Raw genomic sequence first — 68,601 nt, forward strand, 5'->3', positions numbered from 1 at the left:
AGCACATGCCACTCCTTGCCATTCCACATATCTAACTTCGGGCATGCTCCGTCCATCCTGGAAGCCCTCCCAGTTGCACTCTTCCTAGCACCTCTCCATGCAGTCCTCCCATCTTTGAGCCCAAACTATCTTTCCTTCATAATTCTCTCAGGACAGAAGTCGTGTCTCTTCCTCCCCCTCCCAGTCCTCCGAACCACTCTTTCTCACTATCCACCATCATATTTCTTCCCTTCTTCCCTTTTCTGGAAATGTCAGCAATTTTCTTCTGCAAATTTCCCTTTAAACTAACTTTCCTGCTCCAGTTGAACGGACTACATAGGGGTTAATCCAGGATGATGCCTCTTCCCTGGGCAGAGGGTAGTGAGGGAGTTGAGGGGATGTGAAAAGGGCCCCATGGGAATCACCTTGAGTCCATCCATGCTTTAGCAGCTGCTCCTCAGCAAACTTCATCCCACGACTCTTGACCTCTGGGGTGACACTCATGGTGAGAAAAGAGTCACTGTCCTCAGGCCCTCACCAGAGAAGAGAAGGGGTCACTATCTTCCCTTTAAGAGGAAAAAAAGAAAGTGCCCAAGTCATCCATCAAATCCATCCTGACTGCTCTTATAAGAACTCTTTCCTGAAGCTGGAGCAGAGACAGAGGAAATAGGCCTGGTCCTTGGGGAGCTCCCTGTCCGACCACTGAGAGGTCAATGTCAACATGTTGAAAGCCAAGGAGACCTGGTATTAATAACACCCAAATGTATGGAGAATTCACTACATGCCAGGCTGTGCTAAGATTTTACATGGATCATTTCGTGTACTCTTCCCAGCCCGGGAAGATTTCCTGAACTTTACATTCAGAAAAGTATTATATCCCTGTTTTACAAATGAGGAAACTAAAGCCTAAAGAGGTTAGGTGACTTGCTCAAGGTCACACAGCTGATACATGTAGAACTCAAACCCAGGAAGCTTGTCTGCAGAGTCCCCACTCTTTACCACTACCTGATAGCATCTCCCACGATTTATTACCACGTAAAAACAAAGCAAGGAGGTGCTTGTTAACCTGAGTTATAAGACAACAGTACTTAATAGAGCCCATATCCTATACCTGTGCCCCAGCATTTACACTGTCCTCTCAATGTGAAGGCTACGTGCCTCTTCCCCACTGTCTTTTTTTTTTTTTTTTTTTTTAAATAACTTTAATAGCTGCACAGTATTTTTTTTTAATAGTAATCTTTTATTTATTTATTATATTTATTTTTGGCTGTGTTGGGTCTTCGTTTCTGTGCGAGGGCTTCCTCTAGTTGCGGCAAGTGGGGGCCACTCTTCATCGCGGTGCGTGGGCCTCTTCACTATTGCGGCCTCTCTTGTTGCGGAGCACAGGCTCCAGACGCGCAGGCTCAGTAGTTGTGGCTCACGGGCCTAGTTGCTCCGTGGCATGTGGAATCTTCCCAGACCAGGGCTCGAACCCGTGTCCCCTGCATTAGCAGGCAGATTCTAAACCACTGCGCCATCAGGGAAGCCCCCCACTGTCTTTCAGTCTTGTTGGAGCACCCCTTTTGAAACTGTCCAGCTTAGGAAGGGCGCTCTTATTGAGCATTTAAAGCGTAACAGAGGGGTTACACATATTGCTATACTGTCTCATTTAATTCTGACAGTCCTGTGAGATACACCTTATCCTTATTTTACAAAGGGTTTTTTGCCTGGGGTTACACAGCTGGTAAGAGATGGAGCTGGAATATGAGCTCAGGTTGCCTGACTCCAGAGTGGCCCACTTTCTATCACATTCCCAACTACAGTCATCCCTCAGTATCAGCAGGGGATTTGTTCCAGGACCTGCTGTGGATAGCAAAACCCATGGATGCTCAAGTCCCATACTAGCCTTCCGCATCCCAGGATTCAACTAACCACTGATTATGTAGTACTGTAATATTTATTGAAAAAAATCCACATGTAAGTGGACCCATGCAGTTCAAATCTGTGTTGTTTGTCAACTGTAGTTGCATTTCTTTAGAGTCGTTCAGGTGTTCCTCATTTTGGACTCCACAATGGCACTGTCCGACTTATATACCAAATTTGTCTCTGAAACGGTTAAGATGGCTTATTACACAAGACATTCAAAACTAAGACTATCACTGCTGACTTGAGTCACTAAAGTTACCTTGTACTAAGATCATTTATTATAGGCATTGCAGACCATTTTAAAAGCTGATTAATGGCACTCCTGGAGTAACCCTCTGGCCTCCCCAAGTGACAACTCCAAAGGCTAAAACTTTCAGTTGTGTTTAAGAATGTCTAGTGAGTATGCTAATAAAAAAAAAAAAGTCAGACACATCAAGTCACCCCTCCTAAACATTACATATTAGGCTTAACAACGATGACCAGTCTGGTTAGGTATGAAGAGTAGCAAATTTAGGATGAATCACATTTCTGTTCACATTTCTACTGTGAAGGATGATTACTTGAAAACCTAATTGACACCTTGAGAGTCCCAACAGAAAAGCACTGAGTGAAGAAATGGCCCTATCTTGCTTCTTGATAATGCAAGAGAAGTAAAATTCAAACACTGAGGCCTTTGAGGCCACCTCAAACCTCTGCTTCTTCTCAGAAGTTATTTCTAATCTATTAGCCCCCAGATTTCAATAACAACAACCACCAACACGTGCATTTACTCAATGCCAGCCTGCTGCTAATTGCTGCACACACATTATTTCATTTAATCCTCCCAACAACCCTATTAGGAGGTTTTTTTTTTTTTTTTGGTAATTGACAAATGGCGCTGAGAAGTTTAGTTACTTGTCCAAATCAAACAGCTGGCAAGTAGCAGATCCAGGATCTCAGGCATTCCAGAACTGGTGTTCTTAATCACTACATTCCTCAGTCTCATAGACGTTTGTACTTTACGCTGTAAAACCTACCACTGCCTGTCCCTTGTCGCAGTAATTCGAAACTATACGCCCTGGTTTTATTACCCAACCCCGGTGTACTTAATGCAACTCCAAGAATCGAGAATGCGTTCAGTCATCATTCGTTGAACTGAGTGACATAGATGGTAATTGCTTTAACCGACCTAGAACGGATAACTGGACAGAAGCAACTAGATCCCAGGCTGTGCGCCACAGTCTTTGTGAAGGCTTCTAGCACACTTTCAGGAACTGTTTTCTTTCCAGTCAACCTGAGTTTTCTGGAGAAGGGGCCCAGGGCCACCTTCCTTACAGCGATTCCAAAGAACCGGCAACCCTTTCCCTAGGCCTCCTTCCTCTGAGGTCTAAACTCCAGCCCTCCTCCCGCAGTTTCACTTGGGTAAAACTACTCTCCTGCTCTCACATTTGCTCCTGAGCCCGGGCTCCGACAGCCACCGTTCGGGGGACTGTAAGCTCTTACCGTTAGTGCAAGGTCCTCTCCGCAGAAACATGTGCCAGACGTGATCTGTGCGCCGCCATCTACCCGGAAGTGCCGTTTCGGTCGTTCTAGGCTGTTGAAACCATAGAGACGCACGCCGGAACCGAACTCTCGGTCGTCCCCGGAGGAACTGTGTTGTGCCCATTTCGGGAGATCCGGAAAGTGTTCTGTTTACTTCCTCCCTGCAGGTCTAAATGGCCGCGGGACTTCAGTCCTATCCGGCTCTATTGGGATGCAGAGAACAGCTTTGGGTCCGACACTGACTAGTTACAGGCACAAATGTGAGGAAGGAAAACTTTAGGGGAAACCATTCAGAGTGGCCTGAGAGATTCGTGGAGGCAGAGAAGGAGGTAGTACCTCTGAGGTGATTTGCGGGGATGAATACTCAGCCTTCAGGGACAGTTATTTATAAAATCCTAGAGATGAGAGGTTTCAGTAGGTTCATCAAACACTTTTTGACTCACCACTCTGTGCCAGGACCTGCCCCTTTTGGTACTGGTGATACAAAGATGCATAAGAGAGAGCCCTGACTTCGGGGTGCACCTAGTCTAGCCCAGGGAAAATCGGGACCTCGAGTGGGACTGGAGAGAGAGGGAGGATCGCGGAATCCATGCCAGGTTGAGGAGTTTGGACTTGCCTTTTAAGTATTAGGGTCCATTGAGCAGGGGAGGGAAAGAACATATTGCAAACAAATCAACAAGAGAGGCTGCGCGTGCTCTCATCCCCACAAACTGTTCCTAGGCTTCACTGAGCCACCCAAGAACTAAAACCTGAAAAAAAAAATCCCTTGTTTGCGTCCCTGTATCAGTATTTACGGTAGCTTAGAGCCCGACCCACCCCACCCCCTCCCCCACTCCCAAGGAACTTCAAAAAGAAAAACTGCCGTGTCACAGTAAAATTTTGTCATAATTGCTCAGTATGTCATACTCCCTAATCCCCATAAGATTTTTTTTTTACATAAAATTAATTTTACTTTAAAAATATGCTACCTGGGAAGGAAAAATAAAGGGGGAATCCCCTGGCGGTCCAGCGGTTAGGACTCCGCGCTTTCACTGCCAGGGGTCGGGTTCGATCCGTGGTCGGGGAAATAAGATGCAGCAAGCCAGAGCAGCGCGGCAAAAAAAAAAAAAGAGAGAGAGAGAGAGAGAGAGAAAATTCCACAGATAGGTCTTCAGTTTCCACCATTTTCCCACTCCATCTCCCCTATCTATCAATCTACCTATCTATCTAATATATTATACTGTGGGCATAAAAGAGGTTTGAAAACTCCTGAATAGGGCAACCTCAAGGGCCCTTTCTAGCCCACAATTTCTGTGTGGCATACTTTGCCAGCCACTCCAAAAACCTAATGGCCATAATTCCTTGACTCAAGATTCTTCCTCTGGCCTAGGACCTTGAACTCCTGTTCTGCCTGACTCACTCATTTGATAAACATTTATTAAGGGTCTTCTGTAGGCCAAGGGCTAGGGGTCCAGCCCTTGTCCTGTTGGGCCTCACCGTCTTGTGGGAGTGTAACAAGTTACCAGGCATTTATATGAGTGAGTGATGAGAGCTGTGGCAAGGTCAGGACACAGTGCTACGGGGGTAAGAGGAGAAGCCAGGGCCCCTGAAGGCTTCCTGAAGGAGCCTCTCCCAGGCTGTAAGCCTGTCCCTGGGGGCTATGTGGGACTGCAAAAGAAGAAATGGGCCTCCAGGAGTTCCAAGTTTCATGGGGTCTCACACTCCTCACAAGAGTTGTGAGAAATAAAAGCCATTGTAAGAGAACAAGAATACATGGCTACTTATAAAGTGAGCTTAGGGTCTTTCTAATCTGCCATCTTGGCTGCTCTCAGTTCTGCATGCTGGGAAGTCCAAGATCAAGGGACTGGGACGATCACCTTCTGGTGAGGGCCGTCTTCCTGACTCATATCTGGCACTTTCTTGCTGTGTTCTCTCGTGGTGGAAGGGGCCGTGACTACTTATATGGAAATAATCTAAAATGCAGACATAGCAAGATCGATAGAAATATTTATTACAGGAATATTTATAAAATGGAAAAATTGTAAAGAACCTAAATATCACACAACAGGAGAATGGCTAAATAAATTATAGTGTAACCGTACAATGCACTAATATGTAGCTTTTAAAGGAGTCTTGTTAACTTGGGGGAAATGTCTACGATATGATTGAAATGAAAAAAGCAGGTACAAACTGGTTCCTGCATAGTAAGAACCCATCTATGTTAAAAATTCATAGGCAATGGCATCAAAAGGAATAAAGCACTTAGGAATTTAACACAATATAACAGAAGAAGAGCAAGAGTTGTACACTGAAAATTACAAAATGTCATCAAAAGAAACTAAAGAAGAGCTACGTGAATGGAAAGATACATGTGTTCATGGGTTGGAAGACTTAATAATATCACAATACTCTCCAAATTGGTCTACAGATTCAACACAATCTCTATCAAAATCCTAGCTGGCTTTTTTTGCATAAGTTGACAAGCTGATTTGGAAGTTCAAATGGTAATGCAAGGAGTCCTTTTTCTCGAAAAAGAACAAAGTTGAACGACTAACACTTCTCAATTTCCAAACTTACCACAAAGCTATAGTAATCAAGACTGTGGTTCTGGCATAGGCTAGATATAAAGATCAATAGAATAGAAATGAGAGTCCAGAAATAAACCCATACATTTATGGGCAATTGATTTTCAACAAGAATGCCAAGACAATTCAATGAGGAGAGAATAGTCTTTTCAACAAATTATGCTAAGACAACTGAATAGCCACATGCAAAAAAAAATGAAGTTGGACCCCTACCTCGCATCATATGCAAAAATTAACTCAAGATGAATCAAAAACCTAAATGTAAGAGCAAAACCTCTAAAGCTCTTAAAAGAAAACATAGATGTAAACTTTCATAACCTTGGATTAAACAATAGTTTATTAGCTATGAGTCCAAATGTACAAGCAACCAAAGGAAAAAAACAGATAAATTGGGCTTCATCAAAATTAAAACGTTTGTGCTCCAAAGGACACCATCAAGAAGTAAAAAGACAATTACAGAATGGAAGAAAATATTTGCAAATCATATTTCTGATAAGGTTCTAATATCCAAAAAATACATAAAGAACTCTTACAAGGACTTCCCTGGTGGTGCAGTGGTTAAGAATCCGCCTGCCAATGCAGGGAACACGGGTTCAATCCCTGGTATGGGAAGATCCCACAGGCCGCGGAGCAACTAAGCCCGTGCGCCACAACTGCTGAGCCTGCACTCTAGAGCCCTCGAGCCACAACTACTGAACCCGCGTGCCACAGCTACTGAAGCCTGCGCACCTAGGGCCCGTGCTCCGCAGCAAAAGCCACCACAATGAGAAGCCCACGCACCGCAACGAAGAGTAGCCCCCGTTCACCGCAACTAGAGAAAGCCCTTGCGCAGCAACAAAGACCCAATGCAGCCAAAAATAAATAAATAAATAAATAAAATTTTAAAAAAGAACACTTACAACTCAATAATAAAAAGACGACACAATTTTAAAATGGGTAAAAGATTTGGATTGACATTTCTCCAAAGAAGATATACAAATGGTTAATAAGCACATGAAAAGATGCCCAACATCATTAGTCATCAGGGAAATGCAAGTGAAAACCACAATACAATATCATTTCACACCTTCTAGGATAACTATTATTTTAAAAATGAGCAATAACAAGTGTTGGTGAGGATGTGGAGAAATAAGAACGCTTATACATTGCTGGTGGGAAGGTAAAATAGTGTGGCTGCCTTGGAAAACAGTTTGAAAAATTCCTCAAAAAGTTAAGCATAGAATTACTGTATGACCCAACAATCCCACTCCTAGGTATATACCCAAGAGAATTGAAAATATATGTCTATACAAAAACTTGTACACAAAATTTCATAGAAGCACTATCTATAGTAATAGCTAAAAAGTGGAAACAATCCAAATGTCCATCAGCTAATAAATGGGTAAACAAAACATGATCCACAATGGAATATGATTAGGTCATCAGAGGAAATGTGGTATTGATACATTCTACAACATGGATAAACTTTGAAAATATGTTAAGTGAAAGAAACCAGGCACAAAAGGCCACATACTGTATGATTCCATTTACATGCAATGTCCAGAGTAGGCAAATCCATTGACATAGGTCAGCTGGGAAGAGGAAAATGGAGAGTGGCTACTAATGGGTGGGTGGAGGGTTTCTTTTTGGGCTGATGACATGTTCTGGAATCAGTGGTGTTGGTTAAACTTGTGAACATACTAATACCCACTGAATTGTACACTTTAAAAGGGTGAATTTTATGGTATGTGAATTATATCTCAAAAAACCCAAAAAACCACAGGCACAGTAAAAGAACAAGGGAACACTAACATGTTACAGGCAGTCATTCTGAGATGAAGGAATTATGAGTAAGTGCATACCCTTCTTTATATATTCTCTCTGAATTTTAGTTTTTTCTACAATTAACATATTTTATCAGGAAAAATAACTTTAAAACATCAAATGAATACAAATCAGAGTTCCTCAGTGCTGAGGAACTTCGTGCAGAAATGAGGAGAAAGGGGCTTCCCTGGTGGCGCAGTGGATGAGAATCTGCCTGCTAATGCAGGGGACGTGGGTTTGAGCCCTGGTCTGGGAAGATCCCACATGCCGCGGAGCAACTAGGCCCGTGAGCCACAACTACTAAGCCTGCGCGTCTGGAGCCTGTGCTCCACAACAAGAGAGGCCGCGATAGTGAGAGGTCCGCGCACCGCGATGAAGAGTGGCCCCCGCTCGCCGCAGCTAGAGAAAGCCCTCGCACAGAAATGAAGACCCAACACAGCCAAAAATAAATATAAAAAAATAAATTAATAAATTAATAAATAAATTAAAAAAAAAAAAAGAAATGAGGAGAAATATGATTGGCAACAGGGAGACCTTCAGGAGGAGGTGAATGTGGCCCTGAGATGACCAACTCTTTTTTTTTTTTAACTTTTTTTTTAATACATTTATTTATTTATTTTTGGCTGCGTTGGGTCTTTGTTGCTGTGCGCGGGCTTTCCCTAGTTGCAGCAAGTGGGGGCTACTCTTCATTGCAGTGCGCGGTCTTCTCATTGCGGTGGCTTCTCTTGTTGCGGAGCATAGTCTCTAGGCGCGCTGCCTTCAGTAGTTGTGGCATACGGGCTTGGTAGTTGTAGCTCGTGGGCTCTAGAGCTCAGGCTCCGTAGTTGTGGCGCACGGGCTTAGTTGCTCTGCGGCATGTGGAGTCCTCCCATACCAGGGATTGAACCCGTGTCGCCTGCGTTGGCAGGCGGATTCTTAACCACTGCACCACCAGGGAAGTCCGAGATGACTAACTCTTGAATTCCTTTCTAAATTTCTGGAGCAGAATGAAATCCTAAAAATTAGGTATTGGGTTATCTTTCTATACTCTGAGTCCACACACAGTGTCATAAAAATCATACTACGCTAACAAATCCCTCTGGTGCATAAACTTGTGTAACATTTTCTTCTACCTCTTCTCAGTTGTTTATTCATGTATTTATTCTATTACTGAAATCTGAGAATGAGGGAAGAGAAAAGAGCCTGTGGTTGCAACTACAATTGTGGGGATTTTTTTTTTTTTTTTTGCCACACCATGTGGCATGCGGGATCTTAGTTCCCTGACCAGGGATCCATCCCATGTCCCCTGCAGTGGAAGCGCAGAGTCTTAACCACTGGACCCCAGGGAAGTACCAAATGTTGGGATTTTTGAAAGCTTATATCACAAATATTGGCAATGTTTACCTAATATAATGTTATTTTTCTTTCTGTTGAGAAAAAAAAAAGGCGCGCCTATGTCTCTTAGGGTTTTTTCTTAGACTGATATTATTTCTTAATCCTCAGGCCTAGGCAGTTTGTAATTTTCCTACTTCATTAACCATTTAAGTCCATAACAACAAAAACATTACAATCCCTTGTGCAGAGTGCTTTGCTATTTAAAAATAGTGGGTTTTGGGGACTTCCCTGGTGGTCCAACGGCTAAGACTCCATGCTCCCAATGCAGGGGGCCCGAGTTTGACCCCTGGTCAGGAAACTAGATCCCACATGTACGCCGCAACTAAGAAGTCGGTATGCCGACAACAAAGATCCCGCGTGCCACAAATAAGACCCGGAGCAGCCTTAATAAATAAATAAATTTAAATGACTCAAAAAAATTAAAATAGTGGGTTTTATTTAAAACAGTGGTTCACAGTTTAAAATATCATTTTCACAAACATCATTTTATTTGATTCTCAGCCTAATCCCAAATTGTATATAATCTTCCCTATTTGTAGGTAAGTAACCTGAGGGCCAGTCACCACAGAAAACAGAAATGAAATGGTCTCAGCCACAGATGGCTGTCCTTTGATGCAATCTGGTGTGGGTTTCTGCTTAACAAACATTTATTTCTCTTTGAAGCATCATTGCCATCTGCCCCTTGGTACCACGCTTCTCTCCAATTTGGGTCAAGACCTGTCTCTGAGCTCTGCATCACTGTCCCTCTAGTTCCTGTCTCTGTCTTTCCCTGACCTCAGTGTCTCCTTCTGTGAAGGGGCTTGGAAACCCCAGTGTGTGTACATGCTGGTTGTGGTGGTGGGGTGGTGAGAATGGATGAGGGAGGGAACTGCAAAAGGGGCCCTCTTTCCTCTGTAGTGCTTGCTGCCACTTCTAGAGTCAGCCTAGAGAAGTGAAGTTTGCAAGGCAGCAGACACTTCCACTTGGCTTGTTTTTTATATTTTTAAAAATAAAATACTTCCAGGGACTTCCCTGGTGGTCCAGTGGTTAAGAATTGGTCTTGCAACGCAGGGGACGCCGGTTCCACCCCTGGTGGGGGAACTAAGATCCCACATGCCGCGGGGCAACTAAGCCGGGCGCCGCAACTAGAGAGCCCACATGCCCCAACTACAGAGCCCACGCGCTGTGGAGCCCTCGTGCCACAACTAGAGAAGCCCGCGCACTGCAATGAAGAGCCCGCGCGCCACAATGAAAGATCCCGCGTGCCACAACTAAGACCTCATGCAGCCAATCAATCAATCAGTATTTTTTTTTAAATGAAATATTTCCAGATACATCAGTAAAAATGCCATGGAAAAATTTCTGAACGGGGGCAGTATGAAAGACATCAATATGAGTGGCAGTAGAGATGGGAAAAAGGACCCTGCTGGAAAGAAAAGCAGCAGGGTGTCCCACCTCATTCTTTCTCTTGGCACTGCTGCCACAAATACGAAGGAAAACGCTTTGAGATATTGGGACTCTCTCCCTCTGAACTGAAGCTTAGCTCAGCTTTGTCAAAGCGAGTCTGAAGGGCGCTCTGAGTCTGGAGGACGCCCCCAGAACTTTCAGGTCTCTGCTATAGCATTCCCATCTCTGAACATCGCCCGCAGTAAACAAGCGGTGATCCTCCAACAGTGCATAGGACTCGAGCTGTATGCGGAGCCCAGCACTCTGCAGGGCCCGTCAGCGCCGGTAATGCTGCCTTCTCGCGCCACCTGCTGGCTGTCAGATGTATTGCATATTAAGTCATGAAAAAATTCATACACGTAATAAATAAATACATAAATGCCTTGAAAGTTTGGAAGGACAGACAACAAAATGTTAAAATTTATTTTCTCTGTGTGGTAGGATTAAGTTTCATTTTAAAAAATTACTTGCTTATTTATTTGGTTGCGCTGGGTCTTTAGTTGCGGCATGCATGTGGGATCTCGTTCCCTGACCAGGGATCAAACCCAGGTCCCCTTCATTGAGAGCGCGGAGTCTTAACCACTGAGCCACCAGAGAAATCCTGGGATTCTCATTTTTAAATGTTTTTATGTTTGTTAAACTGTCTACAATTAAATGTATCATTGTGGAATCAGTTTTTAAGAAAGCAATAAAAGTTGCCCTCCAATTTAAAAATTATTATTCTATGACTCATTCTGGCTTCATTTTTACATTTAAATATTTGAGCTTCCAAGAATTTATTTAGTTTAAGGAATGAATTATGGATCATATTTTTTTCCCAAGATGGCTAACTGGTTGTCCAACCTCTAGCAGTCTCCAACAATAGGCATCTCGTGAAATAAATTATGCTACAGCCACCCACTGGAATACTATGCAGACATGGGAAAGAATAAAGAAGCTTTATGTCATGTGCTGATAGGACTGATGTTCACAACATATTATTAGGTTAAAAAAAACAACAACAAAGTAGGGAGCAGTTTGTATATGATCCCAATTAGATTTAAAAAAAAGAGTATGTGCATGATATATGTTTCTATTTATTTGAATTCTTGTAGATTCTTAAAAACTTTATGGGCAGGTACAGAAGAAGCTTAACAATGGTTTAATTGTTCCAGGAGGAAGTAAGAAGAAGGAAGGAAGAAAGGAAGGATTTTACTTTCGTTTTATCCCTTTGTTACTGGTTTAATTCTTTTTCATTATGTTCATGTATTAATTTTGTTATGTTTCGTGATAAATAAAAATAAGTGGGACATTGATTTGTATGTGTTTATGGTTTTAAAAAATCACGTGATCCCTCAGGATCAATCAGTCAGTATCTGTGTTTTGATTGATTCTGTTCCCTGTGACACTTCTTCCCCTCACCAACAGTAAGGGCTAAAATACATTGAGTGCATTCTATGAGTCAGGCACATTTCTAATTATTGATGTCATTATCCTCTTTTTCAGAGGAAAACAATGAAGTAAAGAGAAGGTTGCCTAATGTTATCCAGTTAGTAGTTTGCCTGAGATTTATCTCCGGACACTCAAATTCCAGAGCCTGTGGAACTTAACCATTATGTCCTGCCCTTTGGTTAAGCTTGCAGAAATTAAAGAAAGAAAGAAAACGTCAATTTTATTTATTTATTCAGTAAACCTTTTCTGAATGCTAGTATATGCCAGGTGAGAAAACTGTTAAATTGTTTCTTGGGAGGCTTCCTGGAGGAAGAACAATGGATGCATTATAAGGTCTCTGATGTAGCTAATGAAATTGAGTTGCTGTAACAATGGTGGCCCATTGGAGCAGCAGCCTTCGTAGCCTTAACTACAAGAAGGCACTGTAGAGGACTCTTGCTGAGAATCGCCACTTCCTCCTAGTGCCACTGCTGGTCCTCTGCAGGCTGGAGATACAAAGTATCCTCCCCTCAAGGAGGTTCAGTCTCTCAGGGCACTCATGTGTTAGTTCTACAAGTGGATCTGCTATTCCAGGGAAGCAGAAAGCACTAGGATGTTGCTTTCAATATAGGGAAGTTGAGAAGTGGAAAAACAATTCTCAAAGTTATTTTTGAACTCACATCAAAGATTTATTTAACTCATTAATGGCAGAACTAGGAAGAAGACAAAAGAGCTGCTTTGAAGAGCATTTGAGAAACAGGGATTTATATGGTCAATAAAAAAAGGAATGCCGAAATAAGATTGCTAATTTAGATATGATTGGTCAAGTTTCCAGGACAATAAAACCAAAACACCTTTGTGGTTAACTTCTCTGTTGGGCAATAAAACCCTATCATTTTATCAACTTCTGCAAGTTAACCACTAACCATACAGACTGTAAATGTTTCATCTCTTTTTGGTTGTAGATTATTTATCAAATATACTATAACAACAAAGTTACATTCTCCAGGAGAGTCAGTTGAGTGTCAAGCAAGCTTTTAGACAATGCTCTAGAGCGACACCAAACCAAACCAAACCAAACAACTCCCCCTCAAAACAAAACCCCCAACAACCAACAAAAAAAGCAATTCTCATTTTACCTTTTCTAAGTTTGGAGGAATTATTCTTCCACAGAAGGGAAGAACTCATCTAGCTTTGGAGATGAGCTCCCTGGGTTACTCACTAACAATTAACTAACTTTCTCTAGACATCAGTTTCTTTGTCCATAAAATGGGAATGTTAATACTGTGAGAGTATTTATGTTTCTCATGTGAGAGAATGTAGAGCTATAAGTTGGGGCTCACTTTTTAAATTTATTCACATTCTGGCCTGAGAATGGTTGATTAATACTTGCAAATCTTCTTACTTCTAGGCTTAAGTTTGACTAACGTGAGACTGGGAGTGAGAGTCTGTACAAAGTAGGGTCAGATCCAACTTAGACTGCCTTGAACGAGAACAGAAGCAGGGATTTGAGACAGCAAGCCTTGAGGCCTGGGAGTGTGAGAAGGGCTGATAAAATGAGGACTCGGGAATCTCAAGGTATTTGCAGAGGTAGATGAACAAAAACACAATTTTATTTTTTAAAATTGATTTTATTGAAGTATAGCTGATTTGCAGTGCTGTGTTAGTTTCTGCTGTACAGCAAAGTGATTCAGTTATACATATATATGCATTCTTTTTCATATTTTTTATATGGTTTATCACAGGATATTGAATATAGTTCCCTGTGCTCTACAGTAGGACCTTGCTGTTTATCCATCCTATATATAACAGTTTGTGTATGCTAATCCCAAACTCCCAATCCTCTCCCCAACCATCCTCCACCTTGGCAATCACAAGTCTGTTCTCTATGTCTGTGAGTCTGTTTCTGTTTCATAGATAAGTTCATTTGTGTCATGTTTTAGATTCCACATATAAGTGATATCATATGGTATTTGTCTTTCTCTTTCTGACTTACTTCACTTAGTATGATAATCTCTAGTTGTATCCATGTTGCTGCAAATGGCATTATTTCATTCTTTTTTATGGCTGAGTAGTATTCCATTATATATATGTACCACATCTTCTTTATCCATTCATCTGTAAATGGACATTTAGGTTGCTTCCATGTCTTGGCTATTGTGAATGGTGCTGTTATGAACATAGGAGTGCAGGTATCTTTTCAAATTATAGTTTCCTCCAGATATTTGCCCAGGAGTGGGATTGCTGGATCATATGGCAACTCTATTTTTAGTTTTTGAGGAACGTCCATACTGTTTTCCATAGTAGCTGCACCCCAAAAGTACAATTTAAATGGCCCACTTGAATATAGCCATGAACTGACTGTGACAAACAGAGACATGATTAGTAATATGTAAAATATAATTGTTAAATCTTAGTAACCATGGAAACAACTTCTAGCCATTTGTCTTTTACTGTTCTCTGCACTTTCCAACATTTTATTTTACCCTCACCTACCTCTGCGATAGGACAGGTGTTATCCCACTAGCCTGAGAACTTCATAAGGTCAAGACTTTCCTAAGTTCATTTACTGCATTGCTCACACAGTTCTCTATACCCTGAGGCCCTTCAGAAAAGGGGGACTTCAGAAAAAGCACTACCCTGGCCACACCCCTCAGCCACCACGCCCTCAGGATAGAGATGGTTGAGGAACCTGAACATTTGCCAGGTTGAGATGAGGACAACCAGATATCCCCACTGTTGTCTTTCAAGACCTTTCAGAGCCAGGAAGAGGCTGCCCATAGAGCCAGCCAGCTCCTCCCTCTGGACATCTTTGCTTCTAGTTTCTAGGTTCTGATCAGTACTGAAGTGGGCACTGTGGGTCCACTTCTCAAGAGCCCCAAATCAAGGGGCTGGAGTGACAAACAGGGAACTGAGTTCTGTCAGGACTCCTGGGCTGGGCGGGGCAGCTTGAGATGGGGCACGGTCAGGGCTCCACGTGGCATCTTAGGCATGGTGGTGACATCCTCCTGTTCTCCACAGAGATGGAAATAGAGTAAGATGGAAATACAGAGAGGGACACCCTCACTGTTTAGAAAGAGACCCCAGCCCCATGAGGGGCTCCACCTGTTCTTGGAGGGTGTGGCTAGTTCAAGGATGTTCAAGGATGAGGGGGTCTAACGGATCTCAGCTCTTTCCCATCTCATTCTCCCCTTCTCTAACAGTGTTCCAATTTGAACTAACCATTATAACAATGAACCTCATTCACAGCGTGCTTTTCGCCGGGTAGAAGGCTGCTCCATCATCCTCACACCAGCCAGTCCCACTGGGCAGGTGTGGTGCCCATTCGATAATTAGAGAGACTGAAGCTCCAGGAGGTTGCTGTAGAGTCTCATAGGAAGTCGGCATCTGGCTGGAACAGGATTCCTGATTCATGGTCCAGTGTTCTTCCCATTAGCCCATGTGGCCTCATGCCCCCTCCAGACTGGCAGCCCACCCTACACCCAAGGGCCTGGGTCACATCTTCCCCTTCCTTCCCACCCTTGACTCTGTCTACAGGACAAAGGCTGTTCAGGGTACAGTGAGGCATCCTGAGCGGAAAACATGCCTTTCCACAAGGCTGACTCCCCCAGGCTCTCCCCCCACAGGGTCCTGCAGTGCAGCCAGGATGCAGCCCCACAAAAGGCCCGAGCCTGGGTTAGAAGAAAGAGGAGGCCTGGGGGCTCCCAGGGAGGAGGAGAAAGGTGAGACCCAGCAGAGAAGGAACGAGAGACGGCCCTGCAGCGTCTGCTGGAGACTCTGTGGTGGCCGAGGCAGCTGGGAGGGAATGCAAATTTCATTGGAAGGAGCGGGAAGCCCCCCACTACCCCCCCACCCCAGCACACCTGGCCCTTCCCTGCCATGCGCCCTAAAGTACCATTTTGCCGACTTTTCCAGTCCTTCATGCAACAATCCCGTAGTAAACTGAGCCCATGCTTGCCGTCACCAAAGATCCAGAAAATTAGTCTGCTGAACGTGCCTGGAGGGTGGAGGCTGAGTCTGGGGTGTCAGGGAAAGAGGTGTCAGGACTCCATGCTCCTTCTAGATGATTCCACCTCACCCTGGTTGGTAGGCAGCAGGAGTGGCAAAGGCCTCTCCTCAGAAGATGCCAGAAAAGATGCCAACTCAAGCTTGAGCAGTCTTACCTCATTCCTATCTCGTAGTGTCTTCGGGAAGAACTGAGAATGAACGTGACCTGAGCAGACTAAACAGTTTGGTTATTCACGCTGTATTTATTCTTGGTCTGTTCCTTTCTCATTCCATCCTCAAGGGGGTTCTCTTTGCATCTATCGCATAGTTCTAGGCCTTCCTCCCTGCCAAACTCAGCCTTTTACGGATTTATACACCAGAGACTTCCGACCCGCAACTCAGAAGTGGTCTGGGGAGAAAGGAGCAACGAGGGGTGAGCCTGGGAATCAGGGTGCGACCGGTCAGGCCATGGAGGCTTTATACGCTCCCTCTCCGCGTAAGGCTGTTTGTTTGCATTGGGCGGAAGCCAATCAGATGCGCGGGATCAGGGTGTCCTGGCAGAGGAGACAGGCGGCTATTTGTCTGTTCTCGTTTGTCCTTCTCTCTGGGAGGAAGAGGGAAGGGTTTAGGAAAGGATGGAGCGGACAGGAAAAGACAGTCAATCCAATCCACCGTCGGGGTGGGCTCCATGCTGTCAAATATGGCCCCAGTGAAGACCCTGCAGCTCCGGGGCTGACTCGGAGGGTCGAGGAGAGGAGTGGAAGAGGGATTAGCCGGAAAAGCAGAACGTCCTAGGCTCGACTCAACAACTGCGTTCTGTGTGGTCTTGGACAAGTCACTTTCCCTTCCCTCTGGTAAACGAGGAGGCTAAGGATCCTGAAAGTGTAGGATTTAGTAACGTGAAGCCACTGATGTTGGGTTGCAGAGAGAAAAGAAGGTCAAGAGGCCATTCGAAGCTCGAAACATTTCTAAATGGCTATTTACGGAGGGAGTGCTCCCTTTGCATTGACAGCAAACAAAAAAGAAATGCGCTTATTCTGGGTGTTGGAAACGTTCTATATCTTAATCTGGGGCTGGGTAGTTACAGGGTGTGTACACATGTCAAAATTTATTGAGCTGTACCCTTAGGATCTGCACCTTGTTGTATGTAAATTCTATCTCAATAGAAAGGTTTAAAAAATGAGCTTAAACTCCAGTAGGAGTTTAGACTTCCAAAAGAACTTCCTAATAAGAGGGATTTTAGAGAAGTGAATCTTCACTCGGGGAGGTTAAGGATCTCCCTTCTCTTGAGAACTTTAAGATTATCCATCTGCTGAAGGAGGCGATGGGGAACTAGGGAACAAATAAGATGCCCTCTCTTGGAGAGCTTTCCAAAATCCTTCCATCCTCAGAAATTCCCATGTCCTTCCCAGAGACAGCAAAGTCCTCTGTGCTATCTAATTTCCATCTCTCCTATTGCAATGCTGACCACTCTGCTCTCTGTGGAGTTCAGCCATTTCCCCAGCCTTACACAAAATCTCTTTAGAGCCTTGAAGCTTGAATATTGAGGGGGACCTCATTTCAACCTTCTCACCAACCTTCTCTCTCCCTCTCCCCATTTTCTCCTCCTTGGGGATGTCAGTTCCTGTTCTGAGCCCGCCTCCACCCAGGCCCTTTTTCCGGTGGTGTGTGCCAGCCGGTCCTGCATCCCACATCCCCAGCTGTTGACATTTCGTTGCCATTACCCACAGGATAAAGAAAGGGCCCCTGTTATTCAACAATAGGGGGAAAGAAGGAGACAATGGGAAATTGTGCTTCCGATGGGGTGGGGACAGAGAAGGAAAGGACAGACAGATGACAGACAGGGGAGCTGGACAGAAGGGGTCAGGTTTTTTGAAGCAACTGGAGGTCCTGGAAGTCTGATTCCCACCTTGAGAGCCTCTTCCCATAGGCAATGCGCACCCAGGCACTGGAGGGCAGAGGTGAGGGCTTTGCTGGGGGAGGTGGAGTGGTGCTGCGCAGAGTAGGCCCGTATGGAAAAGTGGAGGCAGCTGGAACTTGACACTTATGGATCTTTGAGCCTCATTTGTAGTTCAGTCCATGCCCATCAGTCCAACATCCTTACACCCACCCATTAATCCATCCCTTCTCTGGTCTAAGAGCATCTAGGAGAAACGAGGCACCCCATTCTCCACAATATTCCAGGTAATTATTCCTGGGTTGCCTCCTTTACTCCATCCCTCTTCATGGGTTCCCATGCCTCTTCCTAAGCCGTGTCTTCCCCTGGGCCCAGGACAGTGAATGCCACAGACACAGTGCCCGGTCACAGAGCTGGACCCTAGTCACTTAGCCTGGCTTAGTGGAGTGATGAGTGGGGGAGTTTTTGGTACCTTGACTTCTTTGAACTCAGGACAGAAGCCTTTCCTCAAAGGTGTGAAAGGAGAGACCACGATGATCAGGGGCCCAAGTCCTGGGGCTCTTAGATGCTTGGACCTCCCAGGGGCCCAGGCAACTCCTTCACCTGGAACCTCTTCCTCCAGCAGGACAAAAAGCTGCCAGTCACTGCTCCCTCCATCTCTGTGAAGAGGCCCACGTCTAACAGGTCAGTGTCAAAATATCTTACACAGTACTGTTGATCAGAATGTTCATAAAATAATTATCAGTGAAATAATTTTATTCTATACCTAAAAGTGTCCCATAAAAATTATGAATAATTCTCTTAAATAAAACTTTATAAGTGGAAAAAAAAAAGGTGGGGGGAGGCACTGGAGCTGTTGGCCGCTCTCTCATTCTCTGTAAGGGGTATGAAGAAGATATGTGTGCGCCTGCTCTGAGAAACAGAAAGACAGATCAGTGACTAAGAGCTTGAACCTCATGTCAAGTCTGGATTCAAGTCCCAGCAAACCCCTCCTCTTACTAACTGTGTGACCTCACTCAAGTATCCTGACATATGAGCACCTTTGAGCATATATAAATGGGATCCATAGTTGTTCCTACCTCATTGCTAAGGGGAGTAAATATAAAAGTGTACATGTAAAGTGCCTAGAGCAGTTTCAGGCACGTTAAACTTTGAACATGTGGGTGCTGGCTGTCATTACTATGGGTCCCTCAATCGGTCTCAGTTCCCACTATCACTGTGCTTACCAGGTTCTCCTGTACAGAAGATGTGTTCTCTCGCTCAGGTCCCTGTCCCAGATGCTTTCCTTTTTAACCATTGAGAAGTCCTTTCTGCACCTCAACCCTGTCTCTTCTGCTGCATGCTCGGCTCTGGCCTTCATCTGCAAGAAGATGGAGTCCAGCTCCTTAGCTTTCCGACTCCTCCAGTCTTTCCTTCCTCTTGTCATGTCCCTGCTCTTCTTCCCAGAAGTCCTTAATGGGAGCTCATTCATTAACACACATATTTATTTAGCACCTACTGTTTGCCAGAAACTATGCCGGGAGCTGCAGATAACAACTAACATATACATAGCCCTTACTAGATATCAGGACCTATTTAAGCATTTTACATATATTACTTCTTTTAATCCTCACAACTCCTCAGTGAGGTAGGTGTGCTACTATTCACCACATTTTACTGATGAGGACATTGAGGCAGAGAGAGGTTAAGCTACTTGTTCAAAGTCATGCGATTAGGAAGTGGAGGAATCAGATCTCAAAAAGGAATAAAACTAGGTTAAGGGGTCTTTAGTCCAATTTTTAAAAAAATGGCCAAGGTCAGATCATAAACATAAAAAATTTATTTTGCTTTATATTAAGCCTTATTGTTCTACTGTTTCAAAATTCAAATGTACTCACTAGAAAGAGTCAGTTTCATATTAGATTTGGTTTAACAAATGCTGCTCCTGCTATTCATTCTTATCACCAAAAAAAAAAAGACTATTTGTGACTTAACGATAATATGTTCCAGAAAATTAAAAGTTAATGTCTCTTAGAAACAATACAAACGTTATCAGTAGAAGTGAAGTATACCAAATTTATATATTCAGGAGAATATGAAACTTATACCATTGATTGTTAAAGGGTTTTAAAAGCTTTTTATTACATTTTGTAACAAAATTCTAGGCTTAGTTGTAAAATCCTGGGTTAACTATCATTTGGAAATTTAAATATACACTACAGTAAACATTTAGAAAATGTTTTTCTAAAATGTTCCATCTAGGTCAATAGACTTGTCTGTAGAAGTCTTTTATAAGGATAAAAAAAGAAAAAATGGCCAAGGTGATAAAGAATAAAGAATAGAATAAAGAAGGGGGGAAAATCAGCTACTGAAATAGACAATTGTGTTTGAAATCATTTTTAATAGTCTTATAATTTTATACTTTATAACTTTATAATTACTGGAAAGCTCACTGACATAGTCTACATATGCATATGTATTACTTTCAGATCCACACTGCTAATTTAGCTGCTAATAGAAATACTTCTAAGAAAAAAAGTCCCCAGTCCAAGGCAGTAGGGGAACCAGAGGAGTAGATCACAGTGCACTACAGCGTGATGAAGTGGAAGGGAGAGGAAAGGTTTCCCAGAGGAGGTGAGGCCCAAACTGATTGCCTGTAAGAGGAAGGTGAGGGTGAACTTGGACTGTGTTGGAACCAGAACATGTCTGGAGCACAGTGCAGAGGGCACAGGTGGTGAGGGGTAGGGTAGGGGGGCAATGTTGGAGGTGCTGGGAGAGGCTGGATCACAGAGAGCCTTGGAAGTTGGGTTCGGACACTAGATTTGATTCTCATGGCAATGGGGAGTCACCGTTTTAAGCAGGAGAGTGACAAGACCATATTTACTCTGACTTCAGATGAAGAATGGGTATTGGGAGAGGACAGAGACCACAGGTGGCAATCCAGAAGGCAAGATTTGGGAAGTAGGGCTTCCCTGGTGGCGCAGTGGTTGAGAATCTGCCTGCCAATGCAGGGGACAAGGGTTCGAGTCCTGGTCTGGGAAGATCCCACATGCCGCGGAGCAACTAGGCCCGTGAGCCACAACTACTGAGCTTGCGCTTCTGGAGCCTGTGCTCCGCAACAAGAGGGGCCACGATAGTAAGAGGCCCGCGCACCGCGATGAAGAGTGGCCCCCGCTTGCCGCAACTGGAGAAAGCCCTCGCACAGAAACGAAGACCCAACACAGCCAAAAATAAATAAATAAATAAATAAAATTAAAAAAAAAAAAAGATTTGGGAAGTACCACTTGTGCTGAGAATGGATAGGTAGAGGAGGTGCTAAATTAGGACCTGCTGACTGAAGGGATGTGAGAGAGGAGGAGGGATGGGCTAGTTAGTTACTGCCCCTCCCCCATCACCTTCCTTTTGCTAACAACTTCAGCCCCTTTTTCTGCCCTCATGGCTTCCAGCTCGACGGTCCCCTCTCAGGAATCCCTGATGGGAGATCTACCCTGTTCCCTCCACCCCATTCCCTTAGCCCTAAGGAATGCCCACCCTTTGTGCCCTGCAGACTGTGCTGGGCTGACTCCCCACCATGCAAGGCAGGATCAGTCTCCCCACTCTCTGCCACTTCCTTCTCCCTTGGGCCTTCACCACCTTCCACAGAGCCCTGGGGGACTCAGGTAAGACCTTAGCTCTGCCCAGAATCTGGGGAACAGTGGTGGGGAAAGTGGAAAGGGCAGCTGTTGGAGATACTCTGGGGCTGAGAGTCATTGCTGAGTGAGCAATGGAGGAGAGGGTTGGGGGAGCCTGGGGTACGGGGATCTGGGTAGGCACTTGGGGCATTGAGGGTGAGGGGGTTCCTGCCACTGTGGCCCCCTCTGCTCAGCACCCCACCCTGGCCCCCACTACCTCCTGCCCCCCATCCACGAGGTCGTTCACTCTCGTCGTGGGGCCACGACCACGCTGCCCTGCGTCCTGGGCGCCCCGCCTCCCAGCTACAAGGTGCGCTGGAGCAAAGTGGAGCCGGGGGAACTCCAGGAAACGCCCATCCTCATCACCAACGGACCGCACGCCCGGGGCTACGGGCCCCTGGGGGGGCGTGCCAGGATGCGAAGGGGGCATCGGCTAGACGCCTCTCTGGTCATCGCGGGCGTGCGCCTGGAGGACGAGGGCCGGTACCGCTGTGAGCTCATCAATGGCATCGAGGACGAGAGCGTGGCGCTGACCCTTCGCCTGGAGGGTGAGGCCCTTCGGTTACTGCCCCGCTCCTCTCCAGGGGTGGTTCGGCTGTCTCATCTCAGGCCTCCCAGGGCTCCTCCCCAGCCTCTCCCCCGCCTGCTCCCGGGGACCCCCTAGCCCTTCTTCCTAGGCTGCACCGCCCTTCCTTCCCCCTCTCCTTCTGCCGGCCCTCCCCAGGCTGTCTGCCAACCCCCCCCCCCCAGGTGTGGTGTTTCCGTACCAGCCCAGTCGGGGCAGGTACCAGTTCAATTACTATGAGGCGAAGCAGGCGTGCGAGGAGCAAGACGGACGCCTGGCCACCTACGCCCAGCTGTACCAGGGTGAGCGGCCGAACCCGGGCACCGCCCAGGCGCCCTCCGGGCTGTCACGTGGACCCCAGTGGAGGCGAACTCCGGGTCTGGCTCCCGCCTGTGGCGCCTCTAATCGCCCGACCCCCCCACCCCACCCCCCGCCATCTCCCCCCAGCGTGGACCGAGGGTCTGGACTGGTGTAACGCGGGCTGGCTGCTCGAGGGTTCCGTGCGCTACCCTGTGCTTACGGCGCGCGCTCCGTGCGGTGGCCCAGGGCGGCCCGGGATCCGCAGCTACGGGCCCCGCGACCGGAAGCGTGACCGCTACGACGCCTTCTGCTTCACCTCTGAGCTGTCAGGTAAGGGGGCGGGGCGAGCCAGCCTCAGCACCGGAGGGGGCGGGGCCTGACCGGCTGCGAAGGAGGAGGATTCAGCCTGTGAATGAGGCGGGGCGGGGCGAGCGGGGCCAGGACCCGGACCTGAAGAATGGGGCGGGGAAGGTAGAAGGCAAGTGGCTTGAGATCCCGGGCCAGATCCGTGGTCTCTTGAAGGCCTCGCCCCTCCGTCACTCCGCCCACCCAGGTTCCAGCCTGTCTCCCGCAACCTCACCCGCACCCCCAGTCTCGTTACTCCCACTCCTCCTACCCAAGCTCGGACCCACCCGACCACACCTGCCCCCCCGACTCTGCTCCCTGGGAGTCTGAATCCCGCCGCGCCCCGGCTGGCCCTTCTCTGGATCAGTCGGTGACCCGCTTCGGTCCCCAGGCCAAGTGTTTTTCGTGCCGGGGCGGCTGACGCTGTCTGAAGCCCACGCGGCGTGCCGGCGGCGCGGGGCCATGGTGGCCAAGGTCGGGCACCTCTATGCAGCCTGGAAGTTCTCCGGGCTGGACCAGTGCGACGGCGGCTGGCTGGCGGATGGCAGCGTGCGCTTCCCCATCACCACGCCTCGGCCGCGCTGCGGGGGCCTCCCGGATCCCGGAGTGCGCAGCTTCGGCTTCCCCAGACCCCAGCAGGCGGCCTACGGGACCTACTGCTACTCCGAATAGGGGCCCACAGCGCCCCCTCCAGCGCGCGCGACAAAGCCTGGGAGTCGTGTCAGGGGTCTCTTGCCGCCCCTTTCCCGCGAGCCTCCCCTTCCATCAGACGAGGAGCAGCCCCTCCTGACCCGCCTTCTCGGCCGAGGGCTGCAGGCCGAGGATCCCGGCTGGCCCGGCGTCGGGGAGGGGAAGTGGTGGCACACCCGGTGGCGGTGCGCGGCTACGACCCTCGGACCCGCGGCGATTCGCGCGCCCCGGCAGACGAGGCAGCTACTGCTGGGTGACGGATGGGGCGTCCCGGGGGCATTAACTGACTTCTATATATACAGCAATAAAATAACTCGAGGACTTTTTGTGTTGGGTGAAGCTGTAAGCGCGGCGGCGAGGCGTGGGGGGATGAGGGGGATGACCTTGGACCCAGCGTGCTGACGGCGCGCCTAGGAAGACAGAGTAAGAGCAGAGGCTACTGCCCCTGAGGGGTGAACCTGCAAGAGAGTAGGGATTGCGAGGAGAGGGCACCAAAAGGCCGGAAGAGAGTTGGATTCACCGTGGACGGCCTGGCCACGGATAGGAGCAAATGAATCCAGGGTGGTGTTGTACCAGGCACCACGCGGGGGCGCCACACACTCACTTAAGATTACTCTAGTTCAAATCTTCCAGGAGCGCTCCAAACCCCCAGGCCTAGCCCCTGGGCACCACAGAACAAATACAAGGTGGACCTGAACATATTTCAAAATGTGTTTGTATCCTGCCAGTCTCCCAGAAGGGTTTACATGATTGCTATTAAAGGAAGGAAAGTCATTCCGCTGTTAACAGCTGATGGGAAATTAAGCCCTCAGAAGGAAGAGGAGGTTAACGGACACAGTAAGGTCCTCGCAGGGCTGATACTGCAGGGCGGCTGTGCATTGGGTTTAGCGTTCACCACCATCACGGCCGCCAGGGCAAAAGGGGCAACTGGACCAGGGACATTCTTAACATCTGGCTAAAAGAAACATACCAGGAACTCAAGAGACAAATTCCAATGTCATTAATTCATTTTCCTTAATATATATTATATTCTATATATTTTATTTGTATGTTTGTTTGTTTATTACTGTTCAAGCAATCTAGCTACACCACAAAAAGCCTGGGCTAGAGAATAGTCATGACTGGCGCAAAGGGTATGAACTTTCTAACGGCACTTGATACATGTTGTAAAATTGCTTTCCAAGAGGATTCTTGCAATCATTGTCAAATGAATTCATCCCATGGGACTTTATATAAGGGACAGAGGATAACTGAATGAACATCATCTTCAATAATCCTCATATAGCAAATGAAATATTTGTGCCAGTTCTTAAGCTTTGGTTTTTTCATCTTGGTCATGGGATAATAAGATCTGCCTCCCGAGTTTGCTGTGAACAGTAATTGAGACAACGCATCGACTGCATAGTACATGCCTGGTACACATAAGAAGCACTCAGTAAGTGGTACCTATAATAATTAATGAGTAATAATGATAGTAACAGAACAAAAATAATTATTCTTATTCAGGTTCTTACCAGGTAGCCTGTAGAATCGGTTGTTGTATGGCACTGATTAGTCAGGATAAGCTAAATTATGCTGTGATAACAAACAACCCCCAAATCTCAGTGGCTTAAAACATAAAGGTTTATTTCTCACTCTAGCTACTTGTGCTTTGTGGTCAATAAGGGGGCTCTTCTTATTTTAGTTATTCAGGGACCCCGGGTGACAGAGCAGCCACCATCTCATATGCCATCAATCACCATGCCAGAAGGAAAAAATAAAAAGAGCACTGGAGGGTCTTATACAAGCAGTTAATAGCTACAGGCCCCAGAGACACCTGTCTTGTTCACAACTCAATTCTCCAAAACTAATTACATGGCCCCACTCAACCACAAGGGGGCAGCAAAGAGCAATCTTACTTTGGCCTAGACGTAGAATTGGAACTATTTGGTGAACAGCAGCAGCACAAATGTTGACCACCAACAGCAAGGAGGGCAGTCTAAATTCTGGGACATATTGGACATATTGGTAGTCACCCACTCCCCCAATCTTCTGGGTTTTCTAATGTTTGATTCTCTTAACGTTTGATTAATGTTTGATTCTCTTCCATTTGTCTTGGGTGCTATGGAGTGAATGTTTGTGTCCCCCCACTCCTATTATGGAGTCAGAACCCCAGGAAGCCAAGATCTAAGGCCTTGCAGCTCAGCCCGTAGGAAGATGGCTTGTCTTCAGTATAATGCCTTCAGCATTTGTCAAGAGACCATATGAGAAACGGTCATGGGAGGAGCTTTTCATTTGCTGCAAAGCTTTGTTTCTTTGCCCATGGAAACATATGACCACGAATTCTTACAACTACTCTTCATATTGCTATTATTATTATTTTCTCGTTATAGAGAATTTAAAAAGTACACAAAAATAGAACAGAATAAAAAATCACTCCATCCTCCAGCTTGACGATTTCAAAATTATCCTTGTTTCTTGAATCCTCTCATTTGTGTTTGTTTTTTGCTGGAGTATTTTAAAAACAAATCTCAAATAGCCTATCATTTCACCTGTAAATACTCAGTGTGTGTTTCTAATATATAGTGACTTAAAAATAACCATAATTCTGGGAATTCCCTGGCAGTCCAGTGGTTAGGACTCCACGCTCTCTCTGCCAGGGGCCCAGGTTCAATCCCTGGTTGGGGAACTAAGATACCACAAGCCACCCAGTGTGGCAAAAAAAAAAAATTTTTTTTTAAACAAACAAGCATAATTTACTATCACACTCCTCCAACAAAATTAATGTTATCTAACATTTAGTTCATGATCAATTTCTCCTGAATGTCTAAAAATATAACTTTATAATAAGTTTATTTGCTCAAACCAGGATCCAACTAAGGTCTACACATTGCATTTGATTAGTTGTTTTGGGTTAATTTAAGTATCTTTTTTTTTAAAACTTTTAAATTTTTTTGCCTGCATTGAGTCTTTGTTGCTGCGCACAGTCTTCCTTCGAGTTGCGGCGAGCGGGGGCTGCTCTTCATTGCGGCGCGCGGGCTTCTCATTGTGGTGGCTTCTCTTGTTGTGGAGCACGGGCTCTAGGTGCGTGGGCTTCAGTAGTTGCAGCGCGTGGGCTCGGTAGTTGTGGCTTGCGGGCTCTAGAGCCCACGCTCAGTAGTTGTGGTGCACGGGCTTAGTTGCTCCAAGGCATGTGGGACCTTCCCAGACCAGGGCTCGAACCGTGTCCCCTGCATTGGCAGGCAGACTCTTAACTACTGTGCCACCAGGGAAGCCCCTTTAAGTATCTTTTAAGCCATAATACTTCCTCCTTCATTTTATCTATACCATCTTGTTTGTTTATGTAACTGGGTCTTTTTCCTGTCAGGTTTCCCACAGTCTTGATTTGGCTGAGTGTATCCTCAAAGTGTCATTTAATATATTCCTCCATCTCCTGTAATTATATTTACAAGTTTGATTAAATTAACACTCACTTTTTTTCCCCCCAGTAATATTTAATAAGTGATACTGTATACTTCCTCCTTCATCACATCAGGAGGCACATGGTGTCTGATTATTGGGCTAAAATAGTGATGCTAAGATTGATCAGTGAATTCAGATAGTGTAAGTCTGATCCACCCATTATAAAGTTTTTCACTGTATTAGTTTCCTATGACTGCTGTAACAAACTGCCACAAACTTGGTGGCTTAAGACAACAGAAATTTATTCTTTTACAGCTCTGGAGGCCAGAAGTCCAAACTCAAGGTGTCGGCAGTGTCACACTCCCTCTGGAGACTCTGAGGAGAATTGTTTCTTGCCTCTTATAACTTCTGGTGGCTGGTGGTGTTCTTGGGCTCCGCTGGCTGCATCACTGCAATCTCCGCCTCCTCCTTTTCATGTGCCTGTGTCTTTTCTTCCATCTCTCATAAGGACACTTGTCACTGGGTTTGCCTCACCTGGCTAATCCAGGATGATCTCATCTCAAAACCATTAACTGAATTCCAGGAATGAATTCATGTAATAAATGACATCCACAAAGACCCTTTTCCAAGCAAGTTAACATTTGCAGATTTCAGGGATTAGGACATGGATATATCTGTGGCCATCTGTCAACTCACTACACTCATCAACTTTTTAATCTAATGGCTACTGATGATCACTGTCTAGATACATTATTTCGTTAGAAGTGCAAAATGGAGACGTTCTAATTTTGTCATTTCTCCTTCATTTATTAGCTGTGAATTGTCTATGAGGAAAAATTTCTCTTTATCCACTATTTTGTTACCCTGACATATAACCCATTTGGGAAGGTAGGATTAATGTTTGATTCTCTTCCATTTGTCTTAGATAGGTGCTATGGAGTGAATGTTTGTGTCCCACCACTCCTCAAAATTCATACGTTAAAACCTTAATCCCTAATGTGCTGGTATTTGGAGGTGGGGTCTTTGGGAGGTAATGAGGTCACAAGGGTGGAGCCCTCATGATGAGATTAGTGCCCTTATAAGAAGAGACTTGGGAGAGCTTACTTCCTCTCTCTGCTCTCCACCATGTGAGAATACAATGAGAAGACAGTCATCTGAGAACCAGGAAGTGGGCCCTCACCGGACACCAGATCTGCTGGCCTCCAGTACTGTGAGAAATAAATGTTGTTTAAGTCACCCTGACTATGGTAATTTGTTATAGCAGCCTAAAATGACTAAGACAACAGGGTTCCCTAAGAGCAGATGTGAGTCAAGACTTTGAGTGCAAGGAGTTTATCTGGGAGGTCATGCTAAGGAGCACTGGTATAGAAGTGGAGAAGTGAGACAGGAAAGGGGAGGAAGCTAATGAAAGGTTGTGATAGAGCAGGTGGAGCAACTGGGGCTCAATCCTGCTGGGGAATTCTGGAAGGCAGTGTAGAACCTGTCTCAGGAAATCCCACCTGAGGGGCAAAGAAACTAAAGTATTATTGGTCAACTTCCTGTCTGAAAGTTGAGGGCTGCCTCTGGAAGCATTAACCCTCTACCATTCCTGGCTAGCCCTGAGCACAAACATGCTCCCACAGCCAGAAAAAAAACGTTCCCAGGCAGAGTCACAGATGTTCTCCCAGAAGCCTTCCCCTTGCAGAGGTGAATGCAAAGGATAGGGGTCACAGCTATGCTAAACCCTTTGCACTGTTCATCCATTTGTGCCTCCATGATAAGATCACTTTGTCCCCTCACCGATTCTTCAAGGTCATGGCTGATCGCAATTTCTAATTCATTAAAAAGAAAGTTTTGGGAATTCCCTGGCCGTCCAGTGGTTAGGACTCCGCGCTTTCACTGCCTAGGGCCCGGGTTCAATTCCTGGTCAGGGAACTAAGATCCCACAAGCCCCATGGTGCAGCCAAAAAAAAGAAAAAAGTGTCTTATTACAAGAAGGTTAGTGGGCCAAACAGTTGCTGCAGTTGGTTCCAAGGCCGTAATCAATATTCAACATCTCCCTCCTCTACAATTCATTCTGTTGGTCTATGAGTCTTTCACAATGGAAAAACCCTGACCTTCATCCCTGAAGGCCTCAGCCTTTCATTACCATGCCCTTAACAGGCCAACATTGCAGTAACTGCCTGTTCATGATTACCACTGGACATGGGATAATCAAGATCAAACAACTTGGCCAGTATAATTCTTTTCTTTGTTTACTGGTCAGTTGGCATGAGGTGCCCAAAATGACCCGGAAGTTGCTATAGCCTTAGGTTTAGTGATACCCTTACTGTGACACCTGGTAGATGCATCTCCCACTCCAGGAACTATGGCTTCTAATCCTGAAGAGCCTGAATTTATAGGTACAGGAAGCACAAATTCCCGAAGTGGGCCACTGGTGAGAGGGGTATTGCTTCTTTCATATCCTGGTTCCTGTACCCATGATTTTTACCCATGGGATACAGCACCATGGAATGGCCATTGGTTCAAAATATATATATATACTGTGTTTTGAAGGCCAGTACCCCAATCCTAGAGGATGTTTTCCCCAAGCTGGTATTTAGATGTGGTGTAAAGAGGCCATACTAACATACTATCAGGTTGGCAGTTTCAAGGAGATATGGTGCATTGTAGGCCCAATGGATCCTGTGGTCATGTGCCCACTGTCACATTTCCTTCACTATAAAGTTGATCTCCTTGGTTAGAGGTGATACTATATGGGATCTCATAAGGATAAACCATTTCCTTTATGTCCTTGGATATAGATATTAGTGATGGCCAAAGCATTTGGGCAGGAAAGGCAAATCCATATCCAGAATATGCATTAATCCCAGTAAGGAGTTCCTGCTCCCTCCCTCCAAATTGAAGGAGGTACATTGTAATCAACAGGCTTCCCAGTGGCTGGTTGATCTCTTTGAGGGATGGTACCATGTGGAGGCTTTAACATCTGTCTCTGCTGTTGACAGGCCGAACATCCAGCATTGGCAGTAGCTAGATCAGCCTTGGTGAGAGGGAATCCATGCTGGTGAGCCCTTATATAGTCTCCATATTCACTGCCACAACTACTCCATTCATGGGCACATTGTGCAAGCCCTGGCATGGCGGAGGACAAAGTCTGGCTGTTATCCACTGGAGTCCTTCTATTCCCCTAGCTGTTCAATGTCTCCTCTGCAGTGAATGCTCTTAAACGGTACTGTCATCAGACACAATGTCCACTCCTGTAAGTCCATCCATATAGCTCTTCCCTAGACTTCTTATCTCCAACCTTCCAGTTTTGCCCTTTCTGGCCTGACCAACCAGCTAAGCCATTTGCCACTGCTCAAGAGTCCATGTATATACTTCCTTCAAGTCATCTCTCTCACTGCAAAGTAGATGACCTGTGTACTGCTTGAAACATCCTCCTGGGAGGATCTTCCCTCACCACTGTCTTTCAGGGCCATCCCTGTGGGGGCTGCAGTGTGGTAACAGCCCATGTTTAGCTCACATCAATATGTCACAGTGGGCTTCCCTGGTGGCGCAGTGGTTAAGAATCTGCCTGCCAATGCAGGGGACACGGGTTCGAGCCCTGGTCTGGGAAGATCCCACCTGCCGCGGAGCGACTAAGCCCGTGAGCCACAACTACTGAGCCTGCGCGTCTGGAGCCTGTGCTCCGCAGCGGGAGAGGCCGCGACGGTGAGAGGCCCGCGCACCGCGATGAAGAGTGGCCCCCACTCGCCACAACTGGAGAAAGCCCTCGCACAGAAACGAAGACCCAACACAGCCAAAAATAAATATAAATAAATAAATAAATTTCTAAAAAAAAAAAAAAAGGTCGCAGTGATTCATCTATGGACCAGGGGTGGGCTTTGTCCTCCTCTGAATCCTAATCACAGACAAGCCCCACAAGGCTACAGGGTGAGCTGAGAGAGAGGCAAGGGTGCAGCAGAGATAGGTAATGTGGGAACCTGGGCCTCCTGCTCATGTAGTTTACTCATGCCTCTGTATGTATTCACACCCAGTCGCAAATGTACCATTGTGGATTGCCACTGTGCTCACCCACGTGTGCTCATGACTTAGCAGGTCTGAAAATTCCCGGATCTTGATAGGAAAGGGAAACAGGGAAGGGAAGGAATCCAATAAATAATTAAGTAAATAATCCAAATAATTGGGCAGGTGATGGCTATGGGCAGCTGGAGCTCAAAGCTGCTGGGAGCTCTGAGAGAAACTTGCCTCAGAGTGTTCCCTCCTGAGAGGTGAGGGGCTGGGGTTTTAGTCTTTCAACTCCCCTTCTGTCACTGATTGAGGGCCGTTTCCGGGGCATTCTGACTTGCCATGCACTGAGGCCAAGTGTGCCTCCGCATCAGAAACTAATCCTCAGGAGGTCAGCAGCCTTTGGCTTATCAAGGGACAGGGACACCAACAGGACCTGCTATATGCCCCATTCATTTTCAAAATTGTGAGTTGATGTCCTATCAACGTCCAGAGGTGACCATTGATCTTATTTTTTAGTATCATTATGAAATCATGGACTTTTTATCCATTTGACATGTTTCAATCTCTTCCAGTCATTATTCATCTTAATGCTGAGGTTGTTTCATCTTTGGCCAGTGGGAGTCTTCTCAAGTTGGCTACTGGGTCCTTTTGACATGAACCCGACCTAAGTCTCATAACTTCCTTATTCTCAAGTATGACAAACTATCCTGCCCCAGACCTGGAATCTCTCCAAAGAGTTCCATTTAGTGAAAAGCACTATTTAGAGACCTCAATCTGGATACAAGTGGTAGTCACTGTTATTGGTTTGTCATTGCTTCTAAGCCTTTTCAGGAGACAGAAGATAAATATGCAAATCATGAGCTCATGCTGCTACTTCCAATGCAGATTTAAGATTAGCAGTTTTTGCTTAACTTTCCTTTTCTTACACTGAAAATCTTAGTTCCTAACACCATTACTATAATTACTTATTTGCTTTATCACCATAAATAGCCCTTTTCAAAATAATAATGCCAGCAGTAACATATCTCCATGGTTCTTTTTGTTCTTAGAGTTCTATAGTCAAAATGCTGAGTTTTTTTTTTTTTTTTAAATGCTGAGTTTTATAATCACTTGAAAGAAAATTCTTCTATGTGGCTTTGCCTCCAACTTCATATATAATTAGGTGCATGAGTTTCATTTTGTTTTAAAATTTTAGGGATTGCATCACTTTTCCTCTGTTTAAATTAATCTAAAATTAATTCCTTCCAGTTTAATTTTTTGTTTTAATTACATTCTTCCAACATCAAAACCATAAAATAAAGTGTTATTACCATTTTACAGGTGAAGAAACTGAGACTCAGAGAGCACCTGCCCCAGCATCACAGAAAAGTGAGCGGTCTTTCCCCATCAGGGGGCGGGAGAAGGGCTGCAGGGAGTCTGCAGATGGGACAGACTTTTTCTCAAGAGGTAGATTTGGATGTACTCAGGGTTGAGCCTTCCGGTTCCTTCAGCTGTTCTTTGTGGAACAGGCTGGTGGTCTTCTCTGAACACATGAGTTTGCAGCCCTCAAAGCGAGGGTCTGTCAGGTCAGGGGGGACAGTTGGCTCCTGCTCATGCAGCAGGGGCTCTCCCACAATGTTGGTCAGTCTGTAGGTCCCCCCACTGTCCCTCCACCACCCTACTCCCCTCCCATCCCCAGCCCATGGTCAGCTGCAGGAGTCCTCAGAGCTACACCCAGCCATTCCTGGGCCCTCCCTCCCCTGGGCTGGGGTCCCAAGCTTCCTGGCCCCTTTCAGAAGCTATCAAAGCCCCTATTCTCCAAACACAGCTGTGCCAGCCTTCAGCACCATGTCCATCCCCCCTCTTCAGCCCCACTCTCACGTCCCCATGGCATAGGATCCAGGTGCCTGTGTGATGTGCATGGCCTCAGAGAGCAATCAAGCTGCTTGGGCCCCCACCCCCAAGTCTGGGAAAGTGGAGGCAGGTGTTCAAGAAGCTGGAAAGACAGGCTCTCCCAGTGGCCACTGTGATTGGGAGTCCAGTGGGGGGGTGGGTTGGGATGCTAGAACTTGGAGGGTTGATTCTGCTTCCTGAACTTGGGTCATGACCTCAGCTTTGTCTTGGATGGAGGATATTGGGGATGGGCAGTGGGTAGGAGATTGTTCTCATCTGGAGAGACTGGAAAATTCTCCAGGGCCCAGGAGGCTGGGAGACAGCCAGCTGGGTTGCACATGGAAGGGGGAGGAGAGCTAGACCCACCTCCTTCCTTCTCTCTTCTCTCCACCTTCCCCATTTTCTCTCCCCTGAGAGAGACAGCTGTGGGCCCTGGCAAGAAACCGGGCCTGGGAGTCGGGAGACCTGGTTTTTGGTCATGTCAGTTACATGCCATGTGACCCTAGACGGTCACTTCACCACTTGGGTCTCAGTTTCCTCATCCAGAAGATACCTAAGGTTACCTGAGACATTCTCCTCCTGTTACTGGGGCAGGAAGTTCTACTTAAAATCTGACTTTCATTCTTCCTGCTTCCATTGATCCTGTTTGCCTTCAGCCAGTCCCTGAGGATCCCTTTCTGAATCCTAGAGGGGAAGATCTTAGATCTCATCTCTTCTCAAAAAGAGGATAGAAATGGGGAGTGGGGGAGATTGTCACATGGCCATGGGTCAAGATGCAAGTAAAGAAAGTCCCTGATCAGAAATTGGCAGATCAAGTGCAGGTTAGACTTCAGTATGAATTTTCACAGCTGGAAATACTGGAAAGTCTTGGGGAGGTGCTCATTTCCTCCCCTGGGAAATCCTTGGGAAAGGACTCCTCTCTCAAATAATGAGCACTCTATCCCATTCACAGGGGAGTGGCCCACTGACCTCCTGGCCAAGAGATCTGGTGCAGATTAGGGTGTGTGTGTATGACTACTAAAGGAAAAGAATTAGATTTTGTTGCTGTACACCTGAAACTAACACAATATTGTAAATCAACTTTACTTCAATTAAACAAAAAAGAAAATAAAAAATAATTAGATTTGGCTGAGCCTAAGCCATGGGCCACGTGCCTCCCTTACCCAGCCCAAGTGCAGTACGTGTTACCCAGTGCAGCAGATACTCTTCAGCCTGTTGTACAGAAGAAACCGTTCCAGAGAAACAAAGACCTTCCCAAGGTTTTGCCACTGCAAATGGCAGGACAGGAGTTTGACCTCAGTGCGCATGACTCCAGAGTCCTGTTCTCATCAAGATCTTCACAGCAGCAGTTCACTGTTCTCTCACCAGGTCTGGTTTCCCACCAGGGGTCTGCCTCTTGGAACAGACTGTCTGGTACCAGCCCTTGTCCAGACGCAGGTGCTGCTGGAGGATGGATTCCTCCAGGGCACCAAAATGTGTGCCCACATTTCTAGTCACATGGGTAGGTGGCGAGGAAAGTCACTTTCTCTGTCTTTTCTGGTCACAGCCAGGTTTCCCTGAGGCAAGAATTGTGGTTACGTGTGAGCCACCGCTGGGATTGAATTTCAGCCACTCAGTTGCATGGCTCTGCCTGGCTGGGCTCAAGCCCCATCGAGCCCATGTAGAGACAAGCCTAAGAGGGGGTTAGGCTGGATGCAGGTGCCGATGCTGAGACTGTCTCTCAGCTCGGGGATGCAAGGTCTGAGGAAAGCAAAGGGAGGTCCTAGGTCTGCCCAGGCGTTGCCTAGATCTGTCCCCAGAGGCATTCTCAGATCCCTCACCCCCACTAAGGAACGTGGGACAGCATTCCCAAGGCCTAAAATAGTGCCTGATCCATAGCAGACATTCAGTTAGTATTTGTTTAATGAAATGAATAAACTGAGGTCTCTTTCTCCCCAGACTCCTCAGACATCTTGTTCTGTCCCCTTCAGTCTTGCATCCCTGCCTGGGGCATGTCTCTTACTGAGGGACTTTACCACCCACGTCCCCCAGGTCTTCTTGTCCCGTCTCTCCAATAGATGGGTCTGTGTGGAGGGGCCAGAATTCTACCTTTAGGTCCTCAAGGATTTGGGGAGGAGGGTTTTTGTTTGGGGGGGGGAGGGTTGGTTTGTTTTGTGTGTGTGTGTGTGAGCTTCTTGAGTCCTTCGGAACCAAGTTCACAGCACTGTGAGTGGAAGCCCAGGCAGTGGAAGCCTAGGCAGTGGTGAGTGGGGCAGTTGGGGCATCCACTAGAGGGCAGTCCAGAATTTCCATACAAGACGGACTTGGGTGAGTCTAGATGGATGGACATGGACCTGCCTTGAGGCTGCATTTGCATTGCAGGCACCCCACTTTACTTGGTATACTTCGGAGGTGCTGTTGGAGATTGTGTATATCAAAGCCCCTGACAAGCTATCCTTGATGCCATCACTGGTATCCAGGGGAGAGAATCCAGGAGTCTGGCTGTCCTGCCCACAGTCTGTGCCATGGCCTTTGCCTGGAATCCCAGGAGGGAGGAGGGAGAGGGAAAGAGAGCCTGGGAAAGAAGAGGCAAGCAGAGGCCCTGGAACTGTGGAGGGGGGTGTCATTGGTATTCTGGGCTCTGAGGAGTCCCCAGCGGCTGGGCAGCACTCAAGGCCCACCCCCTGGCACCAGGCTGTGCATTCATCAGTGACAGCTCTGGCCAGTGGGCCCTCTGGGCTCCCAGCAACGCCTGCATTTTGCACATTGGTTTGCATGACCAGTAATGACCGTTCACAGTGCCACATTCCCCCCTCCATGTCTAGAGAGTTCCTTGCTTTGCTTAACCCATGAATCTGCTGCCTAACCTCCATCCCTCCAGCTGCAAAGTCAGCTCCTCCTCTGTGCAGGGAGTGGGAGCACCACAGAAGACAAAACCCAATCAGAGCTTCCTCCAGGGAGGTGGCTAAGGTCATTTGCACCTCATCCTGCCTCCATAAAAGAGACTCCCTCCCCCATTTATACGTGCGTGTGATGTCTCTCCAGGAGCAAAGCCTCCCACCCATTCTCCCTTCATCCTTTTCCCTACTGTCTGAGTCCCTCCTCCTCTCCCCTTGACCAACGGGAAGTCCTTCCGACTGTCTAACTCCCATCCCTCCGGCTGCAACATCATCCTCTAGCTCGGCGAGCCCTCCCTCCCTCCCTACTCCAAGTCTTCAGCTTCTCATCCCCAGGACGCTGTCCTACTTCTCTCGTCCTTGCTCTCGCGGCTGCCGCCGCCGGGAACCGACGCAGAGAAGGCAGCGGGTCCCGTGATCTTCCCGAGCCCCCCGCGTTCCCAGCCCGAGGGCGGGGGCAGCCTCGAGGAAGGGCGGAGCGGGGGGGAAAGAAAGGGGGTTTTGTGCGGCGCCCGGCCGCCCGGCGCCCTCTTTCGAGCGTCCTGCGGGCCCAGCCTCTGCTCGCGCCCGCGCAGTCCCCGCCGCAGTCTCGGCTGCAGCTGCGGGACCGAGCCGTGGACGCGGAGGAGACCTCCGGAGGAGGCAGCAAACTTCGCGGTGCCGCACCCCCACCCCGGTCCTCCGCCTCCCGCCGGTAGGTGAGTGCGACCGCATCCCAGCCGCCCAGACCTGGGAGGGAGAGAGAAGGGAGCGACCCCCGGCTGCCCTGTGGTCCGCACCCCCGACCCCTCAGGCCTTACCTCGCGTGGCTCCGGCGCACGCAACCCGCCGACCCCTGACACCTCGGCGAGGTCCGCTGTCGGCCAGCCCAGAGAGCCTACGGCCCCTGCTGCCGTCCTGCCATCTCCAGCTCTGCCTCCCAGCTCTGCCGCTGGCACCCCCATTGCTGTTTGCAGCCTGACCCGCAGCCCCCTTGAGTCCGCGGGCTAATGGGAACGCCCCTCTGGGTCCTTGCGTCTTCCCTGCTGCGGGCTCCAGACCCAGCACCACCACCCGAGATTTCCAACCTTGTCCTGGGCAGGGCGGCGGCGGTTCGAGTCAGCCCCCGACTCTGTACCCACCGTGCAGGCAGCACCGCGGGAGGAGCCGGGGCCGGCCACCCTAGGGGTACCTTCCCGGAGCCCGCAGGACAGCAAACAGGAGCCGCTGTTGTGGGTGGTCCCGGCGCCGACTGGAGCTGGAATCCCAACTCTGCCACTTACTTGCTGTGTGACCTTGGGCAAGTTAGTTCACCTCCCTGAACCTCGGATTCCTCATCGATGTAATGCCTAATCAGTATTTTTCTCAAACTTGAGGTTGTACATGGGAAGCATTTAGTAAGAGGCCTGGCTCAGGTAGATGGTAGGAACTGTCAGCTGGAATTCCAGTTACCACTCCTGCTTTCCTTCCTAGCCCTGCTGTTGGGCCGGGAACCCCCCTCCCCCCGGGTACTTCCATATCCCCTTCCTATCAGAATAGCTCTGCCCACTTGGTTCTAACAGGACCAAGATTTGCCATCAGTTTTGTTAGCACCATTCATATCTGCATTACTTCTATTCCAGATAATACCAGTGAGATCAAGGGACAATGACCTAACCCATAGATCCACTCCCAGTATTACCAGTGCCTGTGTTGTCATGGCTAACTTTGCTGTTGATAACAGCATCATCCACATTTCAGATTTTATACTAGGAGGAGTTACAATAGCTCAGCTGGCGATGTTGCTAATCATATTGTTAGTTGTGCTTCCAATAAATAGGACTATTTATATGGTTACCGCAATTACTCCTGCAGGCCCTGCTAAGGCCTCACTGATATTGTGTAGGTTCCTGTTGCCCCTCACACAGCCACTAAGGGGATAGCTGAAAGCTTCCCTCATGCTGTGACTGAAGCTCTGGCCTCGTGTGCATCCCTGCTCACCCTGCTGAGTGCTGGAGCTCAGTTCCCATGGGGCCGACCTTGAACTGCCAGCTGGTGGGCATTCAGCATAGAGATGGTGGGCATTGGGCCTGTGTGCATAAGTGCACGCACATGCATGCATGCGTACACACACACACACACACACAGCTTGGTCTTGATTCTCTGTGCACTGGGTTTTTGAAGCCTGTGAGGGGATAGACATCCATGGTCAGACAGGAATGATAATGTAACAAGAGGGAAGTTTCCTGAACAGCTGGGGAAACTCAAGACAAGGGGAGAAATCCAGAGGCTGTAGCAGAGGGATGGTGTGGCATCAGGGAAAGGGACAGGAAGACTGCTGAGCTCTTGAGGATAGAGATGAAGTGGTGTGTCCTGCTCTGGAGGATGAGAAGATGGAGTGGAGGTGGGTGGGTGTGTGCTATGGAGACCAAGGCTTGGATCCTTGAGTCTGAGTCTGGTACCAGAGGAGGGGATGCCTGAGTTTTCTCAGGACTCCTAGCTATACCAGGAAGGGGCTGAGGCCCAAGCTTGGTGTGATTGGTGTGGGGTTGGGAGGTGTGCAGAACTCTCTGACTGTGAGAACCACACAATCAGGCCCACTCTCTTGGCCCCTCCGGTCAGTGACTCCAAATCTAGGAGGTGAGGGTGGGATACCCTCTATGATTCAGGACATCCAGGTCCTCATCAGACTCAGACTTTCTCCTTTCATTCCCCCACTTACATAACAGAGGTGAAAGGCAGGGTCCAGGGTGTTGGTCACAGAGTGGCTCCAACTATATGGGTTTCTGGGCCGCCCATCAGAGAGCTGTGAGTAGCTCCAGATCCAGTCCAGGGCGAGGGGAGGGAAGGCGCCAGAAAGGGGTCTGGCTTAGGACCTGGCACAGCTCAAATGCATGGCAAACAGTCTCCCAAGCACTCGGCAGGCACTGGCTGTTCATGCCAAATGGTCCGCACTCCAACCCCAGAAAGCAGTCCTCTCAAGTGCCCCCATGCCAAGAGTTGGTCTCACACCCTCTGATTGGGCCCCATCAAGAACCCCCTCCCTCTCAAAGGTCGAAGAGAGGCCCTGGGCATCTGGCTTCTGCCATTCCTCCCCCACCTCTGACCTTGAGGGAATGATGCCCAGCCACAATGGGGGAAATGGATGTTACCGTGGTGGGGAGGCATCCTTAGGAGGATGTGGGATCCTTCAGAGGATCTGGGAGAAGAGGGAAATTTCCCATCAGCTCAGGCTCAGAAAAGGGCAGACATGTACAAAGGCAGAGCCTGAGTGGTCAGGGAAGATGGAAGTGGAACAATGGGTCTGAAGTGGGAATGAGTAGACAGTAGGAATAAGCCTGATGTCTAGGAAGCCTTGCCTGCAGTCTAACCTTCATCTCTCTTGCTGTACCATTGGCCTATTCCATGGCAGCCTTGGCTCTCCATGCTCTTTTGAGTCTAAGCCAACCATTAAAGATGACGTTGGCTCTGCAGCCTTCCTTCCTGAGGGCATACTGGCCTGGTGCCTGACTTGGTTTCGCTGGGGACTCAGGTTCAATCCCTCTCTGGGCCCATTTCTCAATGTCCCACCCCCATCCCTCCATTATGAGAGTGTAAGAGCTTTGAGATCTTCAGAAGAATAGTTCAAGCTCTCAGAGCTTCTGATAGCCAAGGGCAGGAGGGAAATGGTCCCTTTCATTTATTCTCACACACCCCCCTTAGCCCACCCCCCAGCCTGGGGCTGGGGTGGGCGGAGGGAGAGGCTGGATGGAGGCCAGACTGGCAGAGACAGGGGCTTTGTCCCAGCTGGTTTCTGAGCCAGGAGATCCTGTGGGAAAGCCCGTGCCAGGCAGAAAGGAAAGGCTGGGAGGAAGGAGGGAGAAGGCAGCCAAGGATGAGGGGGTGGAGGATGCTGGGGGGTAAAGAGAAGAGTTTCCTTATAAGTAATGGTGCAGTGGAGGGAGTTCAATGAGGGGTTGGGCTGGAGAGATGTTGTTCATTGCCTGGGTTTAGTCTAGAAAGCCTTCCCAGAGGAGGCTAGGTGGGTATGGTACTCAGGGAGGAAGGGACAGGAAGGAAAGGTTGGGAGGAGGAAGGTTCAAAGAAATCCGGTACTGGGAGGGGCAGAGGAGACTCAAGCATAATAGCACCCACAATTCATGCTATATGCTGTAAGCATTTATTGAGCTCTTACTGTGTGCAGGGTGCTATACATTTGTACAGGTTTTTTTGTTTGCTTGTTTTTGTTTTGTTTTGTTTTAGGATAAAAAGCACTCTCAAAGCCCATAGCCTCATGACAACCTGTGAGGTGGTAGTAATGGTGCTGCTTTACAAGTAAGAAAACAAAGGCTTAAAGAGGGTAAGGAACTTGCCTTAAGTCACACAGTGAGTTGACGAGGACCCAGGTCTCGGTTCTGAATAAGAATCCCGTGGTGGGGGGACTTCCCTGGTGGCGCAGTGGTTAAGAATCCTTCTGCCAGTGCAGGGGACACGGGTTCGAGCCCCGGTCCAGGAAGATCCCACATGCTGCGGAACAACTAAGCCTGTGCGCCACAACTACTGAGCCTGCGCTCTAGAGGCTGTGCTCCACAACAAGAGAAGCCACTGCAATGAGAAGCCCACGCACCGCAACCAAGAGTAGCCCCCGCTCGCCACAACTAGAGAAAGCCCACAAGCAGCAACGAAGACCCAATGCAGCCAAACATAAATAAATAAATAAGAATCCCTTGAGGGGAGACAGAAACAGTGTTAATTAATAGTGAGGTGGGGGCAGTGGGCTTCTGGAGTCAGGATATGTGTGATCCATGTGGACGTGGTAGGGAGTCAGAAGTCCATCCTGAGGTCTAACCCCATCTTTCCTCCTCCATTCCCTCCCTCATCCTGCAGCATGGCCCTACCATCTCTGCCCCTGCTGGCAACCCTGGCTCTGGCCTGTGTCCCTGCGGCCTTAGCTGATGCTCTGGAAGGAGACAGCTCAGGTAAGCAACCCCATTCAGGGTCACTGTCTCCTGCATCTCCCCTGTGGTAGGAAGGAGCCTCTTGTTCAGCCCTAACCAACCTCTGTCAGCCTTGAGGGACCCAGGGAGGAGACAGAATTGGGAGCACTGTGGGGGAGGATCAGGGCAGGGACACTTGAAAATAAGGGATGATTTGTGGGCCGCTGGTAGGGTGGCGGAATCTTGGGAGTAGGGCTGGGGAGGGACACTAGGTGCATGGCTGCCAGTCTCCAGGGTGGAGGATGGGAGACCCTTGGGGCACGATGAATGGGTCTGGGAGGCAGAACAGAGGTGGAATTGGGAGAAATCGTGAAAGTGACCGAAGGGAACAGACTGGGAAACTTTGAGGACAAGGCTGCAGGACCCAGGGGGTGAGGTTAGAAGACCCTGGGGTGGGGGCCAGGAATCCTGGGGTGGTACTGGGAGACACTGGAGTTGAATTTGACTGGGAGACTTTGTGGACCGGTCTGTAGACCGTGAGGGGTGGGCCTGGGGGACCTAGAGGTGGGTTTGCAGGACTCAGCGGGCCCGAGCCCAGGTTCCTGGGGGCGGGGTTACGAAAACCCCCGGGCGAGGCCCGGGAATCCTAAGGCGGGGCGTCGGGATCCTGGGGCGGGGCTTGGAAACCCTGGGGCGGGTCGTGGCAGAGCCACAGCACGAAGTGCAAGCCGGCCCCGCCCGCCCACAGAGGACCGGGCTTTGCGCGTGCGCACAGCGGGTGACGCGCCGCTGCAGGGCGTGCTGGGCGGCGCCCTCACCATCCCGTGCCACGTTCACTACCTGCGGCCGCCGCCAAGCCGCCGGGCCGCGCAGGGCTCCCCCCGGGTCAAGTGGACCTTCCTGTCCGGCGGCCGGGAGGCCGAGGTGCTAGTGGCGCGGGGGCTACGCGTCAAGGTGAGCGAGGCCTACCGGTTCCGCGTGGCACTGCCTGCTTACCCGGCGTCACTCACCGATGTCTCCCTGGTGCTGAGCGAGCTGCGGCCCAACGACTCGGGTATCTACCGCTGCGAGGTCCAGCACGGCATCGACGACAGCAGCGACGCCGTGGAGGTCAAGGTCAAAGGTGAGAGGGCAGAGATGGAGGTTCCCGGAGAGAGGGAGGGGAACCCACAGTCTGAAGCGGAAGCAAACACCTAGAAGGCACAGACTGAGTTGGAAAAGGAGTGCGTAGCTACAGGCCTCTGTTACCTCCTTTCTCTCTTCAGGTGGAGGAAGTTCTACCCACAGTCTAACTGAAGCCCCTCATGCTGTAGAGTGGGCGCAATTTGGACTTTACCCTTTGTATACAGGGGATTGACAAGGAAGGGAAGGGAAAGTCAGTGAGCTGGGTGATCCTGCCTCAGGATCCTCTCTGCCCCTCAGGGGTCGTCTTTCTCTACCGGGAGGGCTCTGCCCGCTATGCTTTCTCCTTCGCTGGGGCCCAGGAGGCCTGTGCCCGCATCGGAGCCCGAATCGCCACTCCGGAGCAGCTCTATGCCGCCTATCTTGGGGGCTATGAACAGTGTGATGCTGGCTGGTTGTCCGACCAGACCGTGAGGTGGGCTGGGGCTGGGGCCCAGGAGCTTCTAGCTGTTTCTGAGGAGGGCTGTGGCCTCTGGTTCTGCCAGGGGCTGCCCACTGCTGCCTCAGGCTGGCCATATAGGGCTCCCTGCCTCTGGCAGATGAAGCTGGTCTTTGGAGGGTGGGTTAGGACCCCGCCCTGGTGGGAGGTGTGCATTTCTGCAGAGCTAGGAGGACAACTGGCTGCACTGAAAAGCAGTGTGATTCAGGAGGGTCACCATGGGATGGCTCCCTGGTGAAGGCATTTGTACCCCTTCCCCAGGTATCCCATCCAGACTCCACGAGAGGCCTGTTATGGAGACATGGATGGCTTCCCTGGGGTCCGGAACTATGGAGTGGTGGACCCGGATGACCTCTATGATGTCTACTGTTATGCTGAAGAACTAAATGGTGATTGGGGGTAGGGAGTTCCCAGGGGAAGAGCCCCCTCTCCAGTGCTGCCCATAGGTCCTCCTGGGCCTCTGCTGGATCTTATCATCCTTTATCAGCCTATATTTAAGTGGGCAGCCAGCGGTAAGGAAACAGTCAGTGTCCCTCCCTCCAAACACTGTCATATAGACAAGTTCATGGCCAAAGCCTCAGACAGGTGGTAGGAGACTGAGTTTGACTCTGCTGTTACCTGCTGTGCATCTCTCTACGTTTTAGTATCTCTGAGCCTCAGTTTCCTTCTTGGCAGAATTAGGAAGTTGGACCAGGTTCCCTCGAGCAATATTATCCATCCTAAGGTTCTATCAAGACTTCGATCCTATAAAGTAGTGTGATGGACTGCATGTCGCAGATGAGGAGACTGAGGCCCAGAGAAGCTTGCCCAGAGTCTCTGTGGGAGCCCAGGGTGGAAGGAGCTCCCTTCCTGGTAACCCAGCCTCTTCTTCCTCCCCAGGAGAGCTCTTCCTGGGGGCCCCTCCAGACAAGCTGACATTGGAGGAGGCACGGGCATACTGCCAGGAGCGGGGTGCTAAGATTGCAACCACGGGCCAGCTGTATGCAGCCTGGGATGGTGGCCTGGACCGCTGCAGCCCAGGCTGGCTGGCTGATGGCAGTGTGCGCTACCCCATCGTCACACCCAGCCAGCGCTGTGGTGGGGGCCTCCCTGGTGTCAAGACTCTCTTCCTCTTCCCCAACCAGACCGGCTTCCCCAACAAGCACAGCCGCTTCAATGTCTACTGCTTCCGAGGTGAGCCCACCTCCTTGCAGAGGCTGAGACCAACCTCAGGGAGACAGAGTCGAGGCCTACGCTCTTACCCCAGCCCCGACCAGTTTCTCTTGGGTCTTTGCCATTTGCCTCAAGGAGCTTTGGGTGGTGCTCAGCTTGTCACTTAGGGTTCTAATTCTGGTTGTGCCCTCTGACTTGGTCTTTGTGGCCTCAAGGAGGGCTCACCTCTCTGCATCTCCTCACCTGCCTCCACACCAGTAGTCCCTGCCTTGTCTCTTCCTGTTGCAAAGCTGCCTCTCCCTTATTGGACTGCCAAATATGTCTCCATCTCTGGTCAGCTCATGAGCAGATCAGAGATGACTGACATCCTCTGAATCCAATGAATGATCTGCTCCAGTTAACCAAATACGCTTCAGAGGGGTTTCCAGAACCTTCAACTTGAAGGTAACAGATTTTTACCACCAAATATTGAGGGACAGACATAATTCCCCCCACAGGGAGCAGGTCCTTAAAGACAGCTGGGTGCAGAGATGGCTTCCTGCCCACATCTTCTACTGGCAGCTGGAGGGGAGGCAGTGCCTGCGACCCCCAGAGGCACAGGGCCCAGGCCAAGGATGACTGACAATCAGGGAGGCATTGCCATGGAGTATTGGAGTCCCTGCCCCAACTGTGAGCCTGCAGTACTGGTACAAGGGCTGGAGGCAGAATTGGAAAGAGAAGACACAGCCTTCTAGAAGCCCTTAGTCTGAAGGAGGAAGACACAGTTTCTGCCACGGGAGCCCCCAGTCTGACCAAAGACGAAATGCTTCACCCCCAGCACAAGGAAAGACTGAGAGAAAAGCATTACTTCGCCTGGGACAGATCTCCAGATGGCTTTGGCCTGAGGCTGGGAGGGATGGGGAAGGGAAGTCCACAGGAAGACAGGTCCATCTGGAAAGACTTACTTGAACACAGATAATGGTGATGATGATAATAATTATAATAATAGTAGCTAACACTTCTAGCACTGATTATAATTATGTCCCAAGCACTGTTCTGGAAAGAAATTGAAGGAGGAACTGAATCAGGAGAAGAGGGGAAGGAAGAGGATGACTATGGTTTGGAGCAGGTGGAGGGCAGAGGCAGGCAAGGGCACAGGTTTGCTTGTCTGGTATGAGCAAGGCTCACTGAAGCAGGTGACGAAGGCAGGATGTGCTGTCCTGTCTTGTCTGGCTGAACACAGATGGCCCTCAGGGCTTTTCTTAGCCCAATTCCACCTTTGCTTCACTGGTTTTCTGTTTTTGGTTCCCTTCCCCCGGGACAAGGTAATTCATTCTAAAACTCTGGTTATTTGAAGAGAGCAGATCCTGGAAGGATGGGGTGGCCACTTGCCCTTTTGCCCCAACACCGAGATCATCAGGTGGTGATGGTTGAATGTCCTTCCTGTACTCTACCCTTCAGCTCTCTTGTGGTGATGGCAGCCTGTCCCCTTCCATTTCTAGAGTCTTAGAATGACTGGGATCCCTCACACCTTACCCTAAACCCAGGGTCCCAAGGTGCTGAGGCCATTTTGTCCATCCTTCTGCCTCCATCTCCTTACTCAAGGGATGACCTCTCTCCTGAGCCTTCCTTTACCATTCTATCTGAAGTGGTACTTCCCATCTCCTTACTAAACTTAATTGTTCTTTACATGGTAACATTATATGTTTATTTGTTTGTCTGTATCTAGAATATAAATTCCCTTGAGGGCAGGAAGCTTGCTGTTTTGCTCTGCACTGTATCCCCAGTGCCCAGGAGAATGCTCGGCATGACACAGAGCGGGCACTTGATTAATGCTTGAGGAATGAGTGATGAAGCCCCGGGGTGCTCCCTGGGCCCCATGGGTGCTCCATAGGGAAGATGAGAGAGAATTGAGAGAATTCCATGGTCTCTGAGTCTAACCCAGAACCCTCACATGCAGGCCTGTGAGGGCAGAGCCACCGCTTTAACCTCCCCTTGACACTTTCCTCCTGCCACAGACTCTGCCCAGCCCTCTGCCATCCCTGAGGCCTCCAACCCAGCCTCTGACCTGGCCTCTGATGCACTGGAAGCCATTGTCACAGTGACAGAGACCCTGGAGGAACTGCAGCTGCCTCAGGAAGCTGTGGAGAGCGAGTCTCGGGGAGCCATCTACTCCATTCCCATTATGGAGGATGGAGCAGGTGGAAGCTCCACTCCAGAAGACCCAGCAGAGGCCCCTAGGACCCTCCTAGGTAACTCAAATCTCTTATCCTGGGGATGTCCGCACCTGGGAGAAGTTGGGGCAGAAGGGGCAAGCCCAGGTTGAGGCCGGGGTTGTCGCTGCCGTGATTCTGCCCTGTCCTCTCTCAGCAGCACAGTTGTGCAAGGCGCCTCTCCTGTTCCTCTCCCAACCTTTGCCTTTCCAGCAAATCCCACTCCCAAATAGCTGGGTCTGCAGATGCTTGGACTAAGGAGCTGCCCTCTGGGAAGGAGGGATCTCCTTTCTTTGGTCTCTCCTCCCCCTCACCTACCCAAAATAAACAGAATTTTAACAGACTGGGAGAGGTAGATGCAACCACCAGGTTTTCCTGGGCTAATGACAGCTCATAGAGCCTCCGCAACTGTTGCCTCACTATTGCAGCTCCAGTTGAAACTCTTCTGGTGTGGCGCAAAGGCGATTCCTCCCCAGGGCAGGCTCTTCCCTCCCCCCGAGGGCTCACCCTCCCCAGCCCCGCCTTTCTCCCCTTCCCCTTCCTTCTTCCTGTCCTCTGGTGGGTGCTGTCCCAGGTGCTGAATCATCTGTGCTTTGCCTAGAATTTGAAACCCAATCCATTGTACCTCCCCTGGGGTCCTCAGAAGAGGAAGGCAAGGTGTTGGAGGAAGAAGAGAAATACCAGGATGAAGAAGAGAAAGAAGAGGAAGACGAAGAGGAGGAGGTGGAGGACGAGGCCCTGTGGGCCTGGCCCAGTGAGCTCAGCAGCTTGGACCCAGAGGCCCCTCTCCCCACTGAGCTGGCTCCAGAGGAGTCCCTCTCCCAGGCATCCCCACCAGTGAGGGCGGTCCTGCAGCCTGATGCATCACCACCTCCCTACGGAGAGCCAGAGGCTCCCAGGCCTCCAACGGTCCTTGGACCACCCACTGAGACCCTGCCCACTCCCAGGGAGGGGAACCTGGCATCCCCATCACCTTCCACTCCGGTTGGGGCAAGAGAGAGAGGGGAGGAGACTGGGGGTCCTGAGCTGTCTGGGGTCCCTCGAGGAGAGAGTGAGGAGACAGGGAGCTCCGAGGATGCCCCTTCCCTGCTTCCAGCCACACGGGTCCCTGAGGGTACCAGGGATCTGGAGACCCCTTCTGAAGAGAATTCTGGAAGAACTGTCCCAGCAGGGACTTCAGTGCATGCCCAGCCGGTGCTGCCCACTGACAGTGCCAGCCATGGTGGAGTGGCCGTGGCCCCCTCATCAGGTAACTTTGCCCAAGGCTCAACCTCCCTCTTTATCCTCCTCCTCTTTCTCCCCCTGCAGCTGTGGATCACCTGACCTATAGTCCTTTAACCCACCATTGCCCCAGACTCTCTTGTCCTTTGCCTTCATTCTCCTACCCACCTCTACCTGTGGGCTTCCAATCTTGGATACCCCACCTTGTGACTTCCATTCCAGCTCTCTGAGTCCTCACCCTGTAACCCCCAACTCCATGACTCCCACCCTGTGACCCTATCCCTGTTTCTGAAATCCACACTGTGACCCCCAGCCCTACCACCAAACACCTGGAACTTTTTCCTACCCTCGGCTCTCTACCTGTGACGCACATCTCACTGGCCCCACAGAGGACCCTCATGCCTTGTTCAGTGGGTGCCCTCATTGCCTTTTGCACTCTTCAAGGCCCAGGCCCATCCTCCACTGCTCCCTCCCCCTCCTGTGTGCCATCTCCCTTCAGCTGCCTCCCACTGGTATCAGGGAAGCCTGGGATCCCATGCCCACCCCTCAACCTTTGGGGTCTAGGAGAGCCCTATCCCCACAGAGCCTTAAGCAACTACTTCTGTGAAGTACTTTTTTAGACTGTTTCATGGAAACAAGCCTTGGAAATAAATCTCTATTAAACCGCTTTATAACCAAAACTCTGGCACCCTCTGTCTCCAACCCCAGCTGTTTGCCCCTTTCATTCCATGGAGTTGTGTCCTGGGTAGCTCTTTGATGGTTCTTTTGGTGCCATCTCTGTCTCTCTGTCTCTCTCTTTCTCCCCTGGGTCTTTGTGTGTCTTTGTGCCTCTTCCTTTTCCATCTTCAGCCTGCACCCTTTCCTGTCCTAGCAGTCTAACAGCCCCTGCTGTTCCCTTGTCCTCTCCTCAGGCCTGTCTCCGCCCTCCTGACTGCTGAGATCCCAAATCTGACTGTACACTTTACCCCAGAGAAGTCTTTGTCTGTCAGTCTGCGGGAGTGCTGAGAGTTGAAGTCCCTCACTCCTGGAGAGAAACCTCTGCAGCCCAGAGTGTGTGTGTGCGTGTGTGTGTGTGTGTGTGTGTGTACACGTGTCCCTTTGTATTCATTTCTGATCCATCTTGATGGCTCCCATCTAGAGCCACACATACAGAGGACTGACAGAGAAAGTCCCTCTTAGCATGGAGGCCATTCCCTGGCGTCCAGGTGCCCCAAGGCCCTGTTCCCCTCCCCCACATATCAGCAGGGGAATAGTATCTCGCTTTCATCCCACTGCCCATGGCCTCCCCCTCCTCCACTAACTCCTGCACTAATGACCACCTTTACCTACTATTTCACCCTTCCTGAACCCAAAGGATCTCAAAGTTCCTATTGCTGGAGAAGAAACAAATCAGGAGGGGAGGATGGAGCGTGTGGAGGGAGGGGGAATGGGGAGTTAGGTTCTGGGGTCTGAGAGAAAGAAGCCCTATCTATTTAGTGAAGGTTGAGCTTCCAAATGGAGATCTCTGGAGAAGGCTGGGACCCTCCTAGTCCCAGGACCATTCTCCTAGATGGCCCAGGGTGGGCTAGGGGGCTCTGCATCACACCTAGGCTCACTCATTTCAACTACTGGCTCCCGGCCCAGCTGGCCTTGGAGTTCAGCGCTGCGGGGTGAGGAGGGGCTTTGGTGGGAGAGGAGCATCATTGGAAGTATCTGCGGTGTCTTAGTTACCCCACCGGGGGATGAGTGAGAGGTCCTCCAGCCTGCTATTGCAGCAGTAAGGAAGGAAGAACCTTATGATTGTGTATAGTAGTTGATCCAAAAGGGGGCAGGTGGAAGACCAGAAAGTCTCAAGAGGAGTTCCTTCACCGCCAACACCCGCCCCCCACCATCCTGGTTCAGGTTCTGCCACCCACAGCCAGGGGGAGGGACCTATGGCTTGGGTACGGCCCCAGGGACCAAGTTTGAGAGTCTTTGGCCCCCAGGGTTAGGGGGTTGGACAGAGAGGAGCAGAGAGGATCACGGGAGGAGCAGGAAAGTGTGAGGAAAGGAAGGGGGTTCAGGACGCCTACGCTCTGAAGGATCTGGTCCTTAAAGGGTTAAATAAAACACTGCCCCTCCTTGCTTTGCCCTAGGAGGTAGCAGTACCAGCTTGAAAGAAACTATTGGCAGAAGGGGTGATGACAGTAGGAGTGGTGTTGGAACAGCTGATTCATTTTACCCAAAACAGCTAGGTCATCCCAGCAAAATTCTTTGAATCACCTCCAGCTTCTCCTCCCCCCACCTCTGCTCTGATCCCCACCAGGCAGTGGGATCTTGGGCCAGAGTAAAGCACTGTGGGCATGGGCCTTGGCTGCTAGGAGTGGATGGCTTGGTCTGAGGGGTCCTGCCCAGGGCTGGGCTGAGAACCCTGACCTGCTCTGTCAGTCTGTGGGGCCATCATCTCCGGGTCATCCGGATCAGAAAGGAGTAGAATCTGACAGCCCCTTCAGCACCTAGGCCCAGTCTAAGGGCAGCCACCCAAGATCGTGAGAGAGAGTCCAGAAGAGAAGGCAGATGGCCTAGCCAGACGGAGCTGGATCTAGACAACAGATTGCAGGCCTTCAGAGTAGTGTGTTAGTCCAAGAAGACTGCCTGGAGGAGAAGGGGCCAGAAGGAAGGAACAAAATGGACTGAAGGGGTTTCTAGGCTGGGGAACCCGCAGGAGGCCCCAAGTGGAGGGGGAAAGGGGAGCCTGGTAAGGGGGGGAGAGTCCTGGGAGAAAAGAAGGGGAGGCAAAGAGGTTGGGTGATGTTGAGAGAGTGTGTGGAGCCAGTGCTACAGGACAGTGGGAGCTGCTGCAGCTCCATTCCTGGGATGGGTTAGGGGGGGCGAGGGAGTAGGGCATAGAGTGAGGGAAGTGCATTGGATCTTCACTAACAGCTTCTGGGCCTGGCTCTGCCCAGTGGACAGCAGGAGGAATGGTTAGCTCCCTCCTAGACCACTCCAGTATCAGGTCCCAGAAGCAGTAAATGGCAGGCCACACCTCACTGTTGCTATGGTGACTCTCCTCTCCTTCAGTTCCACCCAGCCCACCTAGACTACACAGAACTGTGCTAGGACCTGGCACAATGACAAGGGGTGGGGGACTAAACTCTAGGCCTAGAGAGGTAAAGTGACTGGCTCAATGTTACCCGGCAGATCCAGGAGCTAGGTAAGAGTCCAGGACGCATGACTGACAGCCCAGTATCCTTCCCCTTAGGCCCTGAAGGCCTTCCTGGACACTCCTCTCAGCCCCTGTTAGACGTGGTCCACACTGGTGGGCATGACAATGACCAGCACTGGGCCGAGCCAGTGCTGAAGTGGGGGGCAGTGAGGAGGGAAAAACCCAGAACTCAGGTCTGGGCTGTGACCAGAGGCAGGCTCCAGGGAGAACATTTAGGGTGCTGTGATAGCCCCCAGGACAAGGTCGTCAGGGCTGGGACCCCTGAACCCTGTGCTGCAGAGCTGTGCTCCCCTGGCCCCCCACCTCACTCCTCTCTCCCTCTCAGGTTACTGTGTCCCCAGCCCCTGCCATAATGGTGGGACGTGCTTGGAGGAGGAGGAGGGGGTCCGCTGCCTATGTTTGCCTGGCTATGGGGGGGACCTGTGCGATGTTGGTGAGTGTGCTGAGGGGCTGCGGTGGGGGGAGAGCTGAAGCCTAGACCCTGCCACAACGTGCTAGTTCCAGGGGGGTGGGACGGGACACTGGTTTTGGCCTTGCCATTAATGAATCTCCATTTGTTGTTGTTGAATGCACCGGCGCAGGTTGCAGGATCTTAGTTCCCTGACCAGGGATTGAACCTGGGCCTCCTGCAGTGGAAGCGTGGGAGAAGAATCCCCATTTTATTTTATTTTTATTTTTTTAAAATTATTTATTTATTTATGGCTGTGTTGGGTCTTCGTTTCTGTGCGAGGGCTTTCTCTAGTTGTGGCAAGTGGGGGCCACTCTTCATAACGGTGCACGGGCCTCTCATTATCGCGGCCTCTCTTGTTGCAGAGCACAGGCTCCAGACGCGCAGGCTCAGTAATTGTGGCTCACGGGCCTAGTTGCTCCGCGGCATGTGGGATCTTCCCAGACCAGGGCTCGAACCCGTGTCCCCTGCATTGGCAGGCAGATTCTCAACCACTGCGCCATCAGGGAAGCCCAAGAATTCCCATTTTAGACAAATCACATAACTTCTCTGAGCCCTCCCCTCAATTTACTCATCTGTTAAGTGGAATCAAAAATGACTCTCTCAGGGAGTCTATGCTCCTGGAATTTGGCAGGCAGTCAGTACTTGTCAGTTTCCGTTCTCCTGGGAAGAGAGGAGGGTTCAGCTCTTCTTTAGGATGGAGGATTGCAGAGACCCAGGCCGGAACTCCAGCCTCACCCTGGTCTCTGTCGCTCAAGAGAAGGAAGGCATCAAGGCCCCCCTCCAACCAGGGCCCCTCCAGCTCCTAGCCGCTCCATCTCTACTCTCTCTTTGGCACCGCCCTCCTACACTTAGTCCCGCCCTCTCAGTCTGAGGTGGCGGGAGGAGCCCAGTCCCTGTCTGGGGACCCAGCCCCTCAGAGTTTCGGGGTCCTCCCGCCTAAGCTGCCTGCCCTTCTGTGTCCTAGGCCTCCGCTTCTGCAGCCCCGGCTGGGACGCCTTCCAGGGCGCCTGCTACAAGCACTTTTCTACACGAAGGAGCTGGGAGGAGGCGGAGAACAAGTGCCGGATGTACGGCGCGCACCTGGCCAGCATCAGCACGCCGGAGGAACAGGACTTCATCAACAGTGGGCTGGGGACAGGGCGGGAGGCGACCCTCGTCACCTGTTCTCTCACTCACACATTCACTCGCTCATCAATCAATCAATTAATGAGTGTGTTAATTAATTCCCTTATACATTAATTCAGGTACTCATTACTTGGTTTACCTCATTCATTCATTCATTCATTCACTTTTCCTTCCTCCTTCCTTCCTTCCCACTCCACACGTGGGTAGTGGGGCTTCAGGCAGGGGAGGGCTGAGATTCGCTCAGGAAATACACCTGCATCAGCCTGGCGGTTGCTTGGGGGCTTATCTTTAGTCGCTCCCCACCTCCCTGGCTCTCCTGCCTCCGTCTACTCTCCCCGACTCTGACCTTGCTGAAAGTTTTTACTTTTTCCAGAGTTTCCCTTTTCTAGCCCTGGTGATATTTTTCTTCTTCCTCACCCCCCACGCCCCTGCCTTCCATCCCGCCCTTGTGCAGAGGTTGGAGGTATAAGGATACCGGGAAGCGCGGATTTGGGGTTGCGGGAAGGACTTCCCCCCCCGCGAGCACCCACAGACAGCCCGATGACAGGGAATGGCCGCCATCTGCTGGCAGCGAAGCTCACTGCATGCCTTCGTCTCCCCTGCGGTTCTTCCCCAGATCGATACCGGGAGTACCAGTGGATCGGGCTCAATGACAGGACCATCGAAGGCGATTTCCTGTGGTCAGATGGCATCCCCCTGGTGAGAGGTTCCGGCCATCCCTCACGCTGTCTAGGTCGCTTCTTCGAAGCATTTCTGCCCTCTACCCCCAATAACCCCCATCCCTCCCTCTCCTTTTACTGGCCCCTTACCTTTCCCTCTTCCTGGCCCTCCTCCATTCCTTGTGTCCCCTTCTCTTCTCTTCTGGTTCCCGTTATCCTTCCCCCCAAAGCCCCTGACATCTTCTTTCTCCTTCTGGGTCCCCTACTCCCCATCCCTCTAGCCTTCCCTCTCCTGGTGCCCCTCCCCCACCTCCTTCTCCTCAGGTCCTCCAGGTCCATTCCTCCCAGTGCTCCTGGGGCTGGAGCTCCTCACCACCTCCTCCATCCTCCCCCCACCCTCCCAGCTCTATGAGAACTGGAACCCTGGGCAGCCAGACAGCTACTTCCTGTCCGGAGAGAACTGCGTGGTTATGGTGTGGCACGATCAGGGACAATGGAGTGATGTGCCCTGCAACTACCACCTGTCCTACACCTGCAAGATGGGGCTGGGTGAGGGCAGGCGAGGGGGAGGAGGGGTGGGGGCTAGAGAATCCTGGAACTGATGTGTATGCAGAAGGAGGGTGCAAAGCTACACAGAGAAATCAGAAATGTGTCCCAGGCCGTGGGCATGGGTGGGATAACAAATTAGACGGGTCCATTTGGAACCCCTACTCTTTATTATTTATTTATTTGGTCACGCCGGGTCTTAGTTGCGGCCGGTGGGCTCCTTAGTTGTGGCATGCGATCTCTTAGTTGCAGCATGCATGAGGGATCTAGTTCCCTGACCAGGGATCGAACCTGGGCCCCCTGCATTGGGAGCTCAGAGTCCCAACCACTGTGCCACCAGGGAGGTCCCTGGAACCCCTACTCTTTTTGTGTGTCAGGTTATGGCCTACTCCTCTCCTCCTTCATCCCAATTCTGGGAACTGTTACCCCCAGAGCCCAGCTCCCAGTTCCTGACTGTGTCCCCCCTGCAGTGTCCTGTGGCCCCCCACCAGAGCTGCCCCTGGCTCAAGTATTTGGCCGTCCACGGCTGCGCTATGAAGTAGACACAGTGCTTCGTTACCGGTGCCGGGAGGGGCTGGCCCAGCGCAACCTACCACTGATCCGCTGCCAGGAGAATGGTCGCTGGGAGCCCCCCCAGATCTCCTGTGTGCCCCGCAGGCCTGTGAGTGCCAGGAGGAGGCAGGTGGGGGGCACTAGCCAACACAACCGTGGGCTCCAGTCCTAGCTCTGTCCATCACTGGCTGTGTAATCTTGGAGTTATCACTACCCCTCTCTGGGGCAAAGAGGAGGTGGGCTGAATGCTCCGGGGTCCCCTTCAGTGCTGCTGTCTGAGAATATGCAGCCACACTCTGAGCTCTTAAGGGCTGAGCCAGGGAAGGTGTTTTGATGAGGTCAGAGGTCAAGGAGCAAGAACACCAGAGGGCAGGCTCTGAGAAGACAGAGAAGGAGGAGGAGCCCAAGGGTGGAGGGTGAGTGTGTGTGTCTTTCCCAGGCTCGAGCTCTGCGCCCAATAAAAGCCCCAGAAGGACGTCAGAGGAGGCTCCTGGGGAGCTGGAAGGCACGGTTGACCCCGCCTCCCAATCCAGCTCCAGGTCCCTAAGGGTCAAGGCCGCCAACACTGCCCTCTGCCCCCAACCCTCCCTCGAACCCATGCTTTTCCCATCACAGGGAGTGACAACGAGAGGGGTGGAGCTGAAGTCCAGGTGATAGTGCCTGAGGGGCTTCTGTGAAATACCTGGGTAGCTCCAGCCCTGCCTTAGGCTCTCTCACCCCTATCCTGGGCATCAGGTTTTTCCCTCAGGGCCTTGAGTAGGTCCCTAAGTGCCTCAACTGCCCTCTCCTTGCCAGCCATCCTGTCCTCTCCATTCCCCTGGGGGGCACTGTGCCCACTCATTCTCGGTTTTCCAAGAGAATGGGTTCGCAGGATGGAGTACCTGTAAAACCAGCAGGAAATAAAGCTGCATTTGAGCCCAAACAAGTTTGATGCCTCTGTGTGTGTGAGAGAGAAAAGTGGAGTTGGGCCGGGCCTCACAGGATAAATAGACCTTCTGTGTTTATTAGCTTCTGAAGGTCAGAGAAGTTCTCAAGATGTCAGTGCCTGATATAAGAGTGCCTGGCACAGAATAGCTGCCCAGTAAGTATTTATGGAATGAATAAGCCCACGGGGGTTGGGGAACAGCGTAAGGATATTTGGAAGAAGCTGGAGTGCCCAGAGTGTCCAGTCAAGCAGACCTGGAGAAGTCTGGGGAGGAAGAGGGGCTGAGGGCCCAGAGAGGAAGGCAGAGAGGTGGGTGCTTTGGTGTCCCCATTCCGAGGTTCCAGAGGGGGATTCTCCCAGGGGGTGTGAGGGTGAAGGGAACGCAGAGGGTTAGGCTTCAAGAAGGCTTACTTTCAGCAGAAGAAGCAGAGATGCAGGAACAAGGAAACAAGGGCAGCGGAGAGACCCCTCAGCCCGGCTGCGGGCAGGGATCTGGGGAATGACCTGTGAGGCCCATAGGCTGTGGTCAGCAGAGGGCGCTGCGGCTGCAGGCGCGTCAGTCTGAGAGTGCCGTGTGCGCGTGCGTGAGTGGAGCCGAACGGGAGGAGTCCCAGGATACCGCCAGGGAGCGCTGGGGTCTGTCTTTCTGAGCCCAGGGAAGGGAAGCGGGTTGCGGGCTGTGGGGCGGGAGGAAGGTAGGACTTCCGGCCAGGCTGAGCTGGCCCTGGGGTCTATGAGTCAGCGGAGATTGAGATGATGAGGTCACTCTCTGAATACTGGAGAGAGAATGATCAGCTGCGTGTGTGTGTGTGTGTGTGTGTGTGTGTGTGTGTACCTCATCGCAGTCCACTGAATTGTGCCTTCTTGTGCCTCCTGGTAAAGTGTTTTGTCAGCATGCTGTCTGCTTTTTTTTTTTAACTTAGATATTCATTTTAAAAATTATTATTTATTTATTTATTTATTTTTGGCTGTGTTGGGTCTTCGTTTCTGTGCGAGGGCTTTCTCCAGTTGCGGCAAGTGGGGGCCACTCTTCATCGCGGTGCGCGGGCCTCTCACTATCGTGGCCTCTCTTTTTGCGGAGCACAGGCTCCAGATGCGCAGGCTCAGTAGTTGTGGCTCACGGGCCTAGTTGCTCCGCGGCATGTGGGATCTTCCCAGACCAGGGCTCGAACCCATGTCCCCTGCATTGGCAGGCAGATTCTCAACCACTGCGCCACCAGGGAAGCCCTGTCTGTCTTCTTGATGGGGGTGAATCTTACTGCTGCAGATCCTCACACTTAACCACACTGGTTCACACACATGCACACACGTGTGCACACTGTCATGTGTACACACTTCTGCTTGTGCCCACGGTTACAACACATTCACGCTCATGGGCAGTTCTTACTCCTTTTTGTAGAAGTCAGTAAAACCTGATAAAACTAAAGGACAGGGAGACAGATCCAGAGGAGCAAAAAGCTTAGAGAGGGCAATATGAAGAGACCCAGACAAGTGAGACAGGACAGAGAAAGACAGGTGATTGTTAGGGGGAGCTGGGGGCTCTCCCAGGCCATCCCTGCCCAGGCCCATCCTGGGCCTTCTCCAGGTATGTAAACCCAAACCAGCTGGTCTCTGAGACACCAACACTGACTTCCCAGACCCAGCTCCCTACCAATCACCAACCACCACATTCCTCTCTTTGCCCCAGGCTCTCTTGTCCCACCTTCTGCCCGGTCCACACTCCACATGACACAGCCTAGCATGGCTAGGGAGTGGGACTGTTTCTTAAGCAGCTGCAAGGAAGAAGATGATCCTGGGGCCAGAGCAGAACCCCACTTTATCCTGTATTACCCTGCAATTGCCCACTCATTGCACTTTTAGGGATGTCAGAGCATTAAGCTGGAATTGTAAGTGGATTAAGACCAAAGTGGGCCTTTGAAGGTGGGGTCTGAAGAGGAGAAGGCTGAGGAGGGGGCAGTGTCTGTCCTTGGGTTCTTTTTTTTTTTTAATTTAATTATTTATTATTTATTTTTGGTTGCATTGGGTCTTTATTGTGTGCGGGCTTTCTCTAGTTGCGGCGAGCAGGGGTTACTCTTCCTTGCAGTGCGTGGGCTTCTCATTGCGGTGGCTTCTCTTGTTGTGGAGCACGGGCTCTAGGTGCACGGGCTTCATTAGTTGTGGCACGTGGGCTCAGTAGTTGTGTCTCACGGGCTTTAGAGCACAGGCTCAGTAGTTGTGGCACACGGGCATAGTTGCTCCGCAGCATGTGGGATCTTCCCGGAGCAGGGCTCGAGCCCGTGTCCCCTGCATTGGCAGGCGGATTCTTAACCACTGTGCCACCAGGGAAGCCCTGTCCTTGGGTTCTTAAGGGACGTTGTCTGAGAAACATATCCTCACAGAGATGGAGTTTAGGTAGCAGGTTGGATTTCCTGGAGAGACCCTGGTGGTAAGCTGGAAGGGGCTTTGGTTTCCCAGCCTTGTCATCAGCTTTCTCACTGAATCTCCCGGCAGCAGTAGGCAGGGATCTACCATCATTGATCTGTGGATGAGGAGAGTTCCAGAAGAACTAGAATCCCCTCTGTTCCCCTGACACCTGCTGAGCTGCTTGGGCAGGGCTGCCGGAAACGGAAGCCTTCTTCTGGCTTTGTTGGGCTTCCTGGGGAAGGGAGAGCTGGTCCAGGGGTGACTCAGCACCCTGCACACAATCTAACCCCTGGACCAGTGTGTGTGTGTGTGTGTGTGTGGCCTCTCTTGGCCTGGATAGGGGGAATCAGCCCCTCATGGAGTGTCATCCCCATCTCTTTGGACAGCTGGAGTAGGGGCACAGCTGTATCTACCTCTGCCTCCAGGACACAGCAGAGTGCCCTGGGTATACGGTTAAGCTCCCAGCCTCCTTCCTACATATCTAAAATGGGGTCCCCGCCCCCTCTATGTGGAGACAGGAGGCCCAGCTTGGGTTAGGGGCTTGGGCATTGAAAAGGGGCCTGAGAGCCCAGGGAGATGGGCCTTCCAGAGGTCCTCCACCTGCCAGGGTCCCCAGCTTTTCCCAGGCTGCTCTTACCCACATCCCACCCCCCCACCCACAACTCCCACACACTGCCCTGACCTCACTGAAGCCTTTGTCTTAGCCTGTCTGTGGGCCTGTCTCCTGGGCAGGGAGAGAAAGGGCCCCATTGTCCTGGCTGCCTTCTGCGACACAGTAGCTCCCAAAGACTTCCAAAAATTCTCAGCCTGTCAGACCCCCGTGGGTGGGAGGGCTTTCCCTAGGGGCTGCAGTCAGATACCGCCTGGAGTGAGGATCCAGGTGCTGTCCCTCCCAGCGGTATAAAGTTTCCTCTGTTCCCCAGGCTAAAGGTCCTTCCTGAGATCTAACTTCCCGTCTGCCTCCTGCAAAGCAGCCTTCTTCCTCCTGGGAAGGGAGAACTGAAAGATTCAGGGACAGAGCAGGAGAAAAGGATTGGGACGGAGAGGAGAGAAAAGAAAAGAGGAAAATGGAAGAAAAATGTGAGGAAATTCCCCACTGAAGGACTCTAGACTCTCGTTAATCGTCTGAGTGGGTAGATCCTGTGGCCTCTGTGTTTATTTCCTGATGATTCTTCCTTGGTCTTTAGAAGTTGTTAACAGAGGGAAGGCTATTGGTTGACCACTTTGGACTGGAGCCCTTAAGAGAAGCAGCCCACAGTCCCCTGGCCCATGTTCTATGGACCCCAAGTGGCATCTAAGGATTCTTAGTATCATTGGCAAGAATGTCTGTCTGTGCCTTTATCCCCATCAAGGTGAACTGAAGTTCTCTTTTGACACAGAATTTCCTGGCAAACGAGGTGAATAGAAAAAGAGGGAATCCAGGAGAGACCAAGGGATTCAGGAGTTGGGAAGGGGCCAGGGAGGCGGGAGGAAAGGAAGTGGAAGAGTGGAAGACAGAGGAGAGGTGAAAAGGGGGAGACGAGGAAGGAGAGTGGGTCTGTGAGTGGTGAGTGAGGCTGACAGTGAGGGGGTGTCTCTCCTTAGCAGGGAGGATGGAGGAGGGAGCCAGAGCCAGCGAGACGTCTCCCCACCCCCCAAATTGAAGTCTCCCAGCCACCCCTCCTGGGACCCTGGGGCTCCACTTGTCAGCAGTTGAGCCCACAGCTGCTGGGAGGTGCTTCCTCGACAGTGGCCCCCGGCACCTGCCTCGGTTTATTTCTGGTGCCACAGCTGAGTCATGGGGCGGGGAGAGTGAATAAAAGCTGGGGGAAGGGGAGCTTATGACTGGAAGAGGAGAAGGCTGAAGGAGACTCTAGGACCTGGGACTCTGGGGCCCAGGGTCTGCCCCTTTGGGAAAGAGGGGCCAGAGGTGACAGCATGAGAAACAGGAGTTAGGTTACAGGAGGGATGTCCACATTGGAGACCCTGGATTAATGGGGTTGGGGAAAGGGTGGGGGAGTGGAAGGCAGAGTCTACTGCTTCTGAATTGTTGGAGAAGAGACATGATCTAGGTGTGCCAGTGCTGCATTAGAAAGAGAGGGGAGAGGGGCCCCCAGGGTGGATGGAGAGGTGGATATGGGATCTTCGGATCATGAGAGTGGAAACAGAGAGGACCGTGTGTTTTCCTCTGCTTCTGGTCGCAGACTCCGTGGGCCCTCACCTGAGGCCATTCTGTCCCTCTTCCTGCCCCTGAGCCAAAAAGTCCCTTCCCTGGTGGCTCACATGAGACTCTCCTTTGTCTTTTTAAGGTGGGCCTGAGGACTCAGGAATGGGTCCCTGGGTCTTTTCTTTATCTACTGGAGCTGCATTCACATGACACCTTCCCTTTTCCCACCTCCTAGGAAGACCCTCATGTCTAACTTCCATCCATCCTGCTGCAGCACTGTCCTGGAATTTACCATCCCCTGTGGGGTGGGGTGGCCTCACAGGGACCCAGGGGCCTGTTGCCAAGCCCAGAGCCCTCTTGGGTTTCTTGGGCTTAGGTGGGCTTAGTCTCCATTCCCTCCCCTTTCTAGGGGCAGCCCCAGAGGGCACATTCCAGCTGAAATTAAATCACATTCCTCCATCCCTGCCTGACAAGGATGGCATTTCTGACAGCAGCTGTGACACCACAGGGTCAAGTGGCAGCAGCTGGTCCCCCAAGGAGGGGCCGAGAGGGGGAAACTAGGGGAGCTGAGGGACCAGGGCCTTTGGAAGCAATGAATGAACTCTGAGTCTTTGATCTCAAGAGGCCAGAGCAAGAAGCATAGACCCTGCAGCGGGAGGGATACAGGTTAGACGGCAGCGTCTCCTAGCTGCATGGAGCGGCAGGGAATGATCCAGTCCGAGCAGTATTGTGCAGATGGGAAAACCGAGGCCCCCCAGCATCACCTTCTGAGAGGACCCTGGAAGAACACCCTCTCCCACCCCTGGACTGGGCTCCTGCATAGACATGAGGCCGAGGGGGCCCTTTAAGAGGCCACACTCTGAGCTCCTTGGCCAGAACCCAAAGCCAAGGCCTTTGATTTCCTCTGAGCCTCTGGCAGCAGCAGCAGCAACAGGGACAGCATCAGGCTGGGCTGAATGGAGAGCTCAGCCCCTGACCTCACCCTCCCAGGCGCCTTGGTCTGCACAGCCTTATAAGGAAGTGCCCCAAGCAAACTGAGGAAGTCACCTCCAGCCCCCCCACCCTACCCGCGCCCCATTCAGAGGCTATATTTACCCAGAGGAGGTCCCAGAATAACCTCCCACTTGTCCTCATGCTGGGATGGGGGGGACGTGGCGGGTGCTGCCTCCTCCTTCCCTCCCCCGGGACTCCACCCTCCCAAGTGCTTCCTGTTGTCTGATCTCATCACAGTCGTTCATTCATTCATTTATTCATGTATTCAATCCGTGTTTACTGAGCACCCTTGGGCCCCCAGACCCCTCCAATTCTCTTCTCCAACCTGGTCCTCTCTCCTGAGCTCCACAAACCCACGCTCTCCCGGGGCAGCTCCTCCTAGAGGTCACAATTTCCTGCTGGATTCTCCAGCTCAGAAGACAGGACCACTGACTCCCAGCTGCCCCTACTGCCACACTCCCACTCCATCTCCCACAGCAGGTCACCAAGGCCTGAGACTGTGCTTCCCTTACATGCCTCCTCTCCATCCCGCTGCCACCCTTGTCCCCCCCCTGGACCGCTGCAGTAGCCTCCCTGAAGCCCACCTACCTACCCCAATCCACTCTCACACAGCAGCCAGAAGGTTCTATTTAAAATGCAAACCTGGTCATGTCATCTCACTACTTACAACCCTTCAAAGCTCCTCATTTCCCTTAGGACGAAATCCAGATTTCTTGGCTGCCTGGCGAGGCCTTGGCCCACTGGCCCCCAGCTCTTCTCTAGTCTTATTGTGGACATTTTACCCCTCATTCTCCACCTTCTGGCCACACAAGCCTACTTTCTGTTCCTCAAATGCCCAGACTTCTCTTCCCGCCCCAGGATTTTGCACCTGCTGTTCCCTCTGACTAGAAGCCTTTCCTCCGCCTCCTACTTCCTCCTCCTCCCTCCTCTTCCCCACGCTGGTCAGCTCCTGCTCATCCTTCGGGTTCCCAGGGCAGACTTCCCTGACCTCCTCCTCCCAGCCTTCCCCAGCCTAGATCAGGTGGGGCCCCTGCTCTATGCTCCCATAACCTCCTGCCCTTCTCTGTTTTCAAATATGATTTCCACTCAGAAGCCCTTGTTCGGTTAGAAGGTAGAGCTCTCGGGGCCAGGAGCCCTGGACTCCCAGCACCTGCATGGTCCATGGCGCATAGGAGATGCCCTGTAAACATCTGACAGCCCCTGTTACTGTCCAACCCTCATTTCTCTTGCTGCACGGATGGACTACCATTGCCAAAGAGAACACACCACCCACCATATACGTCTTTTAGAAAGTCTTCACTTCTGTCCAACTGATGTCCCTCCACCTGTTTGGGATTTGTTGGCAGAAATGGCTAGTTTGGGTAATTCTGCAGGGGACCAGGGATCTTGGTGTGGGGGGCAGGATGGGCACCAGACACAGGGAAGGATTGCTTGGCTTGGCCTCTGTCCTTGGTCCCTCGTCCAGGCGGGGGTGCCCGAGGGCCTGGGGAGATCAAGCACAGGTCTCCTCTGTCCCATTAGGGGAGCAGGGAGTGGGCCTTATTTGCCCGGATGCCAGTGTGCTGGCCCCCAGCCTGGCAGCCTGGCGGGAGCAGACACGGCCTTGTTAGCAGTGAGTACAGGAAGGACCGTGGAGGCTTGGGCTGCCAGAAGGGCTGCCAGCATCCTGGACCCCAAGGGCAGAGGTGGGGGCCTGGGTACCTAATGCAAAGACTCTTAGGTGGAGGAGAAAGGCATGGGCAGAGAAACAGACAGTGAGGTTCTGTCAGGGGGTCTCCTGTCCACCCCTCCTTGTCCAGAGGATGAGTTGAGGTCAGAGGGCTTGAGACTTCATCTTCTCATCTTCCCCTGCCCTCAGCCTTGGGCCCGAGGAAAGGAAGGGCCTGCTCCTGGCCTTGGGATTGTCCCCAGACGTGGAACATTTGTCTGGCAGCCCCTGCCCCACCCCCACCCAGGATATTTAGAGGTGTTGCCAGCTCTTCCTTCCCTGCAGAGCTGAGCTGGGGAGTGGTTTCTATTTGGGTATCCTGACTTCAAGGCCTTCAAGCCCCACCTCATCCAGGAACACCTGGTGTCACCCTGCCCTACACAGGGACCCAGAGAACTCCTGGGAAGGGGGGTACTCTTGGGAAGAAGCTGTGGCTGGGTGGACCCCCGATCTAACCTGTTATCAGCACACCCCCTCGCTCTTTTGTTTCACCCCTGACAGCTTCAGTCTATCCCGGCCTCACCTCCACTTTCCTGTCTTCTCTGTCTCCGGCTTTAGCATGAAAGGAAAGTCCTACTGAAGATCTAAACTATAGCCCCCGGCTTTCCCTAGCCTTCCTCCTGCTCTCCCTGCCCTGGGAGGCCCCGGAGTCACCTGGCCCAGCATCCCTTGTTGTGTGGCTGAATCTGAGGTTCAGAGAGGTTAAACGCTGACCTGAGGCCACACAGCCAGACTGAGACAGAATAGGCCTCCCTCTTCCCTTACCTGGCTCTGACCCAGCCAGTCTGAGCAGACACCAAGGCCATACAATTGTTTGGGTTTGGGGGCAAGGGGGCTTATTATGCTGGCGGCACTGAGGGGCCAGCAGGGAGGACATGCGCAGGTGAGGGTGGCCCCAAGGCTTAATCCCTGTAATCAGCGCTGTGGGCAGAGATGATGACAGGCCTGACTTCTGCAGGCACCAAGGTCATCTGGGCTGGCCCCCCCTTCCCTGGTCAAGCAGCACCCCCAGCCCTCCCCAGGTCCCCAGCACTAATGCCTGCAGCCTTCGTCTGCCTGCCTTGTCTCCCCCATGAGGCCTTCCAGGTCCTCCTCTCCTCAGGAGGCAGCCCCTCCCTAACACTAGCACCTCCTGCTTCCTCCCCCAGTCTCTTCTGCTTCTGTGTCAGCCCTGAGGCCCCCCTGAATTAAGGAAGGAAGAGTCCAGACCTTGTAGGCGGAGGCATTACTTTATTCAGGCAGGGAAAAGCCAGATGGGGCTACAACATGGCAGGCATATGGGGGGGTCAGGACATAGGAGCACCCCCTCACCCCCATTAGCCACCAGCCAGACATCCCATGAGGGTGCACTGAAAAAGGGCAGAGCAGGTGAGCCCTGGTGCATGGACCACCACGGCCCCCTCCCCTTGGAGGAGCCATCGGGCCCCTGGCCTTTTCCAGCTGATGGGATGGGGAGGAAAGGGAGTGCAAGGGAAAGGGGGGGCCTAGTCCTACAGCGATTCAGTTGGCTTCAGCCTCGTGGGACAGTGCAGGCCAGATGTCCCCATTAGCGGGGTCCAAGGGGCTGGTATCTATTCTCAGAGCCTGCATTCTTGGAATGGGTCCCTTTGCCACACCCATATCACCTCGGCTAGCCAGGCCTCTCGGACAGAAACCACAGGTCAAGAGATAAGTTAAGGGTGCTGCCTCCGAGCAGGGAGGGGCTTGGGGATACCCCCCTGCCCAAGACCTCGGTGCAGGAGGGGGTGCTCATCCTCTAGTCCTCCCCTGAGGACCAGGAGTCTCCATCTCCTTCTCGCTGACTGAACTTCAGGAGCTGGCCTTGGCCCAGGTGAAGAGGAGCCCCTGCCCAAGGGGTCTTCAGGGCACCCCCCTCCTCCTCCTCCTCCAAGGGGCTCCCTTGGTCGCCCTCAGGGGGCCCCGGTTTCCCCTGCCTTACTCCCTCAGACTGCTCCAGCCCGTTCACCACACCCCCATTCACATGCTCCAACTCTTCCTTCAGGCTGGGGCCCTGGTCATTGACACCAAGGGTGTCCCCCACCTCCAAGCCCGTGTCCTCCACCCCACTGAGGGTCCCCAGAGGGCCAGGGACTTGGCCCTCCCTCTCCAAGGGAATAGCATCAGACTCTTCCTCTGATCCTGAGGCCTCCGTGCTGTCCTGGGACTCAGTCTCCAGGGCGGTCATGGGGGCATCAGATGCCGCACCCCTCAAGCCATCATCCCAGGGGACACTGACATCCATGGTCTCAGACCCCTGGAGGTTCCCTCTCTGAGGGCCACTCAGGGCCGGGAGGCTGCCCACCGAGGGCCCTGCCCCCCACCGCCCTGCCCCTGGCTCCCTCCCCTCTTCTTCATCTTCTTCCTCTCCCTCCTCCCCACTCTCTTCCTCATCTGCAAATCCATCAGATTCCCCATCCCGATCCCAGGCTGCAGGCTCCAGTAGCAGCTGGGGCACCTGGCCCAGAGGTTCTGCCACCTCCCCAGGGACCCCAGGAAGAAGAGAAGCCTCAGTCCCCAAGTCCTCAAATTCTTCCGACAGCTCAGAGTCATGGCCACGTTCCTCCTCCTCATCTCTCCCCTCCTCCTCCTCTGAGGGATGGGCCCCAAGGCCCTCAGAGGCCAGGACTGCAGGACCCCAGCCTTCCTTTCCAGTCTCCTCTTGAGGGGAGGGCCTCTGCTCTCCAGCCAGGTCCCACTTGGGGGAAGCAGGGGACCTGAGGTAGAGGCCCAGGGGAGTGGAGTCGGGAAGGGTCTCCCCTAGCTCATCAGCCTCACTCTCTTCTCTGCTCTCCTCCCCCTCCTCCTGGAGGCCTTCAGGGATTCCCCCAGAGCCCAAATCCTCCTGCTCCCCCTCCACCTTTCCCAGGACCTCAGCCCTGCCTGCCAGCCCCCAGCTAGCCTCTTGGCTCCCCTCAGCCAGGGGCTGGGGCCCAGGGGCATCTTCAGGGATTGGGGTGGGTGAGCAGGACTCAGTGGGCCGTGGGCTGGGGGGCCCCAGCACTGGTTTGACCTCCTCCTTTGCTCCCTCTGAGCTCAAGGGCCTGGGTTGGGGGATATCACTTCCATCGCAGCACGAGGTCTCAGCAGGGAACGTCTCCTCTGCTTCCTCAGGGGCTTCAGGCTCAGACTCCTCCCAGCCCCTGGGAGTCTCCAGCGGGTCTCTGCTCTTCCTGGGCAGTGTGGAGAGCTCTGGCTCCGGAGCAGCTGCCTCCTCCAGCTCCTTTCTGGGCCCTTCCAAGCCCTGCACCCTCTTTGCCTCCAAACCTTCCTCCCCCAGGGGTGGCTCCATCACCTCCTCTCTGGCCAGGCCGCCTGGGTCCTCCAGCCCTACCGTCTCCTGCTCCCGTCCCTGTTCAGCTCCTGCAGTCTCTAAGCCCAAGGTGACCTCTGGGGAGGCTCGGCCATCCCTGGGGGCCAAATCCTCACCTTCCAACACTGGCTCTGTCACCTCTGACATTCCCTGGGGAGCTGGGAGGCCCGGGGTCCCCACCTGCTCTGGCCACTCTTCAGGGTCCTGGAGGCCCTCAGAGCCTCCCACCCCACTGGCTCCCTCAGCTGAGACCCTCTGCTCTTTGGGCTCAGGGCTCCCTGGCTGCCCCTCACCTGGGCTCCAGGCCTTGCCTGTGGCCGTCAGCTGCAGCTCCCCCTGCTCTGCAGCCTCCCCCTTCCCAGCGAGGCTATCCCGTTCCCTAGGTGTCATCTCTGCCTCGTCCTCACTGTCCACTTCAGGCCTCCCAGGGGGCGTTTCCTGATCCGGTTCTTGACCCCCCTGCACCGTATCTTCCCACTTCTGCAGATGTGCAGAGAGTGGCAGCTCCTGTCCCTCCTCCTCCAGGGACCTCGGTGGCTCTGGATTCTCTCCCTTCTCCACGTTCTCTTCCTCTTCCAGATACCTTTGACTTCCCTTGTCTACCTCCTCTGGAGATCTCATATTCTCTACATTCTGCCCTCCCAGAGAGCTCAGTGATTTCTGAGTCTCCTTTTCTAGGGGTCTCAATGTCTCTTGGTTCTCTTCCACAGACCCCAGTGGTTCTTGACTTTCCTTTTCTAGAGGTTTCAACATTTCCAGGTTTTCTTCTCCTGTAGGCTTTAGTGGTTCTAGAGTCTCTGTTTCTAAAGATCTCACTGCCTCTACACTTTCTTCATTTAGGGACCTTAATAAGTCTTGATTCTCTTTTTCGAGAAGTCGAACTATCTCCTGGTCTTTTCCAAGAGACTTTAGTGCCTCTGGTTTCACCTTTTCTAGAGGGCTCAATGTCATCTGGTCTTCTTTTTCTAGAGACTTCAGTGGCTGATTCTCTTTTTCTAGAGGTCTCAATGTCTCCTGGTCTTCTTCTTCTAGAGGTCTCATTGCCTTCTGATCTTCTCCTAGAGATCTCAGTGACTCCTGGTTTTCTTTTTCTAGATATCTCAAAGTCTCTTGGTTCTCATCTTCTGGAGCCCTCAGAGATTCATGATTCTCTTTTCCTAGAGGTCTTGATGTCTCCTGGTCTTTTTCTTCTAGAGATCTCAGTGGCTCTTGATTCTCTTTTGCTAAGGGTCTCGATGTTTCCTGGTTCTCTACTTCTTGACATCTCAGTGGCTCTTGCCTTTCCTTTTCTAGAGCGCTCAATGACTCAAAGTTCTCCTCTTCTAGAGACCTCACTAATTCTTGATTTTCCTTTCCTGGATATAAAAATGTTTCTACGTTTCCTTGAAGAGACCTCATTATTTCTTGACTCTCCTTTTCTAGTGATTGCAATGTCTGTGGGTCCTCTTTTCCTATAGGCTTAAGTAGTTCTAGAGTCTCTTTTTCTAGAGGTCTCATTACCTCCATCTCCTTTCCTTCTAAAGACTGCAATAACTCCTGATTCTCCTTTTCTAGAGGTTTTAGTGTTTCTAAGTTCTCTTCTTCCAAAGACCTCAGAGATTCCTGATTCTCCTTCTCTAGAGATCTCATTGTCTCATGGTGCTGTTTTTCCAGAGAAATCAGTGGCTCTTGAATCTCCTCTTCCAGAGACTTCAGAGTTTCTTTTTCCAAAGGACCCGGGGAGTCTTGGATTTCTTTCATGTCCAGATCCCCCTCTTCTTGACGTGTTTCCTGCTGCAAGCTGCTTATTACTTTGACCTCTACAGCTGTTTCTTTCTCTGCCAGCCCCCAGATTTGTCCTTCCCCTTCCTCCTGGAATCTGCTGGACTCTCTAGACCCACCGGGTTCTCCATCTTTGGCCTCTAAACTGGGATGGTCAGGGCTGAGGGCTGGAGCCAGGGAGGCATGATCTTCAGAGGACTGGCCTGGACTGGGCTCTTGTTGCTTGCCCCCAGGCTCCTCTGGTCCTGGCAGGACGCTGGCAGGGGTGGCCACCTTGGCTTCAGCCCACACAGCTTCCGGAACCTGTTGCATCCCAACCCGTGGCTGGGGCAGGGAGAGAGGGGCATCCTGGGCTCTGATCTTGGCATCTGTGGCAGGGCAGGGAGCCTGAGGTGTGGGCGGAATGGGGGTGCTGGCCGAGGTGGGGGTATGGGTCTGAAGGAGTTCCTGGCTCTTCAGAAAGCCTGGCACAGGTGTTTCAAGGGTATCAGGCAAAGGTGAGGAGAGGGGAGTAGGGCTCAGGACAGAGAGCAAAGGTCCCAGACGCCGGCCCTCTGGGGTCCCAGGGAAATGCAGCTCCAGCTTAGGGTCTGGAAAGGTAGAGGGGAAGAAACGGTGTCAGCACATACAGGTTGGGGGTGGGGTAGGGGAGCAGCTACCACTTCTGGCAAGAGTGCCCTGCTCCTGCCTTTTATGGGCTGGGCTAAGAGTATGCTCGCTGCCGTGGGGGACCACGGAGTCAAGACTTAGACTGGTGCTTTTCAGGAAAGGCATTGCTCTGGGTGTGAAGAGGGAAGAAAGGTAAAGTTTTGGGGGGACCTTGGCCCCTCCTCTTACCCAGGAAGCTGAGGGAAGCCTTGGAACCGCTGCCAGGTGTCTGCAGCCGGGAGTTCTCTGCCTCTAGGAGGGTTCTAGGGACAAGGGAGGAAAAGCGGGGTCAGCCCTCTGCCCACAGGCCAGCGGGCAAGCCAGCCAGGGAAAAGTCACAGCTGAGCATGCGCGTCCCTGGCCTGGCAGGCTATCTCTTCATTCTCACCAGTATCACACAAAAGCCACACGGGGTTATACTTGGCTCTGCACATGAAATCACATGGTCACATCCCACAGATATCACCCACTTGGTCACACGGAGTCACACACTTATTTGGGACACACAGCTGGACTCACAGACACACAAGCAGATTCCCACACAGTCGACACAGTGTACACACACACCCACACATTGCTTAGGCTAGTCCCCTCCCAACTCCAGGCCTATGACCTCATCCTCCGTGTGGGGGGCCGATTCTCATGCTAATTGCTGCCTTTGTCCACACCGCCATCTGGAGGGTCTGAGTAGGGGGCTTCCCAGGGGAAGTGGGAATTCTCAGGCCGTTCCCATGGGATAGGCTCCCTCCTCCTTCTCCCCCAGGGCCCCCAGAGCTGGTTACAGACAAAAGCCAATGAATTCAGCTCCCTCTCTCCAAATCCTTTTCATGCCTCAAAACCCAGGTTAAGCCTGCACAGTCCTTTCCCTTCAGTGGTTTGATTTAGGGGTCAAGGCCCTCCTCTTGGGATCTCTAAGTACTCTGGATCCCAAGCCTTTCAGGGCAATGGAGGTTTTTGTGTACATGCCCCTGCCTTAGTGCCCCATGGGGACTGAGGAGGAGGGGACCAATTGCGGGGGGAGGGAGGACCAATCAATTCAACAAGTTATCCTGAACATCTATCTCCTCTGTGCTCTTCTTCGTGATCTCTGAGTCTGGTTAGTGTTTTCTATGGTCTCACCTCTGTCCTTCTCGATGCAGCATCATGCTGTCTGAGCTCTGTGCCCCATGGAGGTGAAGCCCCTCTCTTCTTCATCCCTAGATCCTCACTGACCTTCCCTCTCTGGGCCCTGCCTCCCCTCCCCTCCTTAACCTGTCCCGGGGCCCCTGCCTTTGTTTGCCTGTGGATTCTGGGGGCACTGTCCTCATAGCCTGTCTAGCCCTGGCTCCACCCTGCAGGCTTGGGGTACGCAGCCCTTCACAGTAGCAAAGCCCCTTCCTCAGGCTTCATCAGTGGATCCTTGGCTAACCAGGCCAGTTTCCCAGAAACTGGGTTTGCCCAAGGCCACAGAGCCAGCGAAGCAGCACTTCCTTGGTCTCAACCTTTCCTGAGCCAACAGGGAATGTGGTCAGTAGAAGGGCTGGGCAGGGCCAAGGGCACTAAGGCTTGAGAGGAGCCAGGCCCCAGGACATCCAGGATGGAAGGGACCTTGGCTTT

The 68,601-nt window shown here is 51.2% G+C and overlaps 4 protein-coding genes across 10 annotated transcripts in view; 2 read left to right on the top strand and 2 right to left on the bottom strand.

Annotated features, from left to right (window-relative positions):
• The window catches only part of LOC132372032 (G patch domain-containing protein 4), a 7,365-nt gene extending 3,917 nt beyond the window's left edge, over positions 1 to 3,448 (bottom strand). For both annotated transcript variants that reach the window (XM_059933994.1, XM_059933984.1), the window contains exons 1-2: positions 3,367 to 3,448; positions 405 to 545 (exon numbers count right to left, since the gene is read on the bottom strand). In XM_059933994.1, coding sequence (XP_059789977.1) covers positions 405 to 483 — 79 coding nt within the window. In that variant the 5' untranslated portion in view covers positions 484 to 545; positions 3,367 to 3,448. The remainder of the gene's footprint in view (positions 1 to 404; positions 546 to 3,366) is intronic.
• Positions 3,449 to 16,320: 12,872 nt separating this feature from the next.
• On the top strand, positions 16,321 to 23,737 carry HAPLN2 (hyaluronan and proteoglycan link protein 2). Of its 6 annotated transcripts, XM_059902303.1 has the most exons (8): positions 16,376 to 16,401; positions 18,108 to 18,152; positions 18,488 to 18,549; positions 21,392 to 21,503; positions 21,710 to 22,063; positions 22,266 to 22,382; positions 22,528 to 22,710; positions 23,117 to 23,737. In XM_059902303.1, the coding sequence occupies exons 4-8, from the start codon at positions 21,416 to 21,418 to the stop codon at positions 23,395 to 23,397; spliced, it is 1,023 nt and encodes a 340-aa protein (XP_059758286.1). In that variant the 5' UTR covers positions 16,376 to 16,401; positions 18,108 to 18,152; positions 18,488 to 18,549; positions 21,392 to 21,415; the 3' UTR covers positions 23,398 to 23,737. The 6 variants fall into 6 exon arrangements, with proteins under 6 accessions (XP_059758252.1, XP_059758261.1, XP_059758286.1 ...); XM_059902269.1 differs by lacking the exon at positions 18,108 to 18,152 and having other exon boundaries at positions 16,321 to 16,401; XM_059902278.1 differs by lacking the exon at positions 18,108 to 18,152 and having other exon boundaries at positions 16,325 to 16,401; positions 18,491 to 18,549.
• A 9,684-nt stretch (positions 23,738 to 33,421) lies between these two features.
• Positions 33,422 to 54,025, top strand: BCAN (brevican). The gene is made up of 15 exons (XM_059922095.1): positions 33,422 to 33,437; positions 35,979 to 36,228; positions 40,359 to 40,450; positions 41,157 to 41,531; positions 41,831 to 42,005; positions 42,291 to 42,418; positions 42,909 to 43,202; positions 45,179 to 45,412; positions 45,975 to 46,622; positions 50,104 to 50,211; positions 51,194 to 51,352; positions 51,971 to 52,053; positions 52,418 to 52,562; positions 53,030 to 53,220; positions 53,551 to 54,025. The coding sequence occupies exons 1-15, from the start codon at positions 33,422 to 33,424 to the stop codon at positions 53,656 to 53,658; spliced, it is 3,006 nt and encodes a 1,001-aa protein (XP_059778078.1). The 3' UTR covers positions 53,659 to 54,025.
• An 8,471-nt stretch (positions 54,026 to 62,496) lies between these two features.
• Positions 62,497 to 68,601, bottom strand: part of NES (nestin) — an 8,732-nt gene continuing 2,627 nt past the window's right edge. The window contains exons 3-4 of the mRNA XM_059934029.1: positions 67,195 to 67,268; positions 62,497 to 66,947 (exon numbers count right to left, since the gene is read on the bottom strand). Coding sequence (XP_059790012.1) covers positions 63,043 to 66,947; positions 67,195 to 67,268 — 3,979 coding nt within the window. The 3' untranslated portion in view covers positions 62,497 to 63,042. The remainder of the gene's footprint in view (positions 66,948 to 67,194; positions 67,269 to 68,601) is intronic.

Source organism: Balaenoptera ricei, chromosome 1 (assembly GCF_028023285.1).
Source record: "Balaenoptera ricei isolate mBalRic1 chromosome 1, mBalRic1.hap2, whole genome shotgun sequence".
Classification (NCBI taxonomy): domain Eukaryota; kingdom Metazoa; phylum Chordata; class Mammalia; order Artiodactyla; family Balaenopteridae; genus Balaenoptera; species Balaenoptera ricei.

Bases quoted from the DNA above. Each gene is read 5' to 3' on its own strand.
- HAPLN2 (XM_059902269.1), top strand. From the start codon at position 21,416: ATGCAAGGCAGGATCAGTCTCCCCACTCTCTGCCACTTCCTTCTCCCT. The intron at 22,064-22,265 runs GTGAGGCCCTTC...CCCCCCCCCCAG, and splicing joins GCTGACCCTTCGCCTGGAGG to GTGTGGTGTTTCCGTACCAG. The intron at 22,711-23,116 runs GTAAGGGGGCGG...TTCGGTCCCCAG, and splicing joins CTTCACCTCTGAGCTGTCAG to GCCAAGTGTTTTTCGTGCCG.
- BCAN (XM_059922095.1), top strand. The intron at 41,532-41,830 runs GTGAGAGGGCAG...TCTGCCCCTCAG, and splicing joins CGTGGAGGTCAAGGTCAAAG to GGGTCGTCTTTCTCTACCGG. The intron at 53,221-53,550 runs GTGAGTGCCAGG...TGTCTTTCCCAG, and splicing joins CCTGTGTGCCCCGCAGGCCT to GCTCGAGCTCTGCGCCCAAT.